The sequence below is a fragment of the Ictalurus punctatus genome, chromosome 8 (assembly GCF_001660625.3).
Source record: "Ictalurus punctatus breed USDA103 chromosome 8, Coco_2.0, whole genome shotgun sequence".
Lineage (NCBI taxonomy): Eukaryota > Metazoa > Chordata > Actinopteri > Siluriformes > Ictaluridae > Ictalurus > Ictalurus punctatus.
In genome coordinates this window covers 14336782-14397729 of record NC_030423.2, presented here as the reverse complement: position 1 = coordinate 14397729, position 60948 = coordinate 14336782, and the positions used below count along the sequence as shown (strand labels likewise).

Sequence of the window (60948 nt, the reverse complement as noted above, 5' to 3'; positions counted from 1 at the left end):
CCATAAGCACAGTCCTCCCTCCTGCACTCTCAGACAACTAATGCATTTGCTTGGTTTGGTTTTGGGTGTTAAGAGATATACTTGTTAATTGCTTATACAGGAGTAAATGACAAATCAGTAGCATGGGCATCTGTGAAAAGAAATGTGCTTCACCAATGCACCTCCATGCTGTACCTATAGCAGGCACCACTCAATCTCACCCCCTACTGCACTATACACACATCAGCTTTTACTAGTCAGGTTAGGCATGACATAGATCCTATTCAGAATCAGGAGTATGCTGGAATGTGGAACACTGACAAAACCGAGCATAATAAAGTACAGCATAAAGTTGTTGTATAACTCTCCTGCTTACTGCACACAGTTACCTTGTAGTTTAAGCTACTGTGAAAAAAGAAAGATGCTAGGCAGACTTGAATATCTTTTGTGTGATGTGAAGAGAATCTTGAATATCTTTTTTTGTGCAATGTGGCCAACATTTGGTTCATAACCAAATGTTGGCCAGTGACTTGCTGACTTTTATCAAGGATGCTAACATGCTGTTCTACCTCAGACACTTTCTTATCCTTTTCTATGGATAGAAAAGGACATAAAGTAAGCAAGACTTTGGCAGAGTCGTTCACTACACATGAATTTCTATACTTAACTATCGAACTAGCATTCCATCCTTAATAACATTACATTAGCTATCACATGTTAGCCTAGTCTTTCAGCTTTCTGGGCTACAAAACATAGGACCAGTCAGGACATTGGAGCTTGGAGCACACTAGGCTAGCTAATGAATTCATTATTTTTCCACCTGGGATTTTTGTATGATGATGAAAATGTTTGAAATAATGTGATGAAAATCTTTATTCAGAGCTGTTTCTAAATAAGCAGATTAATCTGATGGGACTCCTTCTTCTCATGATGGTGATTATCATTTTTTGCACCTTTCCACCCTTAGTTCAAACCTTTTCAACTCTGAATTTTATTTCAAAGGGTCAGTTCATTTACTGAACTAAATAACATTATCATTTAAACTGTATTAAACTGTATAAACTGTATTTTGTGTTTGTTCAGGTTACCTTTGTTTTATCTTAGATTTAGATATACACAAAAACAGCAAATCAGCTGAAATCAGCAAATCAGCAAATACTTTTTCACAACTGTATATATTTGTCAAAAAAGAATGCTCAGTTATAACATAGTCAAACACACTATATTATGCTATTGGAGTATAATCACTGATGGTTAATAATGTCATTACATCCACTGAGTTCATTGTTTTCCAATAAAAGCATGTCTTGACGAGTTACATTCCTCAGCAAATTGCCAATGACTTTTTTTTAATTAATTAAACGACACATCATATTTTTTCTTTGTTTAATAGATTTTATGTTGAGGAACAGTCATATGATAAGTTCCTGTTGTCACTTACATCATAACAGCTATAAACAATGTTTCCTTCACCATTTTCTCTTTTTCTCTCATGAAGTTAAGAAGACAATAAAATGCAGCTTGTGTTGTTACTGAAACTGCAAAGCCATTCATTATGAAGACTTTTCCATGTTGGAATACATAAAAACAGCTGAACCTGACTGTTGGAAAACTGTGCGATTAAAAAATGGCAAAAAAAAAAAAAAAGGCTCCTCGCAGAAAACTTTAGCATATCAACAATTACACATTTTAAATCCATTTAACCATAAAAGTTGTTACTATAGAAACAAGAACTTTTTAGAACAATTGAGTTGCTGAATCAGTGAACCAACAACTTCTGGAGAATCAGAATCAAGAATGCAGCAGCTGTGGTATACTTTAATACATGTGAGGGGAAAAAAGTTTTGTTTAACATTTAATTCCAAAGAACTGGGAAAGTATAGGGACTGTAGACTAACCTAGGAAACAGAACACCTGAAGCAATTCCCATTCAGGAGAATACTGCTAGGCAATCTTTTCTTTCTAAGCTGAGAGCAATTTTCTGTGAACAGGATCCTTTTGTCTGTCACAGATTGAGCTTTTACTAGTTTATACACAAAAAAGTGGATCAAAAAATATAGCAAAATGGGAACATATATTTCAGCATTCCTCAAGGCGTATATTGTTGTTATGATTGTGGTTGGCTGATCGAGCTTAACTGCTGAAGTGGAAATATGAAAATTCACAGGGTTAAACCTGTTGATAAAACTTCAGAGAAATTTGTTGTCAGCCAAGCCTTCACAGCACAATCACATTCTGCACTTTCACCTATAAAAGAGCTGCTTTGTCATTTGTGGCTTTACACAATAGACCATTTGAAGGTTTATTCTTTAAAATCCTTGCAAAATAATTTATATGACTGGAAATGGAAATAGTCATATGAGAAAGATAAACCTGTGGATTAGAATAACTGTTTTTAACATAATGCTCAATCAGCAAAACTGCAATTGCAAACTTTAATACACAATATTTACTCCTCGTTGACATACACATTCATTTAATGTTTAATTAGATTTGTGTATGCAAAGGCATAATCTCCTGCTCAACAAAATACAAAGGCCTTTGCACACGTTCACTGTGCAGCAAACTGAATAGAATGTAATTATTGGATGTGAGTCTGAATCTCATTCACCAAAACTCCCATTAGGATAAAACCAAAGCGCTCAGACACTGAATTCCATAATCCGTATTTTATCCTCACTTGCTATCCATGATCCTGCCTTACTATCCACCAACAAGCTCCTCAGGAGTGCTGCTCATTCATGCAGGACTAAAGCCCATAATTAAAAATGTGTTCCAACGAGGAGGAGGAGAACAATCATGTAAGCTTAATATTCTAGCTTAAGAAAGTGCAGTCTTTTTTTCTACAAATCATTTTGTGGAGGATTTCATGGTCAGGGTGCCATTTGGTCCCACTGATGTTAAATTTACATATATGTATTTAAAGATAAGGTTATATAAAAGACATAGTTAAAGTGTCCACATGCACCTATGTGCATATTCAAAAATCTATTATTTTTGCATTAAAATGTGAATTCTTTTAATATTTACTGCTTCAAACATACTTTTCCACAAGTCATCCAAGTTATGAAACATATACAATATAGTTATGTCTAACAACATTCACTCAACCCTGTTAGCTGTGAACCCTGAGAACACATTTACCAATAGAAAATATTTGTTATTTTCTTCATTATTTTCAATGATATTCTGATATTGACTCACAAGGTTCTTTTGAAAGTATATCCCTGTTACCCAAATTATAGATTTTATGTAAATTATTAATTTACAATAATTAACTTATTAGAACACCATCGATGTCCTTGTGCCATTATGTTAGTTAACAACAGTTTGTGTATTTGCTAATTCTAAAAAAAAATAGAGAGCGAGCAAGAGAGAGATGTTGCCTGAGATGTGCTAATTAATTTTGAACAGTTAAATGTTTTTTGTTAGATATAATGTTGAATAAAGTTTCATTTTTAAGAATTGTAAGGGCTACGTGGCAGTCCAAATGTCATCACAAAGCGGGAAGCACTTTTTTTTTTCTTTTTCTTTTTTCTTTTTTTATACTATAACTGCATATCATTCAGTTGACCAGTGTGAATGCAGTTTGCTTCACGTCTGTCAGCTCGACACGTGAACCCCATCCATGTTTTCATTCCCCGTCCTTCAACACTCTAATAGCGAGAGAAATGGGGAAGGGGGAAGGGCAGGGCAGAGCATTCAGCTTGACGTGACAACACTATCACCTGCTCCTGGCTTGGGCAAGCCAAAAGGAGTGGGAGGCTCCTTTGTGCTGGGTGTAGGCCAGAACAAGGGGCGAAAGAGGGAACAGAAGGAGGAGGGAGAGAAGGAAAGGCAGATGGAGGAAGGTAGGGGGAGAGGGGACAGGATTCAGCCCAACACAGCAGGCACAGGAAACACAATCAAACTCCCAGCAGACCTGCTGGGCCTAACACACACTACCTAACACAGCCTGCTCTCTTCCTCATTTCTTCTCTTTCTTTCCCTATATGACTTGATTACAGATCATTAGGATTGCATTGTTAGCTTATGGAAATATTGCCATATGCTTCTCGATGAACATGTTGCTGATCACTAGGGAACTCTTAGCATTCTCAAGTCATGTAATCAATGTGTGGACCAACTGGATCAATATTAAAATGATTTACTGAAAGCTTTAATAGTTCTGCTTTAATTGTTATGTTTGGATAGTGTTCAAAAGGAAGTAGACCAATTAAAGGAATAAATAACACAAGTGTCTTAGTAAGGTGTCTGGCCACTACAGGCTGCCAGAAAAGCGTCGATTTGTGTTATTCTGGAACAGGCACTGGAACTGTACTGGAGAGATGAACACCATTTCTCCAAAAGATATTCCCCAAATGGTGTTTTGATGGAGAGCACTATCTAAAACATCACTCCAAAATCTCCTATATGTGTTCACTAGATTGAGCTCTGGTGACTGTGAAAGCCATAACATGTGATTTACATTTTTATCCTTATTATACAACTACAGAATTTATTAATTACTAATACTGTGTTACTGTGAATTATATAAAGACAAAGAGCATCTGCCAGATTAATGAGTACCTTTATCCAGTACAATATCCTCTTTAAATGTCTGGATTATAATAGGACTGTGAGCTGGTGCGCAGGCATATTTTATGACTGCATGCTGCCTTTTTGTGTAGCCCCCAATGTTTGTTGGCAGGGTTGAAAACTGGTTTAGGCAGGAACTTCCACTTTCTGTATTTGCATTGCACGGTGATAAGCCAACGTATTTCACTGTTGATAATTGTTGATTCAAATTCTCACGAAAGATTTCCTGTATCACCAAAGATTAAAATCTGTTTTGCCACTGTGTTGACACCATATGCTAACAATGGGGCTCATTTATCAATCTTTTAGTAAATTTGTGTGTAAAAGTTTGTGTAAGCCAAACCGAACCATATTCACAAATTTTTCAGAAAGGCAGATTTTTTTTCATACTAACTTGCTTATGTTGATTGACCATAATGTGCAAAAGGTGTTCCCAACACAGCTCATTTGCATGTTCCGTCATGTGAAAAAATAAGTACGCCCCAAGGATTTTTTGACATATTTCGACAAGCAAACATTTGATCATGTTTGAAACAGTGCCTATTAATAAAGTTGATATACTTGAACAGAGCCACAAGGAAAATTTGTTTTTTTCCAATCATTTATTCAACAGAAATATCAGTAGATATAATAAGTAAGTGCACCTTTGGCCCCAGAAGCTAGTATTACTCCCTTTAACAGAAATAAGTTCTTGAAGGCGATTTGAATAATTGTCCAAAAGGCTTGCTGGAATTTTTGATCACTTTTCCATGCAACATTCTTTCAGTTGCAAGATGTTTGAGGGTTTTCTTGCAACCCTTCTTTCAACCCCCCCCCCCCCCCCCCCCACACACACACACACACACACACACACACAACATTTAAATGGGATTCAAATCTGGTCTTTGACTAGGCCATTCCATAACCCTCCATTTATTCTTTTTGAGCCATTCCTTGGTGGATTTGTTAGTGTGCTTAGGATCATTATCCTGTTGAAAGGCCCACTTTCAGTTCAACCTCAACTGTTGGACAGATGGCATCATATTATCAACCCAAAACCATAAAATTTACACTACTCTACATCACAGTTGGTATGAGGTGCTTCTCCTGAAAAGCTGTCTTTGGCGTGCACCAAGCATGTCTGCTGGTACTGTGGCCAAATACCTCTATCTTTGATTCGTCTGTCCAGAGCACATTATTTCAAAAGGCCTGGTATTTGCCTATATGCTCATTGGCAAACTGTAGACTTGCAAAAGCTTTTTCCTGGCACACCTCTCACGTAGGTCAAGTTCTCTTTCTGATTGTAGAAGTGTGCACTTTGACACCAACAGTTGCAAGACTTACTAGCAGATCCTGTGATGAAATTTTGGGGTTCTTGGAGATTTCTTTTTGCATCAGACGGTCTGCTCTTTGGCTGAATTTGCTGGTACGGACAGTGCTGGACAGATTGGCAGTAGTTGGCAAATTGGCAGTGAAATCTGCACCATTTGTAAATGATTTTCCTTACAGTCGAATGATGTATTTCAAATAATTTGGAGATCTTTTTAAATCCCTTGCCAGACTCCTAGGCATCCAAAATCTTTTTTCTGAAGGCCTTACAGAACTCTTTAGATCTTGGCATGATGACATCACACACCTCTATAACAAAGGGAACACCAGTCACTAGATATGACAGGGGTATAAATAAGATGGGTTCCACCTGCACTCCCTAAGCAGGTTCTAATCACTGGCACCCAATCTTGAACACCTGGTTCTAATTTTATGGATTTGAAGGTGTGATAAATGTAGAGGTGTACTTTTTCTCTTTGACTGATCTGTTGTTGTTTTTTTTCATTTAAATTGTGAAAATTACTTATTGTGTCATTTGATAGAGTGTATCAACTTTATTAATAGGCACTGTTTCAAAGAGGATCAAATGTTTGCTTGTCCAATATGTAAATAATAATAATAATAATAATAATAATAATAATAATAATAATAATAATATAAAAAAGCCAACCATTTCCATGGGGTGTACTTATTTTTTCACATGACTGTAGTGATGCCCACAAAATGTCCTCGATGGTATTCTAAGCCCCAATCCTAGTGAACTGGCATGAAGATGTTTTTTTGATAGAGAATCAATAGCACTTCTCTAACTTACTCTGGAAATGAGATCTGCTAAATGCTTTAAATGTAATAAAATAAGCAGTTTAAACTTGACACTAGGCTGTATTCCATATATGAAGTACAGTAATCCATGCTAATTATAAGTTATCAGAGAAATTATAATTATAATTAAATTATAAGTCAATCAAGTCGATATTTACATTACTTTGTCTTCTTATGCATACATTTACTCACACTCAGGAGCACGAGTACAGGACTGATAGTCCCTGTCATCTTTTGTTCATTTTCAGAATACAGTGTTCCTTCCACAAATTTATCAATCTCAGTGTTAGGAACATGGAAATGCTTAATTTGTGTTAAATACAGCCGTCATTGTTTTCTGTAAAGCACTGCTCATGAACAACCATGGTTCTAGATATCGGTTTTGCCTGGCAATGACAATGTAGCAGAGGGGCAGGTGGTCAGAGTGTGATTTGTGTAAGGTTTGGATAAGATTAAGTGTTACTGTTAGCATTTAAAATAAAGAGGCTCTGTGTTGAAGCTATGTCTGTTTCCTGATAATGGCAAAAAGAAACTGCTTGGGGGTCAAACAGTCAGATAAGGAGGAATGCACACAGCAGTGCAGATGTCTTTGGAGAAGCCTGTGGTGATGAATTAGTCTAGCATCACCATTCATACATAATCTACCTACACACACAAACACACACACACGAGCGTGCACACACACACACACACACACACACACACACACACACACACACCCAGGATAAAGGGCTGGCAATAAAGACCCAGTACCCTCTAGGGAGGGAACAGCAGTAACCTCTGTGAAAAAGATAAAGCAGTGGCATGTTGACTCATATCAACACATTTCTACAGTTATACACAAAGTGCAGTTTGCATACAAAGTGCAGTTTGCAATTTTATTCTTTTATGACATTAGCTCATATGAAAATAAAATTTTTGTCTAGCTGTCCTCTCTTTGCTTGTAGGTTTTCAAGGATTCAGACACCTACAGTGCACTTTTGAATGCACACATCAAGTTACAGAGATATCAGTGTCACCACGGTACAATACATTCATTCATTTTGTACACTCTTTGCTCTGTGATAACATCATAATAGTGCAGATTCCTGTGATGGAAATGTACTATATAAACAAGAGCTAACATGAGAAGTGATATATGAGTGCCCTGATTTAGGGGAATATGGAATGTAAGCATAGATCCGTGTCTTTAAGTGAGGGCTTCCTTCACCCATTTTTCACATGGAGAACATGAGCTATCAGTTTATCTGTTCCCTCTGAAGGCCCCAGCCATTTGCAGGATCCTTGTGAGGGCACATACTGTACATTTCTTGCTATTGCACAACCACAATAATGGATGGATTTATCACAGAAAACTGTGAGCTTAGCATCTAGCATGCTGTTCGCTTTTTAACTCATAACAATGAGCACAAGCAATAGAGGTAGACTGCAGGGAGCTTATAATGGCAAGTAACAAATTAGTGCTTATTTGTATGCATGGGTAGATCCACTGAGAAATCAACTGTAAATGAAAATTAATTTATAAGAAAAGGTCTCTTTTTGAAAATGAGTTGCACTTGGCTTGTCAGTGAATAATAACTGTCACATTTTTTAAATAACCCTGAGGTTCCATTGAAGTGTTAGCATGCTACTTTAGGGGAATTGATCCTAGTGACATTTATGTGGCTACAAATTCAAGTCATGAGCAGCATTGCAACAAGAATAATGTGATAGTAGTAGCAGTAGTAGTGATGGTGGTATATTAATAAAAACAAGAAGAAGAGGAGGAGAAAGAAGTTGCTCTGTTCATAAAGCGCCTTTGTCACATTTAAGGTAGAGTGAGAGTGTAGAGAGAAGAGGCATGTTTTCATTTGGATTTTGAATGAGGGCAAAGAAGAGATTATTAAAGAAGATTCTGGGTGCCACAACATCTGCTCTCTGTAAAAGCCAATCTGGTTTAAGGACCACCAGCAAACTATAATAATTTACTATGGAAAAGCAAGAGCACGATACTTTAAGGTGTGATCACAATTATTTTGTGCTATGCCTGCAGTCCAGCCTGCAGTCCATGTGCTTTTTTCCATGAGGACAAAAGAAACCTGTCCGATAGCACAGGTATAGTGTTCTCAAATACACTACAGAGCTCTTTACTCTGGGCCAATAATGGTATAGTAGACCAACACCAGAAACCTAAAATGGGAAACATTACATTAAATGGAGATGTTGTGGTAAACAGAACTGATTTTATGAGCCAGCTTTCATCTTCCAAAAAAATGATAAATAAATAAATAAATCATACCTGTCTCTAAATATCTGGTTCCTCTGCAGCACGTGCTAACTCTTCCAGGTATATCAGTTCTGCCGTTTGTACTATATCAGTTTACAGCTACTATAAGCACAGACCAGCCCTCCTTTTATACAGCAGTGTTTCTTTTTAATTGAACAACTAGTCTTATTTTATCTTAAAATGGATTTGGGCTGGCTTGTCTTTATTTTTATATTTATTCTTTTTTTCATACCATTAATATGTAATGATAGATTTTAAAAATATCAAATTTGTGTATAAATTTGTGTGTAATTGAAATAAATAAGCAATTTAAACTTGACAGCATAATCTGTATATTACAATGTCTATTAAACCTCCTTTGCAAATTATGATATTTGAAGCTGATCACTTGAGGTTTTACACTAACTATTCTTCTTACGCATAGATGTACTGTCAATGATCTGTCAATGTCCAATGTGGCTTGTAACCTGCTCCTCTTTAAAATAGACGTGAGGAGGTTATTGTGCCCATATGGGCTGGCATTTACCTGTGCGCTCTCACGTGGAGAGATTAAAGGTGACTCATGCGCACGTGCAGTGCCATCATATGGCCGTTATACCGCCCTAAGACAAAACTTGCAGCACAGGATTCGTAAATGAATTAGCCTAGATCTTTTTCTCTGCAGTTTTTGTCGTTTAGCTGGTGGCGTTGCTGTTTTTGAGAAGCAGGAGCTACTGTATAATGGATATTTGAACTTAGAATATGGTAGAAACGACAGTTTTGGTCATGTCAATACTTTTTCAGATTAAAAAAAAAAAATTATTACATCCTTAACACGCCATTCAAACCACAGTAATAAAAACTAAATTGTCAACACTAAACTGAAATATGCATATGTATATTTCACATTGTTATTTTTTTTGTTTAGTTTTTTTGTCCACTACATTATGTGAAAGTTAGCAATTTCGAGGAATTCTTTAAGCTCCACTCACCTGGCACAATCACTGCATGTTATATATCCCATAATCCAGATATGATGTGTCATTATGATATACAGTGGGGTCTAAAAGTTTAAGAACACATAAAAAATTTGGTTGTTGGGTGTATATTTTGTTGTTTGTTTGTTTTTGTTTGGGGTTTTTTTTTTTTTTTTAGAATTTTTAAATATTTCAAAGTAAACGTTCAATAGCTTATTTATATATAATTTATATAATTTATAGAATATTTAATATTCAACATTATGTACTATTTCTAGGTCCCTATTTCAGTGTAAGCAAATCTGTGATATTGACCATGTTAACTGCTTTGTACAAAAGGTCAGATTTTCCTCATGACTAATATCTTCTATTGAACGCATGTGTTCGGAGGACACTCTAAAATGGATCATAAGGTTTTGTGGAGCCCATGCCAGCTCCAGTGCCCACTGTCATTAAAGAAAAAAAAAAGGTGGGGGGGAGATGCTTGTACCAAATACTTAGATAGTCTGAAATTCATGTAAATGTTTCAAAGATTCTACTTTTCACTCAACCTGTTCTGAATAACACAATTTGTAATGAAATTTGTTGTATTAAATTAGAAAAGAGAAGAATTGTTCACTAATGCTCTCAAGACCTGTGGACCCCACAGTACATTTCAATTTCTTTTATAAACCTTGTGAACTTGCTAGGTGGGGAAAACAGAATCACATGTTTAACACTTGTTTTCCTAAAGAAATCTTATTTACTTATTCAGAAACAATGTTTGCATTTAATTTAATACATTTTTTTAATAGGAGGGAAATTACAGAGGAATTTCTTAACATGTTAATCATTAATGGATTTTTGTTTGATTTTATACAGAGAAACAATTTCATAAAAATAATAAAAAGCATGCCTTGCTGAAGAACAACAACAAAAAAAAAACAACAATAGAAGCCCTCGTAGAATTTGTAATGGTTTTAATGGTTATAATGGGAATTGGTTTTAATGAGCGTCCACTGTGGCTTAGGGTTAGGGTTAGGGGTTTGATTCCCACCATGGTCCTGTGTGTGCAGAGTTTGCATGTTCTCCCCGTGCTATGGTGGTTTCCTCCGGTTTCCTCCCCCTGTCCAAAGACATGCATGGTAGGCTGATTGGCATAGCCAAAGTGTCCATAGTGTATGATTGGTTGTATGAATGTGTATGTGATTGGCACCCCATCCAGGGTGTACCTTGCCTTGTGCCCCATGCTTCCTGGGATAGGCTCCAGGTTCCCCGTGATCCTGTAGGATAAGGAGTATAGAAAATGGTTTAAACTGTAATGGTCCCTGTCCGTCTCTACTGGAAATTTGTTGCCTTCTATTGGTGGCATGGTATGTCCAGTGGATACCATTAAAGACAGACCAACAATGGCAATGATGATAGTTTTAATGGTTAACTGATGATTTTTAGTGGTGTTTGAAGTTGAACTCATTAGAATTTCTCTGATGGTTTCTATTGTTGTTGTTTTTTTTCCAGCACGGTGGTATTTTCTTGATTAAACCTCTTTTTGGAATGATATTCCAACAGACAGTTCTGTAAAAGTCTTCCTAGTGAAATAAACAACTCTATCGTGTGTTTTAATTCTTACAGTACACTTGATTTCCACTTTGGAATCATTTTCAGTTCTTGAACTCGGTTCATTCTCCACACTGAGGCAAGAAAGCGAGTATCAGTGCAAGGCTGCCATCTTGTGGAACAGAAGCACAACAAACACAACGGTTCATATCAGCTCGGTTGAATTGGCTGTACAGCAATTTTGCTTGTTGAGGTCTCCACCGGCCTCCAGAGGGCTCTGCATTAACACCACACAGCACAACGCGGAAGAAGCTAAAGGGTAACTGGTGGGGTAAATATTTTGCCATACTAGGAAGATTTTTATTCAGTGTGAGTGCACGGCATTGCGCGTGACGGCTGCCAGGGGCAGAGTGCAGCTGTGTTTTTACATGACAGTGTACACATTAAATAGATATAGACATTCTAAATAGTAAAACAATGACCTCCATTCCTCTGTTTATTACGTTATGGACCGCTGGTGTTTTTTTAAAGCAAGGAACTGCTGTGCAGATCAGCAGACCGCTGAGATTAGCCAAGGTGAGAGTGGAGCATTTGTATAGCATGGAAGCTAACATCTGAAGCATTACTGTAACATGTTGTTTGCCTGTCAGATTGTAGGCTTTGCCTGGGCGAACTGCGGAAAGGTTGATGATCCAGCTGTTATGAAGAGTCTTGATTTCTCTCCAGATCCCATTAACATTCCAGGAGATTTGACAGCAAGTGCATCTGGGACAACCTCAGTAGCTCTGGTGTCTCCTCTCTCTGTAAGCACCTTCACACTGAAACCAGGGGGACAAGCTGGGGTGTTTCTGCAGGATGGGATCCGAATTAGTGCTCACAGGCTTGTGATTTGTGTTATTATATTTGTTATAGCCTAGATCCAGTGCAAAATTTTGGCCAAATTTGGGCATTTTGCGTAAATTTGATACACCATTCATTTAACATCACTTATAAGTGGAGTTATTTACTTCATATCTCTGTTGTATCACATCTCGTTGCTGCATTGGTAGAGTCACATGTCTCAAATCGCAATGAATACTGGAAATTGAGCAAAGTAGATTGCACACTTCTGCTTTATGAGTCAACCACATATGGCTGTTAGTTTTTGTCTGAATTAGACTTTAGTTTTATGTTTTTGCTACTACCCTAACTCTGATGATATAGCCTAGCACCTTAATCCTCAGATGTCTATAACTATTTTTGCCTGTTTTTTTTTTTTATATATATATATATATACCTAGGCTTTCCAGTAAATAGAAATGCCAGTATTTCAAGTAGATCTATGCATTATATGTTCTTTTTCTTTCTTTTTTTTGTCAGAACAGATCATTTGACAGCACACTCAAACTGGTGGTGCATAGCTTATTGCTGTAGGGACTGAATAATAAAGTGTATGATGAGTTAAAAGGACTGATGTTTTGTAGTACAACTATTTTCTGCCTTGAAAATCAACCAGCAGATAAATAAATATGTGAAACCGTTGCAGAACTCTGTCAAAATGCAACATAAGAGTTTAAATTATGAACCAGTATGTTATTAAGCAACATGATCTTTCATTCCATTACAGACTTTTTACTGACTAAGCTGTAAAATCATCTGTGTGACTTTAAACCTAAGCCAGTGTGGGAGTAGATTGTCTGTTCTTTCTTATGTTTATTGCCCTGTTTGTTTTTCTCACTTGTGACTATCACATGGGTCTGCATAACTGATAGAACAGACAAGAGTTTTTCCATTAACTAGATATAAGGCTTTTTGAGGCCAAACTGCAGATTCATCTGACTGAACCCTGAGTGGGACTGTGTGATTTTTCTAACACATGATGTGTCTGTGATAAATGTTATCTCAGGTAAATGTCACTCTGGAGAAGGAGGTGGCTGGTTTCTGGGTCAAGGTCCCATGTGTGGATGAGCTAGGGAGCTGCCACTATCAGGATATCTGTGATATACTGGACCAGCTCATTCCTCCAGGTCAGGACTGTCCTGAGCCTCTGCACACGTACGGCCTTCCCTGCCACTGCCCCTTCAAAGCAGTGAGTGTCGACACTTCCACACACTTTAAGCACACTTCTAGTCAACTGAAGGGGAATTTCACAAATCCCTCTTCGGCTTAGAATGAAACCTATTATTGCATAGGAATGGGAGCCTTGTAAAACTTTTCACATAGTCAGACTTTCTGCTGTATATAGTTCTAAAAACTACAGACTTTCCTCAACTGAATGATGTTTTTCTTTTGCACTTAAGGTAAAGTGTGTGTATATAAAGTAAAGTTATCTTAGACAAGATTTCATTCCAACTGTGACACAGGAACATTTTGACAGCCAGTATCTGACTACAAACTCAGTTGATTAGGCTTATGTCCATTTTTCTACAGCACATAACTATCCAACAACTTGATCAAAGTGTGACGTTCTCTGTGTGTGGAAATCACAATGAGCTAGCAAGGCCGGTCTGTTTTTACCACCACATTTGTTAAACTGGCTCTTTAACCAACATCATGTTTACAGGACAGTCCATACATCGCAGAGGGTTTTTTTTTTTGAGATTGTTGCGGCCAAAAATGCTTGATTTTGCTGCGGCTTTTGTCAAAATTTGTGGAGGGCTTTTTTTTAACAGGAAACTGCTTGAATTGGTGAAATTACAATTGCACTAAATTGTTTTGCATGGTCTTTCGCAGTGATGTTTGTTGATAAATGAGACCTTTTTAGCTGTACTCATGTTCTACACACATGAATCGAAGAGGGCTTAGGCTGAATGCTCATTGTGTTGATGTCACATGACGTTTCTTGGCCCAAATCTGTGGAAAATCTTCTGTAATTTTGAAAAATTGATACTTCCTCGGAATATTGCAGAGTTTGCTTGAATTTGCATTAATTTCTATGATTGCAAAATCCTGAAGGGACTGACAAGAAGGAAGTCTAGGAAAGGTTAGAATGTAAAGAAATACATGTCCACATCTTTTTTAAATTTAGTTATGGTTTCTTAAAGTTGATAATAGTAGTTGAGGTTGGTAGTATAATTTAGCTTTTTTATTCACTGTTAATATATTTTATCCATGTTTATAACTCCAACACTGTGCTGTTTTTTTTTCAAGGGTGACTACTCTCTACCTCAGTCTATTTTCTCCCTGCCAAAAATGGAGCTGCCTTTCTGGCTAACCAATGGTCAGTACCGTGTCCAGGGGGTGCTGGGAATCATAGGCAAAGAGCTTGGATGCCTTAAAGTTACCCTTACTCTACACTCAGATTAACTAGCAGAACAGAGAGGTGGTGTGGGACCCTTTATTACTCAGTGCATGCATTCTGTTCAATAGTGGTGCAATTTAGAAACTTGCTGAATTGGGTACTTACTAATGTAAATATCCCTGTTTTCCTTTGATTTGTGATGAGTAGAATTATCACGTCTAATCTGGTTTTATGAGTGTAGTTCTGAGCCTGTTTTTGATCTAAAATGATTATGCGCTTACGATTTGCTACATAAATGGACCAGTGAAAAGCTCATGCACTAACAATGATTTACATGATTTAAGATTTCATTTTAATGTAATCAAAGAAACAATCGTTTTTAGTCTGTTATTGTGTCTTTTAGGGGAAAATGTCATCTCATATGTTTTTAATTATGTTTAATTAGGATTACTGGTTTACATTGTGAATGTTTACTGTTTAGTGTAACCATGGGGAAAAAATAAACAAAGAACAGTTGCCTGAAGGTTTTTCCTTGCATGCTGTAAATCTTGTGATGAGGAACATCCTGATATTATCAGTGTTGTTCAACTCTGGGCTTTTGCCTAAAAATGCTTTAGGCAAAAGATCTTTTAAATGAAATGTTTTATCAATAAACAGAGATTTGTCATAGAGCTTCATTGAAATTTTGTTAACATTACATTTAAAAGTGTTCTCTCTTCTGCTTTCCTTCCTTTAGGCAAGGGCTTTTCAAATATTTGCGTCCAAGAACCTGTTTAACTGTAAAAGGAATTCCATGGACAAATAGTTATTCTATTAACATTATCCAACTGTTCAGATATTAGGCAGCTTATTTAAACATGTTTAATAATATTTAAATATATAAATATATTTATACTGTAGGTGTAATTTGTTTCGTGTTACTGGGGTTTGGATTGGACCCTATTCAATTCAAATGGCCAGTCAAACAAGCTATAAACAAACTGTAAGAACTAAATGAAAGATAATTATTTTGATAACTGTGGATTGTAACTTACACCACTGTAGCAATGTTTAAAAAATCACAGATCCCTTGGCTGTGCTTCTCCAATCTTGCTTTGATGGCATTAGGCAACTGATTTGTGAATTGATTTGTGAAAGTCAATTTTGTTCTGTGTATATGTATTATGTATTCGCAAACATAATATCCGATGTATTCGCAAACATAATATGCGATATAATCGCATATTATGTATGTGATAATATACAAAAAGATTTTAGTTGTTTTTTACAACTTGTCTGTCTGATTGTACCTGAAAGTGTTACTGAAAATGAGGACATTGTTCCAAATTGAGATGCTTTCATTATAAGCAACTACACCGAGATGCTAGTATTCTACACTTTGAACACTTGATGGTGACAAAAACACTGTTTTATCATATATGCAAGCATTGTGTTTCAGTATGTAAGCATGTAGTATAGTATACTACATTTGGTGTATAGGAGCTACTGAGCTAACTTTCAGTTGTAAGTTTTATTTTAATGAATGGAATGTAATTTCTTTTAGCTCACTATAGGATTCATAATAATGTTCCGACATCAAAAACCACAATAATATATAAAACGCATTGTTTTCTGTTATTCGCTAACAAGGATTAACACTTTTAAATTATGTTTCTTCACTTAGTGAGCTACAACCATTTACATGCGTTACAATAAAAGAGGACCAAGTGTAGGAAAAGAACCAGTAGTATGAGCTCCTTAATAGACATTAATTTAAAAATTAAAATTGTACAGTGGATATAAAAGTGTACACACCCCTGTTAAAATGGCAGGTTTTTGTGATGTAAAAAAAAAGAAAAGAAACTAAGTTTAATCATGTCAGAGCCTTTTTCACCTTTATAATGACATTGCAACATATAAATATCAAGTGACAAACGCCCCGAAATGTTTTTAAGAGAAAAAAAGAAAAGGGAAGAAAAAAAAAACTTTTAAATTCCCAGCTAGCTTCCATAAGTGTGCACACCCTTTTATAATTGGGAATGTGGCAGTGTTCAGAATCAACCAATCACATTCAAACTCATGTTAAATACTAATTAATATACACCTGCCATCAATTAAAGTGTCTGATTACCCACAAATAAAGTACAGCTGTTTCTATAGGATTTTCCTGACATCTTGTTGGTAACATCCAACTGGAAAAGCCATGGGCCCCAAAGAGCTTACAAAGCAGGATATACCAAGGAACACTGTAAAGACAGTAATCAAGAAGTGAAGAAAATATGGCATGACAGTCACATTACTTGGCGGTCCCTCTAAAATTGATGAAAAGATCAGGAGAAAACTGGTCAGGGAGGCTGCCAAGAGGGACCTACAGCAACTGACTGCACCAATTTCTAGGAAGTACTGGTTGCTCCCTACATGTGACAAAAATCTCCATAATTCTTCGTATCTCTGAGCTATGGAGTATGGTGGCAGGACGGTAACCTTTTTTAACCAAATAAATAAATCTCCCCAAACCATGTGGAATAATGTGTTATACTCTGATGAGACCAAAGTTGAACTTTTTGGCCATAATACTAAAAGAGCTGTTTGGCACAAAAAAAAAATCACCACAAAAGAACACCATCCCTATGGGGAAGCATGGTGGTGGCAGCATCATACTTTGGGGCTGTTTTTCTTCAGCTGGAACTGGGGATTTCATCGTGGGAAGAAGGGAAGCTGGCAGAGGCTGTGTGATGCTCTGGGTGATGTTCTGCTGGGAATCCTTGGGTCCTGTCATTCATATGGATGTTACTTTGACACGTACCACCTACCTAAACATTGTTGCAGACCAAGTACATCCAAGGTTTTGGTGGCACAAGGGGGACCTACACAATAATAGGCAGATGGATTTAATGTTATGGCTCATCAGTGTAGCTACCAACATTGTGAAAACTGCATGTTAATTAATATAAAAACTCTAACTGAAACTATATTCTCATCAAAATCATTTCTTACACTTCCGCTGTCATAATGTGGGCTTCTTCTCCCTAAGTGTGCGTTTACCAAAATCTTCGCTAAAGAAAGTGATTCCAGCTTAAAGATGGGTAATACTATAATTTTTGTAACATACAGTGTGACATGCACTGTTCGAAAATAAGCAAGCAGCAAATAAAAATAAATAGGTTTGAGGAAAATGTGCAGTGATTTGGGCATGCAATTTGCATCCTACTAAACTGCTGGCTATAAGCTTTCCTCACTTGTTATCCTTGTAGCTACAGTGCAAAACTGAAGGAAATTTAAGACACCGAACATACACTGGCTGATTGACTACTGAGGGGTAAAGGAGAAACTGTAATTTTCTGTGTAGCTGAACCATTCCTTTAAAGCATTGCCTGAGGTAAATTATTATTTGTGGAACACTTCTTTACAGAGTTGTGAATATTTTTTTTTTTTTTTTTTTTTTTTTTTTTAGTGAAACAGCCATACAGCTGTAATAATAATGTACTGAGGGCTGAAGTCTCTATTGTGCAGTGTGAAGGAGGCTACATCATAAAACCTGAGCCTGGCCTCTTCACTTGTTATAATCATTCCTGACATTCCTGATTCTGCAAAAAACATACCAAGTCATTCATCACCAGCATTATTCCAGATGGCCAAGTGGATCTCTGCCCACAGCAGTCCTCCCCATCAACAAAAAACACACATTTTCTTCTTTTCTATCAGTACATATCATACAGTTACCTTATCCATTTGAACTGAATAGAAATATTAGATAATATTGAATCTTGTACTAAATTATCAGCATCTACAATGATTGGTGTTTGGTATGTGTGCTTATCAGTTGACTAAGACATAATGCACTCCCTACATATTCTAAATTATAATGCTGTCACTTCATTTCAGTATTTCTGTCTCATGATTTCTGCCAGTCTGCAAGAAGCAGAGGCCCAAATGAACCGAATATAGATTAGATAATGTGCATCGTCAAGCTGAATCACATCAGTTTCAAGGAGAGTGTGTTTCAGATACCAGCCAGATTCCAGATATTTTCTTGTAGCAAAACAAATTACATGGTGGGATTTTTCATGCAGGATTCTGAATACTGCCAAAAAAATGTCATTCAATGCAGTCCAGGTAGAGAAGTCTATGCTCAATCCAGAACCAAAAGTTGACTGGAATCAAAACTACACAGAGTGATCATGGATTGCCAGTTCTCATGGATATTTGTCAGCAGTTACACATCGCAATTTTGATTACTAGAATATGTATGTAAACTATAATAAAATTATAAACTGATATATCATATTAATTAATTTTTAAATGAATCAATTTCATTATTTTGACACCTACAGTTATACTAAGTGATAGACATTCATTCAAGTTCATGTTGCTGAAACCACTTACAGACGATACCTACCGTATATATGTATGAGAGAGAGAAAGAGAGCAAGCTCACACATGGCCTTGGACTGGGAGGCAGTGGAAAGAATTATCTCAAGCTGGCAGAAGAGTTTCAATGGGCCATGGCATAGATTTTACAAGTCTCTGGAACTCTACAGGGGGATAAACACCATTCTTGGTAAATGCTTGCTAACCCTAACCCTTGGTAAATATGATCAAAGAAGGCTTTGAAAATTTGTCTTTATAGTTTAACCTTTTGATCTTTTGTTTAAAAAATTCACAAAAATACTCTGCTCTCATGGATATCAAACAACTGCAAACAAAACACAGGTTTATCCAAAAAAAATCTTTGTTAAATATAGGTGTGAACAATTATTGGCACCCCTTTGAATTCATATGAGAAAAATATACTTGAAGTATATTCCCATTTATATTTTACATTATTTTTAGTACCCCTGGGTGACTAGGAACAGGACATTGTTCAACCATGACTTCCTGTTTCACAGGGGTATAAATATGAGGTAATACATAGGCCAAATTCCCTTAGTCATTCATAACAATGGGTAAGACCAAGGAATATGGCTGTGATGTGCGGCAAAAAGTTGTTATGAAAATAGCACAAGCATTGAAAATGCCCATTTCCACCATCAGGGCAATAATTAAGAAGTTCCAGTCAACTGGAAATGTTATGAATCAACCTTGAATTGAACGTGTGTCTATATTGTCTCAACTCACTGTGAAAAGAATGGTTCGAGTGGCCAAAGAATCTTGAAGTATCACAGCAGGAGAATTGCAGAAGTTAGTTGTATCTTGGGGTCAGAAATTCTCCCAAACTACAGTCAACTACATCACCACAAGTTTTTTGGAAGGGTTTCAAGAAAAAGCCTCTACTCTCATCCAAAAACAAACTCAAGCATCTTCAGTTTGCCAGACACTACTGGAACTTCAAATGGGATCAGTTTCTATGATTAGATGAAACCAAAATAGAGCTTTTTGGCATTAAACACCAGAGGTGGTTTTGACACACACAGAGAGGTAGCCATATGGAAAAGTATCTCATGCTCACGGTTAAATATGGTGGTGGCTCTTTAATTTTTTAATTCTTTAACTTTCTTTGGGGGCTATTTTTCTGCCAGAGGACCTGGTTGTTTTGTTAGAATACATGACATCATGGACTCTATCAAATATCAACAGATATTAAATGAAAGCCTGACTGCCTCTGCCAGAAAGCTTAAAATGGGCCGTGGTTGGATCTTCCAGCAGGACAATTATCCAAAACATACATCAAAGTCAATACAAATGGTTTACTGAGCACAACATCAGGGTCCTGCCATGGCCATCACAGTCCCCATCACAGACTTGAAACCCCATAGCAAATCTGTGGGGTGAACTGAAGAGGAGGAAGGTCCACCAGTGTGGACCTCGAAATTGGAAGGATCTGGAGAGAATCTATATGGAGAAATGGTCTCTGATCCCTTTGACATGTATTCTCCAATCTCATCAGGCATTATAAGAGAAGACTCAGAGCTTTTATCTTGGCAAAGGGAGGTAGCACAAAGTATTGACTACAAGGGTGCCAATAATTGTTGCACATGTATATTTAACAAACTTTTTTTTTTTTTTTTTAGAAACCTATGTTTTGTTTGCAGTTGTTTGCTATCCATGAGAGCAGAGTATTTTTTATGATTTTTTTTTTTTTTTTTAAAGATTAAAAAGTTAAACAATAAAGACAATTTTTCTTATTTGCTCATATTTACCAAGGGTGCCGATATTAGTGGAGGGCACTGTATTCTCTCAAGTGGTGTGTTGATGATGGTGGTGGAGAATGCTGTCTAACACATCAGTGCAAAATCTCTGGATTCCAGAAAGGTTGTGTTGAGTTCTTTTGATTGTGAAGGCCATGGCATAAGATTTATGTCATTTTGATACTCATCAAACCAGTCAGTGAGCCCTCATATCCTGTGACATTGTCGTCCTGAAAGACACCACTCCCATTAGGACAGAGAGTTTTCATTATGGGATAGAAGTGATCTATCAGAATGAGTTTGTATTCATTTGCAGTGACACTTCCCTTAAGTGGACCCAATCCATTCTAGCAAAATGCATCCTACCACATAACAGAGCCAACATCTTCTCCTTCAATTTCACAGCAGTCTGTATACACTATATGCTTGCCTAACTATTGATAAATGAATAATGTTATGTTGCCATTAATATTATATTGCATCATTAGATGGTTATATATGATGAATGTTGTTTAATTACTTCTCTCAATGAAATCTACAGTTATAACTTGTACTATTTAATCTCCTTGTGCCTGATTCCTTATGATAGGTCATAATGTCTCTGTTTTTGCTTCTACACTGCATTGGTCCTAACATGAATGATGTGTGCCCTGATAAGTGTAAAAAATACGTTTGAGCTTCTCATGTCAACAGTCACTGACCTCATATGTAATTAGCTTGTATCTCTGGCTTACCAGAGTGTGAAAACAAACTGCTTTATGTCATTGCAATGGGGTTATTCCTGCACACAGCAGTGTAAAACATGACCTATCTCTTGGCTTGTCACTTTGTTATTTCTTCCAATGGATGCAGGGTCTGCTGCTAACTGAGACTCTACAGCTGCTAGGCCTTGGAAAGTTCCTCTGCTCACACACAGCAACAACTGCGTTTTTATATCAGATTAGAGTTGTCCACTATAAATAGACTGCGTTTTGACAAAAATGAAAGTGCTTCAGATTCCCTAGATGGCCCCGAGCAGAGATAGACTATCACACTGATCCTTAATATAAACCAAATAAGCAGGCCAAGTGGCCAGAAATAGATCATGGTATGATCAGGCAGAAGTACTGTGACCTATCATACTGTAACTTATTCCAGCATAGTGTGATCATTCTCATATGGTAGAGTTAAAACTCATAAAAAAAGATGACCATTTATGCAGTTTAATGTATTGATCACATTTAATAAAATTTGCTCATGAAAACCCTATGTTTGTAAATTCTTCAATAAATGAGTATATGCACCGCCAATGTATTTCAAAGTGCGGTCCATGCTTTATTTATTTTGTAAAAGTATATATTTATAGAAGGATTTACATTCCCACTTACAATTAAATTCAACGTGAACCAAACTGCAATTTTAATGAAATTATATAACGTTTATATGATACATTTCTGTGTGGAAATTATACCGAAATTATATATATATATATATATATATATATATATATATATATATATATATATATATATATATGATGATACATATTATTATATGTATCGTGGTTTATACGTGGCTAATATTTTAATTGATTTATATTCAGAAATCTGTGCTTTTGTAAGTTCTTAGTTTTTAGCATTCAAAGGTAATATCAAGTAAGTATGCTTGTGTGCGGAAACATTAGTAAATAAGGTTCAACTTAAAGTGAACCAACCCTGATACAGCTTCATGTTAAATTTTTGTTATGGCCAACTATAACGGTAATTACGGTAAAATTCAAATCTCACAAGCGCTTTCGGCGTTTTCAAATAACTTTTTGAAATAAAGTTTCCGTATCTTACTAGGTTGGTTGTTTTGTTCCAATAGCCATACAGTAGTTTGTTAGGTTACTTCCGGCCGTGTTGCTGCTTTATTAGACTAATGCTGGTGTTTAAAGCGTGACGCGTCGCCGCCCCCCGCTTGCACTGCTGAGTGAGGTGAGCTCGTGCTGTTGCATTATTTTGATCGCGAGGTTAATCAGTCGGGCGGCTTTCTGTCTCTCTCTCTCGCCTCACTCAAAGCACAGAGGAGGCAAGAAAGGCATGGGCTGTCACAATAGCAAAGTGTGTGTCCACGTCCGCCGTAAAAAGGTACGTTTCAAAAATATCCTTTCCAACGATTTCAGTTTGGTTTCAGAGTAAAAGTTTGAATGAAGAACTGATTTGAGTGCGCGCTCACAGAGAAGAGCACGCGAACCTGGAAATGACTTCTTGTTACTCCTCAAGCTGCTGATTTGCTTCCTCTCTCAAAAGAAAAGATGTCGGGTTTGACAGTTTGTGTGGAAATTTCCGGTTTCAAATTTTCAAGCGACCTCGACTTGTGGATCTTTTTATCATTAGAAACGCATGCTGTGGGTACAGACTCGGAGTTAGACGACGGAATGTTTTTGTCTGGTGTTTAATAATCGGCTTTGTGCTTAAGCACAGAAATTAGGTTTTGATGCTGGGCTAAATAATTTCCGCTCAAAGCTGCATAACAATATACTTTTGCTTGGTGCACCTTTTACGAGGCTACTTAAACATCTTGCAGTTTATAAAAAAAATTGTAACAGCACAACTACAAGTGCTGGCCCAGAAATACTAACCCCAGTTTTTCCACACTTGCCCTTTTGTGTTTTCTTTTGAGCAGAAATCGTGTTGGTGCTCTTACAATCTACATCCTGCACAAACTTTCTTAATGAAAACCAGAGGTGAATGTTCTTAATCATTATGTTGCATTTAGTCATCCTTGCCATCCTTCATCAAAGGTTCAGGAAGGGCTTGATTGATGATGATGATATCCAAGATTGATCTGGGATTTGTGTAAGATCTGCTCTCTGTTTCCAAATCTGTACAAGTTCTAACGTGATCTGCAAACAAACCAACCTGAAGAGTTCATCATGTTTGTTTGCGTTACAGAGTCTTCATTCTCTCTGTCCTTTAAGGGTTTATTCATTTGTCTGACACAAATTGGGCTAGTTTTAATCTAAGCCCAGAAAACCAGCTCTGTGTATTGTGGTGTGTGTGGTTGATGTAAAGATTCCTCCTAGTGTTTAAGCGCTGACTTGATTAAGACAAATAGCACTTGCCCATGAAGCATAACACATCATGGATGAGGTTTAATCTGTCCAGAAATCCAAACTTAAAGACAAACTCACCAAACAGGCCATGCTTTGAAATATTTACAAGGTGGGTGTATGTGGTTGACATGGCCAACTGGAGAAGTGTGAAAGTCTCCATAGCCCAAGCAAGGGAGCATTAGAGAAGCCCTCTGGCAGCTTCGTTCAGAACACCCCAAAAACAAGAAGTAATAAAGCCACTCCAAGGGTTTGTCACTCCAGCCGGTCAACAAATGTGCCATGGTCTGTTGTTTTGAACTGGATCAAGCAGTAAAAATCCTACGCATAAGGTCCTTTTGGTATATTCTGCAAACTGTTTAATGTAGTAAGCAATGCAGTTGAAGTTTTCTGGATGTAATGACATAATCTAGGTTGTAGTTTTAGCTTTTACATGCTTGACTTGTTTCTGACAGATGGCTTCATAGAACACTTGAATCTGCTGACAGCCTTATCAAGGGTTCCTCTGTGGGTTTACTTCATTAAATGATTACTTAATGAATGCTCCGCATCAGAGTTTGAATTCCACAAGAACTAGTCTGTAAGCAGGAATTCTGGTATAGAAAGTAATGTGAGTCCAAGTGTACGTTTCAAAGCTGTACAGTGTAAAAACTGAGAAATGGGAGCTCAAGTTTTCCTCACCAAACTGTGCAAAGTTTTCTGTATGTGAGACATCTTGCATGGTCCGAGAACATTTTGGATCTTATCCATGCGTTTTTATTTTTTTTTTTAAGCATTGCCACAAAAGCTTCAAAACCTTAAATCACTTACGGACAGCAATGGCCTTGAGAAGTCTTAAACATTCACAGTTACACCACACATTCTCGCAGATGACTGTGGGAGTGTTATAAAACAGCCGCTGTATTTCAGTGTGTAAAGTATAATACATTTGAAAAAAATATTTAAAATATTGCATAGTAGTAAAATGAATACCTTTTTGTGTCAGATCTGTCCAGTAGAGTAGTATAACATATAGTATCCATATGTTGTGGTCATCATATTTTAAGAATTCTGCACTGAAAACCATTGTATTATACTGTAAGTTCCATTTTGTCCCATCTGTCCATGCCCATTTTGAGTAGATCTAAGAAAGCAAGACTCTTGTAGAAGTCTATTCCCATGAAAAAAAGCCACTTTTATGTCACATCACTTTTTGAATATTTGATAAAAACTCCCCTCACCTTTTAGAAACTGTCAATAACTTATCTACTTGGAGGAAATACTTGGAGTCCCATTCTTCATACACAGATTATTGCATTAGCTGGACTGGGTTGTTGTCGGACTGGTTACCAAGATAGAGATCTGTCAGCTCAGACAGGCTCAGGAGCAGGCTTATTCAACTTAAACAAGAATGAGTTGCACATTTCGAAAAAAGCAGTTTTATCACGCACATGACAAGTTAATCCTCATATTAAGAATTCTCATAGGTTGCTTAATTTATGCGCTTGTTCAAAGGAAACATGCCCATGATTTGAACAAGATTATAGCTTAGAGCAAGTTCGTATGTCTGTGCTATGGATTTATGTCTATTGATAGACATTTTAACATTAAAGTGTTATGAAGGGCCTGTGAGACATGGTGCGATTTCCAGCAAAGTCTTATGTGCAAGGAAAAAGAGAGATTATTATTATTATTATTATTATTATTATTACTTAATTGCTGACTCATGTATTATCGTTTCAAGTCTTGATATACCTTTCCTTTCAGTGATGTTCCCTGTCAGTACAGACACGGTCAGTGGCAGCGCAATGATTAAGATTTTGATCAGGAATGCAGTGAGTTCAAGTCCTCATTCCAGAGGCCTTCATGTCCTAGTAGCTGGAAAATAGTTTTATAAATATTAACAACCAATAGATATGAGGTATATTAGAAATATCTCAGGCCTCTCGGCTCTTTCTAACTCCCCTGTGTGTTGGATTCCTGAAGTTGAATCTTTGCAGTAATTTAATATAAAATTTGTATTGGAGTTATTTCTACATTTGCTTCTTTAACTACTTTAAAGTCATTTGTGTGGCTTTTTTTGTGAAATATTTGTTACTTCATGATGTAACAAATAGCTTTATTATTATTATTTATTAGCTTTATTAAAGCTTCAAAATTTTGTTGCGTATGACTAATCCAGAATCCATCCCTCCAGGATTTTGCGATTGCAGAAATGATTGCAAATTCCTCAATATTCTGAGCAGCTTGAAATTTTTCAAAAGTACCCCAGATTTTCCGCAGATTTGGGCCAAGACATGTCATGTAACATCACGTCATCAAAGACCATTCCGCAAAAAAAGGCACAAAAAATCTTTACAATTATTTTATTTATTTTTTAAACCTGCAGCAAAGTCCAGGTTTTTTGGCCGTAGTAATCACAAAAAACTCAGTGAAATCCTTTATGGACTGCAGAATTCTGTAATCAAAGATCTGCCTCAAATAAATATTCCCTCATAGTATTTTTAGAAAGCTTTTTGATTTAGTCTGTTGACTGTAAATACAGAACTGTGCATCTAGATTATGGGGCGAGCAGAAAATATACAGGCCTCCCAATTGTGATCCAGTCTGAGTCTAGATGAAATGTCAACTATTGAGATGTTAATTTAAGAAATCATGGCTCTCAAGCAAGAGTGACAGCTGCTGATATGTATAGAAATGTACTGATATTTGCAGTTTTATTTCATTTTCCCATTAAAAGGAGAACAAGTTGCATGTGTGAGACATCTGAAAAAGTGTTCAAAGTATCGACGCATTATTTGGAAAAATACGTATTTTCCCTCATTAAATGCAAACTTGTTTGAGGGGAAAATAGTCAGCAACTATTTTGTTTAACTCCTCAGTAGTTCAGTCCATGTTCCTGTTTTATAAGCAACATGACTTTGTTCCAGCAGACTTTCCTCTTTGTGGCAGTAGGGGAGCACATGATATCAAACTATCACCAATAAAGTATGCAGAAAATGAGAATATATGAATGTTAGGAGACCATACCTGTAACATGAGATTAAAGAGCATTACTACATCTGGAATGGGATGCTCAACAGGCACACATTGGTATGATTTTCACGTGTCCACAAACCTTAAGTATCCATCAGTAAGTGCAACGCCAGAGTATCACCTATATATGGGGAAACTCTGGGTCTGACCCCAGTTTCCTAACAAGCTGGAATATGTATTTGAATATATGAAGCTCTACCCCTTACCCTTGTAAGCGGACAGCATACTTGCATGTTAGGGCTTGGTTTTGTAGGGAGAACTGAAATGAGAAGCTGTATTTGCTTAGAATTTGAGTTTCAAAATAGCTGGCTTCTTAGGTTAAGCTCAGGGGTGGAGTTAATAATTGCATGGTAGACAATTGAACAGCGCAGCCTGTCTGCGACAAGCAGGTTATTTATCAGGGCTATTAGGTTTTTATTTATAGCAGCCTAGCAGACGAATAGGTTCAGTAGGCTGCTGAGAAAGTGGTCACCAGCATTTTTCTTCTCTTATCCAACAACCAGAGACAGAAAAAACCTTAAGCTCTGCTATTGCAAAAAAAAAACCAGTAGCTGCGTCTCTTTATAATGTGCTTTGCGGTGGTGTGACACGTGCGGACTAGTGTGCACTACTAATTTTGAAGCCGGTTGTCTGCTGCACTACATTCATTGTCATAGTCTAGCTGGTGGTAGGAACTGTTTTTATTAGACAGATTTTTTAGTTTGCATAGATGGTAGGCAAATCAGGAAAACAAGGGGTGCGGAAGCACTGACCAAACCAGGTAAAATAAAGTGCAATGCAAAACTATAAATTTCCCACTAGCACAAAACAGTCACCACCTATTTAAATATATCCAGAGCAAATGAAGAAGTGGCAGATATTACAGTTAATATCCGAAACATTGACTAACGACTTGCTGTGAGTTGGTTAATAAATTAATGATTGGTCTCCACCTGGATTGCAATTCTTGTTACGACTTCATAACTCTCGCTTATAAGTATTTCTATGTATTTGTGAAACACTGGTTTTTAAGCCACCGTAAATTTTAACCGTGCATTGTAACACCCAGCCTAAAATCTCTAGGATTAGGGTTACTTGCACAGCTGCAAGCACATTTTTGATGCTTTATGTCTTCAATAAATGATGTAACAGAAATTGCATGCATTATAACTGGATGCCTGACCAATTTTTGACTGATGCACAAGGCAGTAATACTTGCAATCATATGTTTATATTCACTAGGTTTACATGGATAATCTGATATTAACCCAATTAAGACAATACTCAAAGAAATTACCATGTAAACAGCGGTTATTGATTACCTTAATCTGGCGAAAGTCATACTCGAAGTAAACACAAATCGAATTAAGACATGTGGAGTATTCCTAGTTTAGTCGCATTATCGAAGTACGTTATAGACATGTACATACCTTAATCACACTATTAACATGGTTTGGGAGTTTTCATCGCATTTTTTTCCAACAGGACATATACACACACGACAGTGCTCAACCGTTTAACGGCAATCGAGAGAGCACGGCTGCGTCCAAAACCGCATACTTGCCTACCATCTAGCAGGCAAAATGCATGTATGTCGGCTGCTATATAATAGGCACGTACGCGGTTTCGGATGCTTCAAGCAGTCGTCTATTTGCACGTATAGCATGAAAAATAATTAACTGCACTTGAAGCTTAATTAAAAATGAAACTAAAAAAAATCACCTAATTGATGAGTGCTACAGGCTAAGCCTTGTATTTGTCATATAAACACACTTATTTGCAGATAGGCGGTCATAGTGTTTATACTGCAGTAAGCTGGGAGGGTGGTTAGGTAACCAGATGGTATTTCCAGGTCTTCAAGGAATTAGTGGACGAAGGTGTTCATGTGCGGTTTTGAATACATGCAAAGTAAACTAATCAAATTAGGTTTGCTGTGTATTGGATGTAACTACTGTATGGCTAATTATTCAATTTTCGTTTTCAGGTATTTGCTTAAATAATTTATGAATATTGTTCAATTCTATCAAACACCTTTACATTTTTTGGAATGGTTAAAGTCTGTAGTATCGATTTTGAAGTCGGGTACCAGCTGAATAAGTTTCCTACTGATCTGGACAACTAAGTCAAGTTCAGGCAGTTACGAACTGTAGGTAACGTGTTTAGATGCACAAGGGGCCAATAGACCAAAGACCAATATTGATGCCTAAATTAACATTTACAGTATGTTGGTGAATTTACTTTAGGGCACTTCCTAATGTCTAAGTTTTGTATGTGTTCCTGCTGTCCCTCAATATTTGATTCCATATCTATAGCGAGCTTGCTATGTATAATAAACTGAGCAGTGAATAGAAAAACCTTTCTAATGACACAAGGCACATCTTTTTACTATATAATTTGTCAAATGTTCATTGTACCCCTGCATTAAATTACTATCACTGTAAGCAAGCTTCATTGTTGTAAAGTCAGTCTTTTCTTTGTCTCCTCACTCAAGAAAAAACAAGCAAAGAATGAAACCCCTCTAAAGGAAATCAGCAGCGCACATGATGGAAGTGGTGAGTCGTTTCCTGTCCCTGACCTCACATCATATTAGCATGCTAATGGTCCTTTGATTGATTGAGGACAAAAACATGTTTTCACCCTTTAAGCATGTAGATGCTATACTTGTTGTATTAGTGTTAACAAAAATTTCAGTCCTGTATGGATGCTGCTGGAAAAATAGCGATACCATAATGGCAAATTAGCACAAAGTTACGCTTAGAAAGTTAGTTTAGATTGTTTACCATAACCAAGGATATGTCGTATAGATGTGGGGGTTTTTGGCATGAAGGAGGGTAGGCTACAATACCAGTAGCTTGGTGCCAAACTAACATTTTAAATCTATAAGGACTTGGGAGTCGTAGCTCTGAAGTGATCATACCCTCAGTGGTCTGAAGTGAGTTGCAAAGTTTTAACATTATGACTTGTACATGCGAATGCCTGACATAGAGATTAGTGTAAGGATTGTAGTAAAGACATGTGGTCATGGTAAGGATTTAAAGTACAGCACAACATTTAACAGGACAAAAAGCAAACTAGATCATGGTTTCATCAACTCCTAGGGAATCACTGTCCTACAGAGGTTAAAACTCGCAACACACCCGATCCATCACAGAGAGGAAAGACTGAGACTTCTGAGCATCTGCACATGACTAAAGACAGAAGAATATAAATAGGAAACTCTGCAGGGTACGAGGTCCCTTTCACCATTAAGTGCTTTACACAGTTAAGAAACAACCCTGGATAGAAAAAAGAAAAACATGTTGCCTCTGTGTATAGATGTCTCCTTTGTGTTCTGGAGCAACTCCTATTCCTTAATACCTCAAAGTAACTCTCTGTATATTAGGTAGTTCTTCATGGGACTAATGAAACATGTGAAACTCTGCACTACAATGTTCTAAAAACAGAATTGAGTAATGCAGTGACCAGTTTATTCTTTTGTAGTGCAGATTAAGACCTGCTGTATTTCACTACACTCTTGTTGCTTACCAGGAAAATCCCCATCTGAGGAGAAGGACTCTGGTCCAGAGTCACAGCTGGAAAAGTATGAGTGGCAGCTGAAAATCTTGGATGAGGTCCTAGCAGCTTCAGGAAGCGAAGAGCGAGACCAACTTCTGAAGGCTCATCAGCACGGGGACCTCTGTGTGCTAGTGCACACGATCACTGAGATGGTAAAGCGCTTTGAAATGTTTAGTCTTCTAGTTTATATACAGTATCTCACAAAAGTGAGTACACCCCTCACATTTTTGTAAATATTTGATTATCTTTTCATGTGACAACACTGAAGAAATGACACTTTGCTACAATGTAAGGTAGTAAGTGTACAGCTTGTGTAACAGTATAAATTTGCTGTTCCCTCAAAATAACTCAACACACAGCCATTAATGTTTAAACCGCTGGCAATAAAAGTGAGTACACCCTAAGTGAAAATGTCCAAATTGGGCCCAAAGTGCCAATATTTTGTGTGGCCACCATTATTTTCCAGAACTGCCTTAACCCTCTTGGGCATGGAATTCACCAGAGCTTCACAGGTTGCCACTGGAGTCCTCTTCCACTCTTTCATGACAACATCACGGTGCTGGTGGATGTTAGAGGCCTTGTGCTCCTCCACCTTCCGTTTTGAGGATGCTCCACAGATGCTCAATAGGGTTTAGGTCTGGAGACATGCTTGGCCAGTCCATCACCTTCACCCTCAGCTTCTTTAGCAAGGCAGTGGTCGTTATCATGCTGGAATACTGCCCTGCGGCCCAGTGTCCGAAGGGAGGGGATCATGCTCTGCTTCAGTATGTCACAATACATGTTGTCATTCATGGTTCCCTCAATGACTGTAGCTCCCCAGTGCCGGCAGCACTCATGCAGCCCCAGACCATGACACTCCCACCACCATGCTTGACTGTAGGCAAGAAACACTTGTCTTTGTACTCCTCACCTGGTTGCCGCCACACATGCTTGACACCATCTGAACCAAATAAGTTTATCGTGGTCTCATCAGACCACAATACATGGTTCCAGTAATCCATGTCCTTAGTGTGCTTGTCTTCAGCAAACTGTTTGTTTGCGGGCTTTCTGGTGCATCATCTTTAGAAGAGGCTTCCCTCTGGGACGACAGCCATGCAGACCAATTTGATGCAGTGTGCGGCGTATGGTCTGAGCACTGACAGGCTGACCCCCCACCCCTTCAACCTTTGTAGCAATTCTGGCAGCACTCATACGTCTATTTCCCAAAGACAACCTCTGTATATGACGCTGAGCACATGCACTCAACTTCTTTGGTCGACCATGGCGAGGCCTGTTCTGAGTGAAACCTGTCCTGTTAAACCGCTGTATGGTCTTGGCCACTGTGCTGCAGCTCAGTGTCAGGGTCTTGGCAATCTTCTTATAGCCTAGGCCATCTTTATGTAGAGCAACAATTCTTTTTTTTTTCAGATCCTCAGAGAGTTCTTTGCCATGAGGTGCCATGTTGAACTTCCAGTGACTAGTATGAGGGAGTATGAGAGCGATGACACCAAATTTAACACACCTGCTCCCCAATCACACCTGAGACCTTGTAACACTAACAAGTCACATGATACTGGGGAGGGAAAATGGCTAATTGGGCCCAATTTGGACATTTTCACTTAGGGGTGTACTCACTTTTGTTGCCAGTGGTTTAGACATTAATGGCTGTGTGTTGAGTTATTTTGAGGGGACAGAAAATTTACACTGTTATACAAGCTGCACACTCACTACTTTACATTGTAGCAAAGTGTCATTTCTTCAGTGTTGTCACGTGATAAAAGATATAATCAAACATTTACAAAAATGTGAGGGGTTTACTCAATTTTGTGAGTTACTGTACATGTGCCTACATTGAATTTATTGGTTGAGTGGAAAAGCCGTTCAGGATCCCTGCTGCTGTCTCTGGTCGCAGTCTGCAGAGAACCCTGAATGTCTTCTTTATATATGGAGGGAAGAACTCATGCAAATGAATAAGTCTAATGCTGAATTGTTTTTCTAAACATATTTGCAAACACTTAACGTAACCCATGTGAAAACTGTCAAGCAAAAGTGAAAAAAATGAAAATAACATTAGTTTAAAAAAAAACAAAAAAAAAACACTAATCATTTAAGATTTTGTGCACTGCAGAAATTATGTATAGCTCTGCACAAGCAGTGTTTCAGAAGAAATGTGTGTGTATGAAATGTCTCAAATGATAAACTGATTGTTGGTATAGACGAGGGCTGCACAAAGAAGGGAGAAACAGTGTAGGGAAGCTAAGCTGTAAGATCATTTTTAAATGCCCCATGCACCCACCTGTAGTGAACAGTTTTATCCTAAACAAATGTTTAATATTATACACTGAATTCCCAATTACTAAATAAGTGATGACTAAATATATGAAATAAATGAATGTCATGTGAGTCATGGCTGCATGTGCCATTTTGCTCAAAACCTGCCAGTGACACAAAGATGGTGTTAATCAAGGCTGTTTTTGTCCATGTGTGACTTATGAGTTGCTGTCAGGAGAAGAACAGAAACATTGCAATGACTAATAATTTAACCAGCCATTATGATTGCTAGTCTTTATCATATTATTTGGCTTTGAAAGGACATGCTTTGCTCTTGACAACATAATACGATTAAAGTTTTATATAAATAGTGGTTATTTATGCTCAGGGTTTAGGGTATTGTAGTACAAAGTTACTGCTTGCCTCTGAATATAAACCCGATCTTTCACAGACAAGTTGCTTCAAGTTGCAGCCAGTTATATATTATGAAGGAAGACATGCCCTTTCCATTACACAGAGAGGGGAAAAAAAGTAATTGGGAATATTTCCGATTTTCTGTGTATTTGTTACCACTCCATCCTGTTTGGGGCAGGGAGCTTTGCCACATCTGTCTATCTTCTGACCAACAAAGATAGACCTGTTCATTGAGCCTCTGTGGTCTTGCAAAACTGGTTGTCTGCTTGCTCATACTCTGGAGAAAAGTGCTTGCATATACAAATTACTAATTACCAATGCATGAATCAAGTTCATTTGTTCTTTGTGCAGTTCTCTGCCAGCTGTCATCATGTCTTCTACAAAATCACCTCCTGGATGCCAGCATTCATCTTCAGTCACTGAAGCTTCATCACTTCACATGTTTAATACTGGAGAACATCAGTGGTCCACTCTTCTCCCTTTATAATTAATCTCTGGGTTGAGTGTGCGTGTCTGAGTTTTTCTGATCACTGCATAAATAAGGCACAACTTCTCTTTTCCTTCATCCACCTCCCACGTTGCTCAGAGGATGGCTGCCTTTCTGACATCCTCTTCCTGGATAAAGACCCATTATCTGAAATCTTGACAGAACTGAACTATTGTACTTACTGGCAATATTATATACTGACTGGCAAAACTATACTTACAAGACCTCCTCTCTGCTGGAGCTATCAGTCATCCTTATGACCAGTCACCGCTGATGTACTTAACTCCTGATCACATTAACATAAGCACCTGCAAATCCTGCAGATGTCATCTTTTAACTACAGATTCTGTTCAACTTCTTGTGCATGCCTTCTAGACACCTGCAGCTCTTTTCTTGCTGCCGCCGCTTCATATGCCATACCTCTGCAATGATTGAGCAAAAAGTTTTTAAGAGAGTCTATTTAAAAAAAAAATAAAAAAAAAAAATCTAAGGCTTCTGCACGGCATTGTCTACACACCCTGGTTCAGAATTATGCGCCTGGACATCAGCGCAAGTCTTCAACTGCAGGCATCCGCTTGGTATGTCCATTTCTGTCATGTACACTTGTATTATAAGATCCCATTTCTTCAATGCCCTGGCCTCCTCAGTGGTGAAATGTGCTTCACCCTCGAGTCTGAACAGCCTTTTTATTCAGAACAGTGTTTTTATTCCTTTCTGTGAAGGTGTAAATATCTTCTCCTTAAAACGGCATGCAGAACACCTCTCTTTTTTCTGCAAATGCATTGCATAAATGTCTTTTTATATTATTTGTTGTTGTTTTTTTTGACTGTCTTTGTAATGTCTGTGCACTTTGGTTTGAAGTTGTCTTTTTTTTTTACTACCACCTAGACCACTGTAGCACTTGTACAGACTGGATAAGAGTGTCTGCTGAATGACTAAATGTAACTATCTGTTACATAACCTTGACATTTACTATATGTTTTGTCCACAGAGCTGGATTCAGTATCTGATCCATTTACTCTTGGTGGACCTGTTGCATTTTTTTTCAGATACAGTCTTGATTTATGTAGAGCAGGAAACCTTCTGGTGTTTTACACAAAGTGTACAGAAATGCATGAGGTGTGTTCAATTATTCATTATAATAAGAAATCCAGGGAGCACTGTCATTTAAATAAATAAATAAATACATTTAAGATGCATAGTTAACGTATCTTTATGTAATATGTAGTGGGACAGTGGTTTGAAGGCTTTTCTTTCGGTGCAGCGGAGTTCATTTATCACTGGTCAAAGCCACATCTTCCCCAAGAGCAGTGAGACATGAGCTGAAAGCCATATTTGTTTTCCAGCTTCTAAAAAAAAACAAAAACTGAAGTAAACGTCTCTGCTTGACATATGTGAGGCTTGAAAGCGTTGTGTATTTTTTACCATATTGTTTACACATTATCATGCCAACAGGTGAAGTCTGAGACAGCTGCTGAACTCGGTGCTGTTCATGAGAACCAGATGAAGAGTTCTACAGAACAGCACCAGAGAGAAGTGGAAGGTAACTAATCAGCAAGCATGCACTTTTCTACTTATGTGCCCAGTATAAAATAAGGTACATGGCTTTTTTTCCCCCCACAGAGATGAAAAACCTCCACAGTGAAGAGAAGAATACTTTGCAGGAAACACACATAACAGTTGAAAGTGCTCTAAAGGTACTCTAAAAATAAAAGCTGCAGTCCTGGTTGTTTCTGTTTGCTCTTTATGAATTGTACATGGAAAGTAATTTAGAAACTGTGTCTTAGTATGAAGTGTTGCACATACCAGTGTGACATTTGAGTGATGTTTTGGTCTGCACTCTGTGTGAACTCTGAACAGGAGCAGATTGAGCAACTGACCGCAGACCTGAAGCTGTTCACAGAGATAAAGCAGCGAGTAAAAGAGTCCATGCTGAAAAGAGACCTTCAAAGAAACATACAAGTAAATTTCATGATTTATAAATGGGACAGAAATTTAGTTTTTCCCAATAAATTTCATATGATCGTACAATGTATTCAGTAAGAATGCAACATTTTGCTTTGTATCTTGCCCTTTCTGTGTTAGACTCATGGCAGCCCGGGTGAATTCTGGGAGCAGGAACAGGAGAGTCTGCTAATTGTCATAGAGATGAAGAGCGAGCGTTTACTCGAGCAGGGAAACAAGCTGCGGCAGATGGAGGCCCTGGTATAAACTCCCACTCACCATTTTTGGTCAGAATGGAAACAGATGACCTCTTCCTCTTACACACTCAGACTGTATTTAAAGTTCTAGTTCACCAAAATGCAGAGTTTCAAAACAACAGCACTGAAGCTCCCTGTTTAGGCTAAATTAAGCTTCTTTTAAGTTTAACTCTTCAAACTCTAGACTTGCAAATGCAAAGAAATAAGAGAACAGTATTTTGGGGAGTTTTGAAAAAAATATTACAAATATTACAACCGTAGAAACATCGCATTATTATATTATATTATATTATATTATATTATATTATATTATATTATATTACTTATATGGACTCGGTGGGGGGGCACATTGTGGCTTAGTTGTTAGCATGTTTGCCTCACACCTCCTGGGATGGGGGTTCGATTCCTGCCGCCACCGTGTGTGCGGAGTTTGCATGTTCTTCCCATGCTTCAAGGGGTTCTTCTGGGCACACCAGTTTCCTCCCCCAGTCCAAAGACGTGTGTTATACGCTGATTGGCATTTACAAATTGTCTGTAAACTATGAATGTGTGTGTGTGCCCTGCGATGGGTTGGCATCCCCTCCGAGGGTGCTCGCCACCTTGTGCTCCGAGTCCCCTGGGATAGGCTCCCCGTTACCCTGTGTAGAATAAGTGGTACAGAAAATGGATATGGACTCTGATCAGTTTATTATGCACATCTACCTTGTCCCTACACTCTGGCTATTTTGTCAGATACACAAACCATAGAGGTGCCCTTTTTAGTTATTTTGAAATACTGACTGTAACTTTTCTATTGTCCTGTTTCCTACCCTCTATCTTATTCATCTGTGAAAATTGACTGCCATTGGTCCACTGACAACCAGTGGACAGTTTCAGTTTCACACATGAAATACTATGCCACTGTCATTTCAGTGTTACTGCTGTGCTGAGAATGGTCTTCTACCTAAACGATATATATGATAGTCAGTGGCCCTGTGGTTGTCCCTTTCCATTAATCGATGAGGTGGAAGGTGACTGACCAAGTGAGCAAAGCTCTAAAGAGACTGACTAGTAATTATGTATCTTCAACATTTACAGTGGTCTCAAGATGGATCAGATAAAAATGCCATTATGTTTAGTATGCTGATCTGTGATTGACTGGGACGCCCATTCAGGATGTTTTCCCTCCTCATGCCCAGTATTCCTGGAATATTCTCTGTATGCTCATTGCAACCCTGACCAGGTTAAAGAGGTGAATGAATTAATACTTTAGTACGCCAGTACATTTAGCATCTATAAATGGCCTTGTTTTGGGGGGTTTTATAATGTATAATTCACCAAATCTGTATTGTGATGGGTTGGACAAATTAATACTCTTGAACTGTGTTTCTTAATAATAGGCTTGCAGACTCGCACAGCCCAGTACAGTTTCAAGGTATTCCAGATGTGAAATTGGGCATCCCTACTCTACAATGATCATTCATTCATTTATTAACTGCTTTATCATGGTCAGGCTTACAGTGGACCCTATCCTAGGACAACTGAGTTAATTGCACATTATATATATATACACACACACACACACACACACACACACACACACACACACACACACACACACCCCTACTTTAGGTGCAATTTAGAGTGACATCCACCTGTTTGTGGGAAGAAACTCCATGATGATTGGACATTCATCATCTAGTTTGGGGTTTTAAATCTACATCTCTATCTCTGTCAAGTTGTTTGTTCAACAAATACTCCTTGATCATGCCTATGTTGTTTTCTCAGGTTGAAAAGAATCTGGCATTGGAAGACCAGGTCCTTCAGGTTCTACAGCAGAATGAGGATCTCAGAGTTCGGATAGACAACTATCAAACACTAATACAGTAAGCAGTTTTAAGCCTCTCAAACTCCCATCAGCCATTTGTGTAAAATAATGAAGAAAATCATGCTCCAGTGTACCCTTTTACCCTCATTCTAATATTCCAATTATTTAAACAATTCCAACAAATGCTGTAAGATGCATAACTTCTTTAAATATACAGGTAGCCAAATGTCATGATGTAAAATGAGTTTTTATGACTATTACTATGACACTGCTAGAGAAAGTGAAAGAGAAATTATTGTGTAGTAACTTTAATGTAATACATTTCTTTATTTTCATAGAAATTAGTACTTTTTAAGATGTGATGGGACACTCATTTTGTTAACATGGAGAATGCTAGAAAATGATCTTGTACTTCCCCATAACCTTTTCACCTTTTTTATTCTTCTTAACTCTTGTATTTTCCCTTTTTTCAGCCAACTTTCAAAGGAGCAGAATGAGCTGCAGGAGGCGCTGGAGAAGCAAACATTGCAGAGGCAAAAACTTGTTCAGGAGAAAGAGGAGTTGCTCTTTAAACTCCTCCATAGACGGGACTCCTGTTCATCTTTTCACATACCTGCCGTAGTGCCTGCTGAAGTTTCCCCAAGCTGACCTGGTCTCAGCTCCACCATCTCACACACTGGACTCCACTCACCACAACCTTCTGTGTTTAAACTCCAGAGTTAAGCAACCCGTGCCTCTCAGTTTTAGCTTGCTGCTGGTTTCTTTCCAAATAACTGTTTTAAGGAAACTGTGGTTTTTATGCCATATTGAAAGTGACTTATTATGTGAGTTTTGCATATACTCAACCAACATGTTACAGTTGAAATCAGTCTGACAGATTTTTCTTTGTATTTTAGTTTGTTTTTTTATATATTTTTTTTTTTATCTTAGTACCAGTAATATGTTTCATTTTGGAATAACAGTGGATCAATATACATTTATAATGCACATGTGTTGTTATTGTACATCTGCAGTTTTCTGAGGAAATTTCAAATATTCCATTTTCCCCAACACACCTGATTCAACCCATGAAGAGTTTGGTAATGATTAGTTGGATGAGGTGTGTTGGTAGTAAAAACTCCATTGAGCAAGGCAGAGGATTATGAGGCACTGGAGTGAGAACCTATGCTTTGTTGATATGTTACTGGAAAATATACACCACAATGTTATGGTTATACTTAGCATAATTTACCGGTTATTCCAGGAAACTGACGACAGATAATGCTTTCTTGGGGGTTTTTTTTCTCCCCCAGTGGTTCTTTTATGCCTTACAAAAGCCAAAGCACTTGTAAGTGTATTTTAAAGCAATAGGATTTTTTTTTTTGCTTTTTAGATGCACTGGCACTTTTGCAACAGTATTCATGTATATGTATGTATTTGTTTAAGGACAACTGTGGGCTTTTGTAAGTTGTTGGCACATATAAGACCAGTTTGTTTGCATGCTTAGACTTGGAAGTTCATTACTGTAAATTCTGAGTGCATTGATCTTTTATTAATTGAACTAGCAAGTCACTGTTGTTTTGAGTCTTTTAGCGATTAGACTGTCAGCTAGGAGAAAATCTAACTTTACAACATGTGCAGAGCGGTGTTGGGCAGATGCTACAGGACCACTGCCTTTTAGATTCGCATTTAGATCTTGCTCAGAATGAAGGTGTGTATGTTGTTCACTCGTTTTCTTCTTTGTGGCCCATTTTCATGTTCTGTTGTATGTTTACCTCTGAACAAGTGCCTTTTTTGCTAGGGCTTCACAAAGAACAGCTCAATAAAAGTTGCATCTGAGTTATTTGTTAAACGTTTTGGATTATTAGTGCACAGTGGTGCACATAATCAGGTGCCTTGGAGTGGGCTGGGTTTTTGTTCTTCCAGAGCTGATGGAAAGAACTCGTGTAGATCGAACTTAAGTCTATTGAAAAGGACCTGAGTGTAGATTTGCGTGTCGGGAACTGCAGCGCCACGATAATGCTATGTGACCAGTAGGGGGCAGAGCAATGACGATGAAACTGACGCACATAACAAAAGGTGAAGATTCATTTTCTCTACTTGTAGATTGTATGAAATGGCACATAATAGCGTTTTAGCGTTACAAAAATATATGATTAGCCTATCAGATGAGCTCGTCAATGATAACGTGTGTTTATGCCACGTTTTAGACATTAGAATCAGACACCAAGTGCATAGGCAGATCGTAATATTTCCGTTCTTCCGAAGTGTAAATGTGTATATATAAGAATACTATACTGAATCCCAGGGGGGATTAAAGTCTTTATTTTGGCTACATGGTCTCTCACCCTGGAGGTGCCATGAGCTCATGTTGATGGTTAACAAGTGACCCTTTTAGCGCTGAGTCAAGTTACCCAGACGTGCACTTTCACTGTGGCCCATGCAGAGAGAATGATTAGTGCGGCTCTGTTCTTGCCAAATAAGAGCAGCAGAGAGAGGCTACGTGATTGACATCCTGATTGGTGATGTGTGTCCTGTTGTGGCCCATTTTTTTCCTCCTCAGCCTCTCTGCTCACTTTGGGTTGGGGAACCCGCTGTCTCTTCCCTCAATCTGCGGCCTTGTGGAACGGCTGAGCGGATGTAAGAGGATCACTTGCTCTATGGCTGTTTGACATGTTGGGACAATACCTGGCCAGGCACTGGGATAAGTGCAGGTCAGTCCCCTGCAGTGATGTCACACGGTTCCCAGAGCATTTAGCAGCCACCTGGGAGGATCTCCGTGGCCCGAGAGGAAGCATTTGAAAGGGATACGAAAGCAGCACAACACGCTCGCAGACCTGTAGTCAACACAGAGTCCTGTTACAGCCCCTTTCCTGCAAATAGAGGTGCTGACCCACCTGCACTTAACAGTTCATGCCAATAGTCTTCCAACAAGAAAAGGTGGATGAAACCAGCTTCTTTGAAATCTTTCCAGGAGGCCTTGGATTCTCTGAGCTTTTCAAGCAATTACCCGGGGGTGTGTGTGTGTGTGTTTTAAATGTATAATCTTTTAACTTGCATAGCAGGGTTGTGTTTTATAATAAACTGCTATTCCTTTATTCACTAAAACAGCCTTATTTCTGGAAATTGTTATAGCCTTAATTAACCATTTTTTTCATTTTTTAATCATTTTGTCATTCTGAAAAAAAAAAAATCTGTAAAGATTATTAGAAATTAAATATGAACGTGATACTGGGGATAGCCCTAAGATATCGTTAGATAACATCAACCTCCTTTTCAAACTTAACAGAAAAATACTTACACACACACACAAGTGTGTGTGCGAGAGAGAGAGATGCGCGTATAGTAATACGGTGCGACATTGCTGATTGGCAGTGTTGCTGATGTATTTTTTTTTTAAACTATTAAATAACTAGATAACTATTAAGTAAATATTTATAACTAAATATTTAGACAAAAAAAAGTTGAAAGTTATGTTCATTATTATTTTTTAAACAGACTTCCACATCTAACAAGTGAAAGGAGAAAACCTATAGCAGATAGGAAAAGGATAGAGAGCCAGAACAATAATAATCACTATAATACTAATACTGATGGGGGGGATGATGATGATAATAATAATAATAATAATAATAATAATAATAATAATAATAATAATTCACGCAGTCTAGTTGCCTTTCCAGTCCGACAGAACTATCAGACAGACGGAACTACAGATAGACACATGAGAGAACAGGCCTAGGCTTTTGTCATAACTAATGTTTTTAGTTTGAGGGGAGTACAGTCAGAAATGCGTGCAGGAATGTGTTGCATGTTATAATAAATCAACTTTCATCTAACGCAAACGTTTTTGTTTTTTTTTGTTTTTTTTTACCTGAATTTGCCTTTGCATACATACAATCGCTTTGTTAAATGTTTTAAAGTGGAAAATTGTAACAGTGATCAGGTGACCTAGTTGTGCATCGTTTTGTCCTAATGATGTGCTCATCCTGTTTGAATGATCGTTCGTCAATTAATCTGTGTATAGGCTACGTATTATTTTGTATACATGGGCGTTTGTTTATCCAACTAGGAAAACACGATTCAGCATGTTTGTATAGGCCTTACAGTTGGACTATCAACTGAATGAAAAGGTTGTCTTCTTTTTCTTTTCTTTTTTGTGCATACAGCTTAACAAAATCTGAAACTGTATGCTTTGTTGTTGAATTTAGGACGGTTTATTTGGTCGGCTGACAATTAAATGTGGACTGTTTCCTAGTATATTTGCAAAACAATATGATTTTAGATCATGAGCCTAATAGCCCCCTTAGGAAACATCTAGAAATACACAATAATAAAGGCAACGAATAAATAAGTATTGTGACTTTACAATAAATAAATAAGCAGTCTTGTGAATTAGGATCCTCCTAATGGGTCACAAATGCTTCATAACATCTGCTAATGGATTTACAGTGTTGGTTTGGAGGCAAATATTCAGACGGCGGGAATGAGCGGGGTTTTCTCTACTCACCTGAATTTCTCTCAGTCCCTCAGTGCATTATTAGGACGCTCCAGTCCTCTATCAGTGCACTGCACTGTAATGGAAGGCATGTTCATTAAAGGCGCTGGAAAATAACGTGTTGCCATTACATCTGCTCCCATCCCGCCTGGGTTATGTGTGAAATGCGCTTCTTATTTATTTCAAATTATATTTCATTGTCAAATCAATGTTCAGGGATTTTTTTTAACGAATCTATTCAGAAACCCAACCTATTGCCATGTGCTATTTGAGACTTGTGAGGTGTTTCATGCCACTTAGGCTTAGAACAAAAAAGGTGAAAATTGCACCCTGGGGAAAACAGCTTTGATTAAAAGGTGTGGTTAACTACCCCCTCCCCCACCGCACCCCTCAACCCTTATTTACCCGCCATGTTGTGCTCCGTGTGAGTCTGATCTTAATTTCATTTCAACAGCATGGTCCTCCCTTTTATCTGCAAGATTTTTTAACATACTCTACCAAAACCCATTCACAGATAGAGCAAAGTAAGTAAGATCAACTTTTGATTTTTATATATAGTCCATTTTAGCCTGTTCTAAAATGGTTAATTTGACTCACGGATGGTACTAAAACTAGCCAAAGGTTTAGATATTATTTAGGCTACTGTTTGCTTTTTTATTTTATTTTATTTAGAGTGCCTGAACATATAGGCTATAACCAAATGTAGGCCTAAACCAGCCCGATGACAGCAACACTCCGTATAGGCCTACAGATGGCCTGCCTCACACATACACTAACTCCAACCCATATACAAGCCAGCTGGATGCTTCTTCACTAATTGCTAATATTGTGCGAATAGTGAAAAACTATATGCTTGAAAACTGCAACAGCTATATCATATCTCTCTACTGTAGTCATATATCCAAGGATCATATGCCATTTTCAGGAACTGCCATAAGAAACCACAAGAGGTCTCTCTGTTACAGTTGAACATATGTTAGCAGTTGGACCGGTTCCTGTGGTTGCTTTCAAACAGATAACACTCTAAACTTCTATTGGAAGAGCCACGCAGTCAAATTTGTCAGGAATAATAGCAGTGCTCAACCCTCCAATCAATAAATCAAGAGCTTGGAACATGCTGTGACTCTGCTATAGCAAATCTGGTGAATAAAGTTATGAATCTCTATTTTCCTATAGGGTGCAATCAATTGTCATATCCAGTCTTTCAAAGGAATACATTGCAACTGCGGTGGGGAATTTTTGCCTGTCGATGTGTTAACATATCTGTCATTTGTTTGTCAGCAGTGATGAAATTGTCAATTGATGCCATAAATATGGCTATGATGGAATGGCATGGTACATTTGTTAGTGAATGAGTCATTTCACTCCATTTGATGGAGGTGCTGTAAGCTCTCCTCACACTCCTCCATATGCTTGATATGTCTCCGGTTGCCTGGGGGATATGGTGAGCTATGACATTTTTTGCATAGTTTCCATACAGGTGAAAACATGTGGAGAAAAGACATTAGTTAATTGTATAATGCCTGCAGGATTTTGTCCTACAATAACATGCATTCTTATTAGAAAAGTCTACCAGAAACTCTTTTGGCAAGCTCTAACAAAAGCTGAATTTTATGTTAGGCTGAATGTCATTGTACTTGTTTTGTTTACATTTATCTTCAATTATAAACTTGCTTGTGCTCACTAAACAACTTGTATTCATGTCATATTAAAAGCTTCAGATTGCTGTTTTAGCTTTCTGGGTATGAGGGCACTGAGATGATTTAAAATCCCTTCCCCAGTGAGTGAGTCTATGCATACTGTGCTGAAATCCTCCACAGGGAAACTAATTACATGGATCAGGAACTCTGTGTGACTTATAAAACTGCCACCTGGGATCTTCATTCTAAGCTCTATACAGAGTCTAAAAGTGAACACACCAGGTTGCAGCGTTTGAAGTGACCAGGAATGACAACAAAGAGGCTTACAGTAGAAAAGTGAAGATATCCAAAATTTACTGAGGAATTAACTGTACAGAGAAGATCTAGTAGCTTCATGTTGACATTCATATGTACAGTATGTGTATACAAGTCTGCTTTCTAATCCTGAACGTTACTGTGAATTTGGCACACATGGACTGGGCATGGAGTGGCTCATGTTGTTGCGGCCTTGTGAGAAAAGACAGTTAATGAGTTGAGATGCAACTCGACCATTGTGCCAAACATTAGCAAGTTACACTCACAGCCCAGTTCTCTCTCTCTCTCCTTTCCACTCGCCAGTTTCTCTCAGCCTGTCAGCTCATGTCATCTCCCTGAAATAAAACAAATTAGAAGTCAGCCATCGATAATGATTGTGCATGCTCCCCCATCCCCCTCCCCTGGAAGAACCCTTAGCAAAAGCTTCCTGCCAAGATCCATCAAACTGTTAGCGCTTTCTATTACTCATCTTCCAGCCGAGCTCAGGGATTTATTTCAGCAGTTAAAGTCTCCAAATGTGTATTTGCACGTTTGGACAAATATGTTAATTAAATTCTGATTAACGTATGATTCAGATACTATTTGGATTTGATCACACATTTGCTTAAAAGTGGAAAATATTCTGTTGTACTTTTACTTAAAGTTGTTAAAAACCTGTGTGCAATTTATTGTAATTTGAAAGAAAAAAACAACAGTTTTTGGTTCATTTTGTTAATTCTGCTGACACAAAGCATGAGCATCAAATTGGATGCATGACCAAAAACAAACAACGTGTCACTATCAAAAGAGGAAAACAAACACAGAGGTGCACAAAGGTGTTTAAGACACTTAATTGTGCACACGAGGGAGTCGTTTGGGCTAGTTAAAGCATCTATTTAAGGGCTCCTCACCTTGAGGGACTGCACTGGAAACATACGCTACCACAGGAAGACCCCAGGGGCTGGGCAGCTTCCCCTCCTTCCAGCTCCTCTCCTCTAGACAAAAGAAGAGGCACCCTGCCTTGACACCTGTCAACACATTAGGTGTCAAATAAGCTGGCTTTCAACCTGGACCAGCAGGTAACTGAAATCCTGCACTTGACAACACAGCTTTATGTCCCTGCCTCACCATGACAATTAGCAACTTGTGTCATACATTCCCTCAAATCTGTGTGAATGAGTATACCTGTTGGGCTCACTAGAGGATCGAACAAAATCCATTGAGTATTTTCAACTGTTTATCTGTTTTACTGTAACTTACTACCCACCTGACAAGTTTTGTTGTAGAAAACAGTTAAAGAGTGACCCTCATTACATTGTAACTCGTATTTTATTAGTGCAAGGACCCAGCAGCCATGCTTCCAGTTGTCACGATTGCCATGGTATGGTACTAAATCTTCTTTTTTTATGAGTCTTAAGTGGGAGTTTATCATTCTGAATTCCACAGGTGTCTTCCTAAGTTGGTCTGGATCAGATAAGGTGTGTCTGATGTTTGCCCACCTTGGCTTCAGATCTGTACAGCACTGATATACCGTAAAGGAAGAAATCGTAAAATACATTTTCATTCATATCAAACATTAGAATGGAGAGAAATGTGATGAAACTGACTGTGGCATGGTTGTTGGTGCCAGATATTTGAGGTTTTTCAGAATCTGCTGATCTCCTGTGATTTTTATATGCAACACTCTACATGTTACACCATATGGTGCAAAACACAAAAAACATCCTTAACAAAAAACATGCCTTGTTGATGTGAGAGCTCAGAGGAGGATGGCCAGACTGATTTTAGCTGGCAAGAGGTTCACTCAAATAACCAATTTTTACATCTGTGAAACACATCTCAGCTTACACAGCACTTCAAACCTTGGGGCAGATGGGCTAGAACAACAGAAGACCACATTGGGTTGCATGCCTGTCAACCAAGAACACAAATTTGAGGCTACAGTGAGCTCAGCCTCACCAAAAATTGAACAGTTGAATATCCATTCATTTTCTGTACCGTTTATCATACAGAGGGTTGCGTGGAGCGTGGAGTCTATCCAGGGCACAAGGACGGGGTGCCAAAGCCATCACAGTGCACAATTGCACACACACTCAAACATACACCCATTCACACACTACAGACAATTTAAAGATGCATATCAGCCTACAATACATGTCTTTCAACTCAGGGAGGACACCAGAGTACCTGGAGGAAACCCCTGATGCACAGGGAGAACATGCAAACTCTGTGCACACGGAGGTGGGAATCAAACCCCCAACCACTATGCCACCCACAGCTGAATATATAAAATTGATATAGCACCTTTGATCTTTCATATGTACAATGCAGCTCAAAGTGCTTTACAGTGTGAAGTAAAACATTGAGAAGAAAAAAAACAAAACAATATAAAATAAATAATAATAATAATAATATAAAATATAGGAATTACATAATTTAAAAGTGTGTTTAAGAGAGTAAAAGTACAATAACTAAAATAATATTAAAGCAATCTAAAAGGTAATGCAAAGTAACCTTCCAGTAAAAAATAAAAGTAAGTTAAAAGCTAGTCAAATGCTAAAATGGAACAATGATTTATAGGGGTCCTTAATGCTTCCTCAGTGTGATGATAGGACCCTTGAAGTTAGATAGCTATTAGGTAGATAAACACAACAAAAGTGTTCAGCTATCACTAACTTACCATGTCTAGTCTCGACATGGCCTTAATTGTTCTATTAGTCACACTTTAAATACAGGGTGAAATTTCCTCATCATGATCACTGACATTTAGCCTAGATAATGACTTCAAACACTGTGATTGAGCAAGTGCTCAATGAGCTTTTAGTCTGGTGAGAAACAGGTGTTTGGGCTACTGGTTTTGCAACATTTGTGTAATGCGTCGTCACAACTTTTATTGTGTCTAGGTTGACAAGGCCTGTAACACTTCTGCTTTGAAAACCAAGTATAGTTGATGATAACACCTTGTATGTCAGTGAGTTATCTGCACGTTAGAAACAAAAACAGTCCATGTAATGATAATAGCTGATTTGGCAGTTTTGGTGTTGGCTTCCTTCCAATGTAAACTAAAGTAATTACTGAATCAATCCATCTGACATGGAATGATGGTGCCTTTAAGTGCTCCTCACACATTTCCTTCTTTCCTACCCGCAGAAGTTTATAACTGTGACATGATGTGTGTTCATCTGAAGTTAATAAAAATAAACTACTGTATAAATAGCAAAGGCAGATGTTGTGTTTAATATTACCTAAGCAATCAACTATTTTTACACTAACACAAAAGTAGTCTGCGAGCTAGCTCACACTGAAGAGCATGTTAAAATGATATTCACATTACTATGATAAATAATAAGGTAATTACATAAATGTAACACATTAATAACACATTGATTTTTATTCATGCAAATGAAGCAGATACAATTCTCAAGGAGTAATTGCTCATTGCTTAATGTAGCACATTTTACTCTTGACTGCAATCAATTGTTGCTTTTCTGTCATTTGCGTTTCTGACATGTCACAACTCAAGAATCATTTAATGATCTGAGTTTGTCATGTGGTATGACTCTGTGACAGGCTGTTCCTTTGTGCTTGTAATTACTCTAATTACAATAGTGCATCAATGCAAACTTTGTGCCAATGTACAAACAACTCTTAAAGATGGTATTTTAGTTATGTTACGTTTCAAATTACTCAGTCTCCCTGTCAAGTTTTGATGTCAGTTTACTTTAGATATTTGTCCATTAGTCATTCTGAATAAATACATTTTAAAAATTACTGTCTGTTATTTGGCAACCAGGGCTTGTCATCATGTCAAATATTTGAAGGACAGACAGCATTTCTGTTTGTCAGGCCCGGAAATGACTAGATCAAATGTCAGTTAAGATCTTAAATCTCTAAATTGCAGCTCCAGATGACTGATACAGAAATGCTGCAATGGATTTCTGGGAAGCATGAAGCTATCCATGTGCCAGGGGGAGCTGACTCACTGAAAGAGCAATGTAAATACAGTTGTACTGCAAACGCCTCAGGTGGCATGGCGAACATTCAAACCACGTTTAGGCTTGTATTATTTACCCTCGCATCAGCAATGCATAGACTATTTACTGGGATGTGTTGAAATGAAATAAAAAAAGCACTTCAATGACAGGAGGTTTAGCATCTCTAAGATTAGCGTCACCTGAAACACCTCTGTCTCCATTTGTCTTGATGATAGCCTAATCGCTGTTTCCCTGCACTGCTCTGCTTTTTTAAGATAAGTTCACATATAATGTGACATGGAGGATTTGGGCTCAATGAGGTCCCATTTCAACGTGTGAACTGTAGCCAAAAATGATTTTCACAAACATTAGGATTATATTAATTATTATTATTTTCTAGCTTTGGCTATTGGCTATTGTGCTACTTTTGAGATTGTGTTTGTTTCTTTGTATTAGTTTGAGTACAAAAGTAAAAGAAGGAAGGTGATTTCTTTGCTAAATTATTATACACAGTTGTGTTCAAAATCACACCCTACTCAATATCCCCTAGTAATGCTGTAATATAAATGAATTTGCGTGAGTTGTAATTTCTTACTACACATATTTGTCATCATTTTGCAAAGGTATGTTCACATTCCATCACATAGACATGATCTCACAATCTTGGCATTAGCCCAAAGTAATCTATACACCACAAACACTACAGACTAAATATTTTGAAGCAACACTTTGTTGTACATGTATATGCCCTTTTTGAACATGAAATGTTTTGTTGTCCGGATGTAATAGGAGCAGAGTACAGTTTATAGGGGTCTGATCTCCCAATTAAGATTTTATCCCTGCTGAAAGTAAAGATACAAGGTTGTGTGGGTTATTAAAATCTTTATGTAATAAATAAAGTAGTAAACATTAAAATATCTTTCTCCAGCCATGTCAGAAAGTGACGTCAATCACAATGAGATTCCCTTATTACATACTGTATACATTCAGAAAAATACAGAAAGGCTAGCTATGTGTCTTAATTAATTGTGGTATCCAATCACCATAATGACCCTGACTGTGATGTATAATATAACTTTGGCACAGAGTAAAGGTTTGTTATTATAGAATAAAAGGATTGAACTAGAAATGTTTTTGCTTCTTAATGAAGAAACTGAACATAGTATTTCAACTCTATTTATGTACACCAGATTTACACATTCAAATGTGACAGAAGGCTTGATTATTTTTGTAAAAAAAAATAGATAGTTACAGTTACATTTATATAGCGCTTTTCTAGACACTCAAAGCGCTTTTCATAGTATGGGGCGGTCGTGTTGATCTCCTAAAGAACCACTAGTGTGTAGCATGATGTGTGGATGATGCGACGGCAGCCATAGTGCGCCAGAATGCCCACCACACACGTAGTGGAGAGGAGAGAGTGATGTAGCCAATTCAGAGATGGGGATTATTAGGGGGCCAAAATAGAGAAGGACCAATGGTGGAATTTCACCAGAACACTACTCTTTTTACGATAAGTGTCCTGGGATTTTTAATGACCACAGAGAGTCAGGACCTCGGTTTAACGTCTCATCCGAAAGACAGTGCTGTTTTTACAGTGTATTGTCCCCGTCACTATAGTGTGGCATTAGGACCCACACAGACCACTGGGTGGGCACCCTCTGCTGGCCTCCCTAATACTACTTCTAGCAGCAACCTTAGTTTTCCCGAGGAGGTCTCCCATCCAGGCTCAACCCTGTTTAGCTTAAGTGGGAAATCAGGCAAGAACTGCAGGGAGATATGCCTCTGGCCATAGAGGGGTCTGATGTTTTGTTTCCATATGTGTAGCACAGGCTACATGTCATTTCCAATGGCACTTGTACATTGTGTTCTATATCATTTTGGCACTACACATTGCAGACCAATTGGATGACATTAATGGAACAAGCTTAGGAAGTGTTGCCCTTTAGAGCCTCTATACTGTTGGCAAGCAACTTGAAGTTAATACTTGTCACTGTAATAAGAGTTGTATAATAAACATGACTAATTAATGTCTAATACATAGACATACAGTACTATTCAGGGTATGAAACAAGTGAGAAATGTTTGTAATCTACAGACGCTAGATCTATTTTTAAGTCTGTTGAATATGCAGGTTACAAGCTCGCAGTAAGCTTTAGTTATCTGCCAGAGCTAGTAGGAGCCTTGCCTGACCTTAGTAACAGACAGTTAGCTGTGATGATTAGGGAGTCTTCATAAAGCCTTAATTTGTGGTTACAGAGCTGGACATGCCGCAGACAGCAGGCCCATTCAGTGCACGCTGAGGAAATCATCCCAAGCAGTCCTGGGCAAACAGAAAAGGGATTAAGGCATCAAGCATGTGAAAACTGACACTGACATAAATGAAAGCTGTTCTGTCATCCCCCTCTACAAACACAGTGAAACCATGATAGTTACACACTGTGGTGTGTAATGGCGGGGAATGTGGACAGGACTGTGAACTGCAGGACTGCTGGAAGGTCTGAGTTTCTCCCCCTTTCTTAGAGAACAAAAAATTGATGAGGTGAGAGAGAGGGAGAGGGAGAGAGAGAGAGAGAGAATGTGGCATATGAATAATGTCAAGTTCCCCACAGGGGAGCAGGGGTGAGCTAATGCAAAGCCTTCGGCTGTTGGAGGTGAGAAATGTTAATCCGGAATTAAACGATCTGGCACTTTACAAAATACGAGACAATTACACGGATAATTATACCAAGCCTTCGCACAGTGCCCGTGGGTCACAATTAGCATAATACCGGCTTCACACAAGGAACGCTCGAGCATCTCCAGGTGTGCCTGTTACAGTGCACAACAGGCCTACTGGAGAGGTGGAGGGTGCGTGTATGTGTGTGTGTGTGTCTATGTGTCTGTGTCTGTGTCCGTCCGTCTGTCTGTCTGTCTGTCTGTCTGTCTGTCAAGGGACAGTTGTGTACAATTAATCACTGGCTCCAGAAAAATTTTTTAACATGAATGCAATTTGTAATGCTCAACCACAACTATCCTGATACATCAAGTTGTCAAGTTAAAATAAAAAATTATGACAATATCTTCTTTTGAAGAAGCCTTTTATAGGTGAGTACCTGTTTAATATGATTAAATTAGAGGCCCTTTTCCTCTGTGTTTTCCAAGAAACTCAACATACCTTTGCGTGTGTATAAATGGCTAAACATGTTTAATGATGTAAAAAATATTTAGCATTTTGTCAAAAGCTGGTTTAATTAAACATAACAAACAAGCAGTTATTTCTACAGTTTATGCTCAGCACATCAGTTAGATGTACTGATTATGTTACTACACGCATTAACTCATCTGTTGACGTACAAATACCACAGGGCTTCTCCACAACGGTTTGCTGGTGCTTAATTGTGTGATTATACTAATGGAGAGCATAAAGGCAGATGTCATCTGTCCAACTGTATGTTACAGCTGCCTCATGACTACCATCTGCACAGCCAGCTTGATTTTCCTCATTAGGCTGCTATTATCTATGACAGATGAGAATGTCCATAGCCAAAACATCTGTCTTTATGTATGTACCTTAATGCAGTCTACATGAAGGGGGATTATAACGTGGTTTTTTTACTTTTCTTTTAGCAAATGGATAAATCTCTTAATAGTTTTTTATCAAGGGATTTCAACAGCAACAGGTGGAATGGAAATATTGCCGAATGTTTTTGTTTTCAGCCAAGATGTCCTTTCTTGGCTATTTATATACTTATTTATGGTCTTACATGGAATGAACATCCATCCTTATCCAGGAAAAAAAGTCCTAACGTCCCAACCAGAAACTACCGAATACGTGTTTGGTACTGCAACAAACAGAGGCTTTCCAACAACAGCATCCCTGCATGACCACACCTACATTAAGTAACCACAGCTTATGTGGGCTGTTGCACTTTGATGTCGTTTGCCCATCCCATTGTTTAGCTGGCTTCTGTCCAGCTCCTGAGGACTGCTGTCACAAACCTAAGCATTACTTCCTTTGCTCGGGGGCCTAAGCAGCAGGACCCCCTGCCTTCCCCTCGGAGCCTCAACAAGAGGGTAAGACCAACAAACAACTCTCTAGAGACAAGTCAGATTTGAGCTATAGATACAAAACTTTCTGCTTGAAGATATGCAACCAAAACAGAAATCTTCCTACTTATTGCACAAAGTGTGATTCAAAGCCATAGACTGGCACTCAACTGTATCATTTACTTTCATGATGTTTCTGCTTCATTACTCATATTTGCAGCTCAGTAAGCAGGTGCAAGTGCACACTGCTTATTGCAAAAGGAATACAAAATAGCAGTAACAGAAACCAAAAACCAAGCTCGCAATTTTAACAAGAATTTCTTCCAGTATTGTAAAAAAAAAAAAAAAAAAAAAAAAAGTCTTACCAACCTACTGGACACATGGTGAGTCTTCATGCTGCAAATTATGCAAGGCTGATAACTGATCCAGCAAGGCTCAGGCCTTATGCTGCCTGGTCCCTTCCTGATGCCCAGTCCTGCACTCTTGTTCTCCCAAACAACTGTGACTGTTTTAATTCCACTCGCTGATTAGCCCGAATCAATTAAAACCACCACGCTGGGCTCAACAACAGCACAGCATGGGGCATTTAGAAACACATTCATCAGGCCCTGCCTCTTAATCATGCTTTAATTACACCACGGATCTAGAGGGATGGAAGGCTGCGTTAGTGCTGGGGCTCCTGGTTCCTGCTACACACAGTACAGCAGAAGTTAAATGAGGGAGGGAACTAGCGAGCAAGAGCTGAGACAAAAAAATAGGTCTAATTTTAAGGTCTTAATTTAAGGAGCTTAATGTTCAGGCTGGCAATATACTTGTAATTATGCACAATTAGGCACTAGAGTCTATAGTTTAGTTTGTTTTGTTTTTTTTCTTCAAAAATAATGCTTTAAAATTGCACAATGACGTTGGTCTGGTTATTCAAACATACTTATTTGCTGAGCACACTTGGAGATTTGAGAGATTTGATATTGATTTAAACAGTGAAACTATAACAAACTGGAACACATAAAAGTTTTGCTCTGCTTCCTTTGAAAATGTATTAACAGTTAGATCCCACACAACAATATGAGGTATTACTAATCTGGAGCAATCCAATTTCAAAGTAAGGTAGGACATTATTTTTAAAGCGGGGAATCAAAGATGACGTAGTCCTGTCAATTAAAGCTGCTTTTTACCCCTAATCCTGTGCTCACTGTGGAACATCTCCAGAAGAATGGGGAAAAAGTGAATCGCTTTAATGCCATCTAATGACGTTACCCTCAGAATAGCCCCATACTGCTGGGAACATGCTAATCCAGGCCCGGTCCTTTTCGAGCAGCCGTTTTCAAACTAGCCGCCACTCCTCCCACTCCTGAACCCCTCATGTGGAGTGAGCACAATAGACACCTGCAGGCATCTCTGTCTGACCAGGTTCCCAAAACAACTGCCTCATTATGAACGGCAGTGCTGGGCCTCACTGTATTAGTAGCAGTAATTAGTCTAGCACATGCTGATGACTTCCTCTTCACTCTGTGTATGCATTCCAGAATCAATGCCATTTTTTTTTAGTTGGCCATCACGCTTAAGGAATACAGTAGCCTGAAAGGCATCTATAATAATGTAGGGCTGGAATACAGTTACATTTAGCCTAATAGAACAGGCCAGTGCCAACATATCTTATGTACAGTACATTTCCTATCAAATGTAGTCCTATATGATTACACAAAGCTTTTTTATAAATGATATAAACATCATAATATAACTATTATGTTTACGTATTTGTTACAGTTAACCTGAATTGTAGCCACTAAATATTACCTTGAATTACCTTTGATTATTTGATCACAAAATATGAAGCACGTCATACAGATACTCAGTTTTATAACAGGTTGGGGAATGAGGAAGTGCAAATCTTTTTTAAAAAAAAAAGGTTGCATTGGAACTTCTGCTTCAAAGTTAAAACAGATTGGAAGTTAATTGGTCGCAGGAATTATGGCTAAGAAAATATTTACTTTATGTCATATGTTGGCAGTTCACTTTGTGTGACATTTAGTGTGAGAGCCGCTCTTCTCTTCTTAGCACTTGTAACAGATTCACACACATAAGAACCTCCAATGATTACACAGCCCATCTCGCTCTCTTCTTTTGGGAGTTGGATGAACGCTCGCCACTGACTTATCTAGGGAGACACACTTCTTTCAGAGTGTCGGCGGAAGAGGTAAGGCATCTCAGCATGCCAAGAAAAGCCCTCGCAAGGGAAGAGTGGAAGACAGATGGCCCTTCCTTTTAAAAACAGTGTTTGGTGTGCTTCGAGAGACTCTAGAGATAGTTGTCAGTAAGCTAAGAGTCAGGAGAAGCAGATGCCTGTGCATATGGTTTTCTTCAAATGATCCTCTTCATCAGTGGGTTGAAAGCCTTAAAAGTTTTTTCCCTCTCTCTCTCTCATTGCTTGCCTTCATCCCAGCCTCCTACGAGGCTCCCAGCCTGTGATACGGGGCTATAGGGTCAGGTATCTTTGATTTGGAGAGCCAGATAGTGTGGAGGACAACTAGTGCTTAAGCGGATGGCGATATCAAAAACAGGCAGGCCATTAATAAAGCAATTAGTGAGCGGGAAGTGGGTGTCTCTCATCGCTGCCGAACACTCATTAGGGGCCAGTCTGTGACAGATTTCACAAAGCAACCTTTTGTAGTCTTGGCTTACTGAGACCCGGTCCCCTGCTATTCATGCTCTCAAGTTCTGCCGCTCTTGAGAAGGAGCGAGAAACACGATGGAGTTCTATTTTTCTGAATTGCATAATGACTGAATTGCATATTGCATATTTCTAAAATTCAAAATCTAGAAATAAAAACTTGTGTCCTTTTAAATGTCCTTGAATGTTTTGCATACAAAAAGGTTTTTTTTTCCCCAGAAGTAGGGAACTAAAGAGCAGGTGAAAGTTAACCTGCTGTTGTTTGATGCATCTTGTTTACTGTTTATGATTTTAAACACAACCGCACAAACACACCAAATAGAGTCAGTCGTCAGGCAAAATATTATCATTTGCACTCAACATGGTGGATCTCGACAGCAGCCTTGATGGATACGTGCAGGGTAAAAATACCTTCCTCTTCCTGGCTAAGGTGCCAAGCCCTAAGGCAGAAGGGGGCGTGGAGTTGCATGGAGCTCACCACCACCGCGGAAGGCCCAGAGCAAACAATCTGTCGTGAAAACAAGATGGGTACCTTCATTATCAGCTCTCTCGCCCCACACCTCGGCGTCATCAGCAGCATGGGCTGACAGCTGAGGTGCCAAAGCCAGGCGGGCGCTGCCACACAGCACTCTGGAAGCTGGTACTCGCCCCACGGTCCCTGCTGTCCCAGGTGCTACTGATCACCCATGTACACAGAGAGTCACACTTTCACACACTTTCACATAAAACACCTCATCCACACAAAAACATGCTTGTGGTTATAGTACATTGTGTAGCTTCTTGTTATTGTAGACGGTGAGGTGTGTTTGTGGAATGGGCTGCTTAAGCCGCAAAATTGTTTATCTAGAAACATAACGTGTGAAGCAAAAACTTTATGGCAGAGAGTCAAAACCATGTTCCTTTCTTTTTATTCTTGAGTGTAGGCTGGACTGGAAAATCTCTTTGCACAAATCCTTCCTGGATGGAGGTGGATGCTCCTTCTCCAGGTGACAGAGTTTGTTTTGGTTCACTAATAACTCAACACTTTGTGACTTTCAGCTAAGCCATTCAAGTCTAAGTGTTCCTCATTTCCTCTGTGTCGGGAGAAGCAGAACGTGGGGGTGCAAGGTCTGGGCCATGGCCTTCCCCCTCGGGCACTGCAGGTGTGTGTGAGAGAGGCAGACAGAGCTGGGGCTGCACCAGCATGAAGAAAGAAAAAATAAACAAAATGCTAGGAAGGAATGTGACATTAAAACATCACAAAAGCTAAGGCTGTCCGTCCTGCTTTGAGAAACAAGGACCCTTTAAGCACCCATTGTGCTGATTCAGGCAATTTAGCCAGAGTGAGAGATGAAGGAGGTGTGTTGTGAAGCTATGTGAAAATCAGGGAGAATCCCCCAAAGCCCCAAATCCAGTGCACGGCTGGGCCTCCGTCTTTAATGTGCCTCGTTTTTGCTGAGCCCATGCAACACCATTTCATTCTAAATTTGAGCTGACAGCAATACCAGAGACAGAGACAGAGAGAGAGAGAGAGAGAGAGAGAGAGAGAGAGAGAGAGAGAGAGAGAGAGTCTCCATCAGGACCTGGTGTGCAGCTGTGAGAAACATGATGTTGGGTGTCAGTTAAAAGATATGGGTCTTTCAAGCATGACACCAACTGAAATCTCTCAGCAGTTGCATTTTCACATCTTCGGATATTTCTAGGTGCGTGTATTGCACTTGCATGTAATTAAGTTGTGTGTGCGTGCATGTTCCTAATCCCTAAACACACACACATAGGGCACATCATTTTAGTGTTTGTCATATGAGGCTCATTTACATGCTGTGACTTAGCCTGAAACCACAGCGAGATGTTGATGGGGCTGTCATCGAGTTCCCATAATTTTCGTCGCGACTCTGTACAGCCTAATTAGAGACTCAAATGTGCCATCGACAAATGCAGAACACATTGCAATATTTGACTACATGAACAATAAATTACCATAAACAATACACTAATAAAACACATTACATTATGACATAGTCCCAAGCTAATTATGTACAGTCAAAACTTAACTATCACATTTTGTGTGAATACTGTACAGAGGCATGAATTATTTTTCATAATCAGGAGCCTCTCACCAATATCTTTCAGCTGAGAACTATAAATTAGGAAGATTAGCTATGTTTGGAAACATCTCAGTGGCTATATTGTTTTAAGTGAAGGGACTATATTCAGATTGCTGGTTACTACAAATCTAGCTCTAACCAAGATCTTACAGGAATCCTGTCAAATCAAAGAGCCCAGTTTTAATTTAATTGCACTTTTGAGGTGTGTGTGTGTGTGTGTGTGTGTGTGTGTGTGTGTGTGTGTGTGTGTGTGTGTGTGTGTGTGTGTGTGTGTGTGTGGCTGATCTCCCCCAGACTGAGATCAGAAACAATCTAAGGATACATTAGTCACTCCCTAATATCAGACAAATTGTATTTAAGGCAATACTTCAAACCCATTTAGCTTCACAAAGTAAACTGTTTTGTAATTAGTGTATAAAAAGTATGATGAGCTGGAATAAAAGCTGTATGTCTTGACATCCCTTGAAGGAGTGGGACAATAAGTCTGAAGGAAAAAGACTTGTCTTTGCATGCCATCTGTCCTCCTCTCTGACGCTTGGTCTAATTACTGCTTCTCCCTTGGCTAATGCTCCCTCATTAGGCACCGGGAGCATGTGCAATCTACACAAGCGCTGAGAAATTTGCACTAAAACGCTAGCTGGAGCCATAATGGGATCAGAAAATCTGTCTGGTGCGAAAGGCAATTCACACTCACAGCTAAACGCTCATTTTGCTTTTCTTTCTGTCTGAAATTTGTGCATCATCCACCACAACAACGTTGTTCTCATGTCAGGACTTTTCTCCAAGATGGAAGGGCCGCAGAGGCGTCCAGCAGGCCAATATAGTTCACAGTCAGGGAGAGAACATGCAGCATTTAGCAATGTGACATGAAAATAAATACATGAGCCGCTTACATAAATACATGAAAAATACTTGATTGTGTAACCATTTAAAGCTAGTCTTCTGAAAAGCACAAGTATTAACTAATCTGTTCTGATGGGGTGTAGTCTATGGGCATTATCTGCATGTGCAAATATTTGTTTTTAATCTGGCAATATGACTCCTTTAGCTTATGTCAAGCTAAAAACATATCTTCTACTATTAAAACAGAGTAAAGGGATTTAAAAGAGCTGATTTGATATACTGATATATATACTGATTGAGTTATCCAAGTAAACTATACAGTGAAAAGGCATTTTTTCAATGAAATCCATGCGGAACTTGAAAGTAGTTATTAGAGATAGTGTTCTCTTTTTGCATGTTCTGGTTACCTGGACATTTCTAGTCCTGTTAGTTAATTCTAATTATGCTCAAAGCTCAAGGTGACATCAAGGCTCAGGACTGTGGCACATAGAAATATCAAAATATTATTGTATAGCATCACAGAATTATGAAACATCATTGTGGAACAAAATGATCATTTTTGATGATGACATAAACAATGTGATGTCATAGAGGGGTAACCACTTTCAAGTTACACATGGATTTCATTGTTAAATGTCTTTTCACTGTTTAGTTTACTTGAATAACTTGTGTATATCAAATGAGCTCTTTTAAATGCCTTTAATTTGTTGAGGTTTTAATAATACAAGATATGTTTTTAGCTTGACATAAGCTAAAGAAGTAATATTACTACATTAAAAACAAATATTTGTACATATAGATAATGTCCATAATGAGCTCTTTTAAATCCCCTTACTCTGTTGAGGTTTTAACTTTAGCTTATGTCAAGCTAAAAACATATATTGTATTATTATAACCTCAACAGATTAAAGGGATTTTAAAGAGCTCATTTGATATACATAACAGGGAACTTGGGGCACAAAGTGGGGGACACCCTGGATGGGGTGCCAACCTATCACAGGGCACTAAAACATTCCTAGTCCTGTTAGTTAATTCTAATTATGCTCAAAGCTCAATGAGATATTACAACAGGCTTCAGGACTTTGGAACATAGAAATATCAAAATAAGCATGGTGATTTAGTGGTTAGCACGTTTGCCGCCCACGTTCAGGGTTGGGAGTTCGAATCCCGCCTCCGCTCTGTGTGTGCGGACCTTGCATGTTCCCCCCATGCTTTGGGGGTTTCCTCTTGGTACTCCCGTTTAATTCCCCAGTTGGTATTTCCAAATTGTCTGTGAATGTGTGTGCGATTGTGCCCTGTGATGGGTTGGCACCCCATCCAGGGTGTCCCCCACCTTGTGACCCAAGTTCCCTGGCTCCAGGCTTCCAGCGACCCTGTGTACGATAAAAGGTATGGAAAATGGATGGATGGATGTCATAGAATTATCAATAATCACTGAGATATCACAGAATTATCAAGCAAAGTCTTCCCAATCATGATAATGGGTAAAATAAGTTTTTTTTTCACAGTAATAGAATTACAATTACTTATCACAATTAATCATCCACTTATTATACACATGCAATAATTCATCCACTTAGGAACAAAACTTATTTCATTGTCATTTTAACTTAAGGACTTAACTTTGGAGAGGACTAGTTTTATATGGGGAGGTTGGGTAATGTAATAATTACCAGAGCTTCTGTGATTTTAATCCTGTGCAAACTGGTAATGTCTGTTGTTTTTCCAGACCTTTTCTGGACTGCGTGTTCCCATACTGGTGAAGTTTATAGAGTCTTTTACCTTCTATAAAATAGCCTGTAAAAATAACTGCAGGTTAAACTAATCCTGTGAGAATTGACCTTTAGTAGTAAACAACCGTTTCCTTCTAATTCATATCATATATCTGATCTAACCTCAGCAAAAAAAAAAGAAATGTCCCTTTTTCAGGGGACTGTATTTTAAAGATAATTTTGTAAAATCCAAATAAGCTTGACAGATCTTTCTTGGAAAGGGTTTAAACAATGTTTTTCATGCTTGGTAAATGAACCATGAACAATTATTGCACAATTATTGCACATGCACCTGTAGAACAGTCCTTAAGGCACTAACAGTTTACAGGCAGTAGGCAATTAAGGTCACAGTTACAATAACTTGGGACACTAAAGAGACCTTTCTACTGACTCTGAAAAACACCAGAAGAAAGATGCCTAGGATTCCTGCTCACCTGCATGAACATGCCATAGGTCTGCTGCAGGGAGCCATGAGGACTGCAGATGTGGCCAGAGCAATAAACTGCAATGTCCGTGATGTAACACGCCTGAAACAGGAGAGAAGAGACAGAAAAGACGGCTGATCATCCTTGCAGTGAAAAATTACATGTAACCATGTGTTCCCCCCAGATGTGATCGAGAACTTGCAAATGCTTTGGTGGAAGAGAGGGATAACATCTCACAGCAAGAACTGACAAATCTGGTGCAATCCATGAGGATGAGATGCATTGTACTTAAAGCAGCTGCTGGCCACAATACAAATATTTACACATGTTAAGAAATTTGCTGGAAATAAAAGCAGTTGAATGTGAGAGGACGTTCCTTTTTTTGTTGAGTTTATATTCCTTTCCAAGTATATTATGTGAATCAAAATAAGACTGCTTTTGAGTCATGGAGTAGATCTTTTAAAGGCTAAAATTTAAGTCAAAATATCAGTGACACATGGATATCTGTAAATAATAAATTAATTAATAAATAAACACAGTATACCACCCAAACTGACAGTTGATATAGTATAACAAATATCTCTAGCATTAACCAACTAAATTTACCAACTAACAAAGCTCACCAATATTGGGCTGAGCTATTTTGTTTATTATACCCCAGTCATACATGACACACTTTCACTGCAGTGGTGAACTTCTCACTGCCCTGGACATCACCAAGTCACGGGCCAGCCATATAGTCATGACCCTGATTGTTATGCACAAATACACAGGCCAGAATCTGTTCATCAAGTTCCAGGGCCCATAGATGTCCTGCTGGAGGATGTCCATATGAACAACAGTATGAAAAAGTGAGTTTTTGGACAAGATGATGTTATGTGAAGGCATCTATATTCATATTAAAACATGATCATGGTGCAATATGAGTTCAATATTAATATCAAAAAGCAATAATGATTTTAAGCCTCAAGTGAGCAAAGCAAGTATACAAATATATGTGTAAATTTTTTGTGGGCCTCTTATATTATAGATGAGTCTATAGTGTGTCTGTGGTGTGCATTTGTGCTCCCTCTGCTGGTATAGAATCTTTATATTGCACTTTCTATGGATTGTATTCCACACTACTATACGGTTTTGTATGACTTATAAAGACAGATTCTCTAAGGGCTGTTTCAGCAATGTG

At 38.3% G+C, this 60948-nt stretch overlaps 2 protein-coding genes across 2 annotated transcripts; both read left to right on the top strand.

Moving 5' to 3' along the window:
- Positions 1-11744: 11744 nt before the first annotated feature.
- Positions 11745-15336, top strand: gm2a (ganglioside GM2 activator). Its single transcript, XM_017475220.3, has 4 exons — positions 11745-12021; positions 12096-12248; positions 13331-13513; positions 14575-15336. Exons 1-4 carry the CDS (start codon positions 11923-11925, stop codon positions 14728-14730), a joined length of 591 nt encoding a protein of 196 aa, XP_017330709.1. The 5' UTR covers positions 11745-11922; the 3' UTR covers positions 14731-15336.
- A 7208-nt stretch (positions 15337-22544) lies between these two features.
- Positions 22545-39371, top strand: ccdc69 (coiled-coil domain containing 69). Its single transcript, XM_017475151.3, has 9 exons — positions 22545-22880; positions 29331-29391; positions 30368-30546; positions 35001-35088; positions 35169-35242; positions 35406-35507; positions 35631-35750; positions 37514-37611; positions 38027-39371. Exons 1-9 carry the CDS (start codon positions 22833-22835, stop codon positions 38199-38201), a joined length of 945 nt encoding a protein of 314 aa, XP_017330640.1. The 5' UTR covers positions 22545-22832; the 3' UTR covers positions 38202-39371.
- Positions 39372-60948: the final 21577 nt, after the last annotated feature.

What these genes read in the sequence shown, in the direction of transcription:
- ccdc69 (XM_017475151.3), top strand. Translation starts at nt 22,833, where the DNA reads ATGGGCTGTCACAATAGCAAAGTGTGTGTCCACGTCCGCCGTAAAAAG. An exon ending in CAGTTGAAAGTGCTCTAAAG is followed by an intron (nt 35,243 to 35,405) that starts GTACTCTAAAAA and finishes AACTCTGAACAG; the next exon opens with GAGCAGATTGAGCAACTGAC. An exon ending in ACCTTCAAAGAAACATACAA is followed by an intron (nt 35,508 to 35,630) that starts GTAAATTTCATG and finishes TTTCTGTGTTAG; the next exon opens with ACTCATGGCAGCCCGGGTGA.
- gm2a (XM_017475220.3), top strand. Translation starts at nt 11,923, where the DNA reads ATGACCTCCATTCCTCTGTTTATTACGTTATGGACCGCTGGTGTTTTT. An exon ending in CTCTGGTGTCTCCTCTCTCT is followed by an intron (nt 12,249 to 13,330) that starts GTAAGCACCTTC and finishes ATGTTATCTCAG; the next exon opens with GTAAATGTCACTCTGGAGAA. An exon ending in GCCACTGCCCCTTCAAAGCA is followed by an intron (nt 13,514 to 14,574) that starts GTGAGTGTCGAC and finishes TTTTTTTTCAAG; the next exon opens with GGTGACTACTCTCTACCTCA.